We start from the raw sequence: 72,089 nt of genomic DNA on the forward strand, positions 1-72,089 counted from the left end.
ACACACACACGCACACGCACACGCACACACACACGCACACGCACACGCACACGCACACGCACACGCACACACACACACACACACACACACACACGCACACGCACACAAGGCACGCGTTTCGAGGTTAACATTACGATTACATATGCTCCAGTTGCCGGGAAGCGTGAAGAGCAGTTAGGGATGTTCCAATGCTATCGCATTCCACTCTTAAAGGCGCAGCTTAAGCATCCTTCGAATTTTATGTCGAGTCACGGGCGCGGGCGCAACAAGTCATCTGTTTTTCTTTTTTCGCCATTGCGCCTTCTCCTGTCCAATCTTCGTCCTTTCTTTCTTTTATGTTCACTACCAAAAAATTGTGGCAGAAAAGGAGCTCTGTAGAAGGAGACAACCAAGACAAGAATGAAACATTGGGCCTGCGATCGGAGATCGTTGTTCGGCGCCTTCGTTCGGTTAACGGCGCGCACGATTGGCCTACACCGCGCCGACGCCGCCAGCCGCGGAGCGCGGCCATGTTTTCGGTGACGTCAAAATGGCGACGTCAAATGACAACGTGCATCCGAGCACGTTGTCTGCTAGGCGGCGAGTTGCCAAGTTGGGAGCGATCATACGGTTATTACGAGACCAGCTTCGCATGGCGCGTTTGGTGGATTGGATTGGATCCAACCGGCGGCTACGGCTGCTAAATTGCACGTTCGAATCTAATCCATAGTTTAATTCGAGAAAATGCCGCTTGCGTTGGGAACCTAGGTTATTGCGCTGGCGTTGCTCGAGGAGGAATGAGAGCGGGTGGCGGTGCAAAACGCGTTTGAAGAAAAGGCACAACGCAAATTCCGCCGTCGCTTTCGTTTCTCGAAACCAATAGCGCGTTGGTTGTACAGCGAAATCGACCCCGTCATCGGTGCCAGCGAGATAATGGAATGTTGTTGCTCCCTCTTGAAAAGTGCGCCACCGTTGCCTTCGTTTCTTTTTTCTTTCTCTCCTCGCTGTGTGCGACACCACCAAGGAACAATGCAGAGAAACTAATAGTTGTAAATTGTAGTATTCACACGTATTACTACTTGAAAACGTATTTAAGCTTGAAAAGAAAAAAAAATACATTTTTTAGTTAAAGATTTCATTCATGGAAGACGACAAACATTTCGTTTTGGAGTATACTGTGTGGAAGCAGACGGGAGACGAGGGAAGTAAACTTCCGGGGAGTTCGACGCTTGCCGATTGGCTGCTCTCTCCACCCCGTTCTCAGAAATTTTGCATACTGCCACTTTGCGATGTTGCAGCAACCGAAAAGAACGCGTATCCAACAAAGATGTTCGACCACGCCCTTCATTTCCGTTGCGTCATCGAAGTCGCCCCGTTCCAAGCCGCCACAGCGCCAATCGCAGGAGGGGCACATCCACCCCGTTATCGCCGGCGCGCCCGGAGAGAGCGCAAAAACCTGCACGCTTTCCACCACGGAGGAACGCGCATGCGCGCAGATGTCGGTCTCGACGACAGGGTTGCGACGCCAGAAGGCGCGGAGGGCCGTTTCGCCACGCGTTGCGGCTGAGTGCACGTGACAGCGGAACAAGCCCCGTGATTATGCATCCGCTGCTGCGGATGCGGCGGTAGATGTAAGGAACGGCTGTCGCCGACGATAACGAAGCAGTCGTTCCTCGCCGCGTTACGAAGTTCAAGGTGCGACAAGTGTTCCCCATTCTACGCGATAGTGAGTGCAGGGCTCATTTTATCTCTCGTCGACGCTTATCTGGGCAAACTGTCTCACGCCACCCAGTAGCGATAACCTCGGTAAAAAAGCCACCGCGCTCTCGTGCGAGCGTAGCATTCGTGCTGGAAGACGACGCCATGCCGGATCACGGACGAGGACGGGTGCACCGTTTTCGCGACCACGTCGTCGCCGGCGTCAACTGGAGACCGACGCGGTTCGTCGACGAGGTTCCCAGTTCACGTGTGTGCGGCCTCTGCCGCATGATCCCAAAACGGACGGTGGTGTTGCCGTGCTTGCATGCTCTGTGCCAATCTTGTCACGCAGCCAGTCTCGAAGGGAGCGTCGGTCGGTGTCCGTTGGATCGAGAGGCATTCGAAGAAGGGGAGTGCGTCGGTTCTCAATTCCCGGCCAGGAAAGCGAACGCCGTGAAGGTGAGGACCAAAGAAACAATTTCTGTCACTTCTTTATCTCTTTTTTTTGGTGGGGGGGGGGGGGAAGGCAAATATGCATTAGTAATCCGATAATTCCGCTGCAGCATACGTGCAGGCCTAACGATTAGAGTGTCCCTTTACCATCGCCGAACATTAATACCCAATTTCACCCTCACCAAATGTTACTCTTTAGCGTCTATCAAAACTAACACAATAGAGCAACACAATTTGACTGTAGGGAAGACACGGGGAAGGCGGTAGATGGAAATTCAAAACTATGAACAAAACGAGAACAAGGTGAAAGCAGGAGCCAACGTTTCGATAAGTGGACTCGTCTTCTTCAAGGCGACCTATGCTTCCCCCGCCACAGTATATGTAATGGCGTTCAAATAAAGGGGAGAGTGCGTAAGATGGCCGGGTGCGGCAACGAGCGAAGCTGTGTTAGCGTGTGGAATTGAGAATGATGGAGTGCTGTGCACAAGGCCAGGGGCCCGGCCGTCCGCCAATCACGTGTCAACGCCCGCGTGTTAGCCGACGCGTCAACGGCGTCTGACACGCCGGCTGAAAAATAAAAAACAAGAAAGAAAGAAAAGGGAGAAAAAGCGCTAAGAAACCAAACTAAATGTTGTTGCCTATAGCTTCAAATTTAGCCTACCGGATATATTCTAAAGCTCATTTGAAACGTTTATGCCTGTTGGTTGCAATGTCTCTAACTTATGGATAAGGTATCATCCTCTGTATTTTCTTTCCCGTTCCCACCTATAACGTTGGCTTCTGCTTTCACCTTGTTCTCGTTTCGCTCATCGTCACAAACTGACTCTAGGCTGATGTGAAATATTCTGTTGGAGCTCGGTATTTACTTATTTCTTAGTGTACAGATAAGAGAGAAATAACAAAAAGGCAAAATACGTTGAAATGTGGGACGTCACACTGACGTTTTGGGGTTGTCGTTTCTGCACTAAATTCAAAGTGAAACTGGTAATAATTATTCATTTCAGTGATAATTCAGTGACAGTTAATCACTTTGTATGCAAACATTATTCTTCTTTTGCTTGAAATTTGCACTGAAACGTCAAAAAACGAGGTTGGGTCCACCACGAAATAATTTACTAGTTATTCTTCTAAAAGATAGTGTTGCTTCTGAAAAACTACCATTTCTGCAAAATTTTACTTTTAGGCATTATTCCTCAACCTCAACTACTCCCCCCCCCCCCACCCCCCACTTCCAGGCAACCGAACTCTAAGCGCTATCTTTGCCCGTAGTGGGTGACAGCATCTATTTGAGGAGCAAGCGAAAAGGAGATGGCGGTCTCCACTGCACAAGAATGCTGCTGTCCTCGTAGATAAGTTTGGATCTGGAAGAATAGTTCAACAGTGGGCGCATTTTTCCTCGATTCTCGCTTACCAAGGCTGACTCTTGTGTGAGAGTAGCTGTCTTGGTATTTAGAACAGGCACGTACCCAGGATTTTTTTTCGGGGGGGGGCCCACCACCTCCATCATCATCATCATCATCATCATCCTGTTTTATGTCCACTGCAGGACGAAGGCGTCTCCCTTCGATCTCCAATTACCCCTGTCCGGCGCCAACCGACTCCAACTAGCGCCCGCGAATTTCCTTATTTCATCGCTCCACCTAGTGTTTTGTATCCTCGATTGCGTTTCCCTTCTCTTGGTACCCATTCTGTAACCCTAATGGTCCAACGGTTATCTAACCGGCGCATTACATGACCTGCCCAGCTACATTTTTTCCTCTTGATGTCAATTAGAATATCGTCTATACCCGTTCGCTCTCTCATCCAAACCACTCTCTTTCTCTCTTAACGTTATGCCTAGCAATCTTCGTTCGATCGCTCTTTGCGTGGTCCTTAACTTTCTCTCAAGTCTCTGCCCCATATGCACTGGCGAAATGCACTGGGAAATGCACTGGCACATGCATTGGCACTGGACATATTGCACTGGCAGAATGCACTGATTGCACACCTTACTTTTCAATAATAATGGTAAGCTTCCAGTCAGGAACTGGCAATGTCTGCTGTATGCGATCCAACCTATTTTTATTCTGTGAATTTCCTTCTCATGATCAGGGTTCCTTCTGATTAATTGACCTAGGTAAACGTACTCCTTCACAGTCTCTAGTGGCCGACTAGCTATCCTGATCTCTTCTTCCTTTGCCCGGCTATTAATCATTATCTTCATCTTCTGCATAATAATATTCAACCCCACTCTTACACTCTCTCTCTTAAGGTCTCCAATCATTTGTTGTAACTCGTCTGCATTGTTGTTGAATAGAACAATGTCATCGGCAAACCGAAGGTTGCTGAGATATTTGCCGTCGATCTTTACTCCTAAGCCTTCCCAGTTTAATAGCTTGAATTCTTCTAAGCACGCAGAAAATAGCTTTGCTGAAATTGTGTCTCCCTGTCTGACCCCTTTCTCTATAGGTATCTCCCTGCTTTTCTTGTGTAGAATGAAGGTAGCTGTAGAACCTCTGTAGATATTCTAACGCGAAAGACGAGTCAGTAAGAAGAGAAACTATTTACAGATTATATTTACAACAACGGTTGCAGCGCTGACCGGTTAGATTCACAGCGCGAGCCCAGTTCGTTCTCGCTCCTCTTTTCTGGAGTGATGGCGCCTACGTGCCTCGTTCAAACAAACAAATATCTCGCGCATATAGCAATATTTTCCAAGCTTTCTACGTAAGCGTTCTGTACTCCTTGATTACGTAGTGCCTCTACGATTGCTGGTATCTCTACTGAATCAAATACCTTTCCGTAATCTATATAAGCCACATAGAGAGGCTCATTGTACTCTGCAGATTTCGCGATAACCTGATTGATGACATGGATGTGATCCATTGTAAAGTATCTCTTCCTGAAGCCAGCCTGTTCCCTTGGTTGACAAAATCCAGTGCTAACCTTATTCTAATTGAGATTATTTTGGCAAATATTTTCTATAATACTGGGAGCAAGCTAATGGTTTCATAATTGTTCAATTCTTTAACGTCTCCTTTTTTTGTGGATTAGTATAATCTCTGCATTCTTCTAGTTTTCTGGGACCCTTGCAGTCGAAAGACACTTCGTATAAAGAGCCGCCAGTTTTCCAAGCATTATGTCTCCTCCATCTTTGAATAAATCGACTGTTATTCCACCTTATCCTCCCGCTCTTCGTCGTTTCATGTCTTGCAGGGCCATTCTGACCTCATCGCTAGTTATAGGAGAGTTTCTGTATCCTGTTCATTACTGTTTCATAGTGAACTATCGTGACTCCTCTGGGTACTGTATACAGGTCAGCTTAGAATTTTTCCGCTGTTTTTACTATATCTTCGAGATTGCTGATGATATTATCCTTCTTATCTTTTAGTGCATACATCGTGGTTTGTCCTATGCCAGGTTTCTTTTTTACTGATTGCAGGCTGCGTTGATTTTTTACGGCTTCTTCAGTCTTTCTCATGTTATAGTTTCGAATATCAGTTATTTCCGCCTTGTTGATCAGTTTTGACATTTCCGCGAATTGCGTAACGCTGTGCGGCCGCCAGTCCCATACAACCGCGTAGAGCGCAGGACTCTGCGATTCTAGACGTACAGCGGTCACTGCGAAAGGTTAGAAAAACACCCACATAAGCACAGCAGAGAAGTGGCCACGTGGGGCGGTTCGACCGATAACTGTGGAAGCGTCATTCAAAACAAGTAATTGTTCTCCACTTCCGGCGGCGTTTCCTCTACTTCCTTTTTAAATAAAAAGATGTTAATCCATAAGTATTCTCATAAACAACGGTTAACTTTTTAATTATTCGCTTTTGCTTGCAGTTTGGTTGTTGTCTTGGCTCTCTCCCTTAGTAGATCGCTTAATTTCTCAACTCCTTGCAATTTTTGTTTCCAGTTGCCAATTTTGCGCGAAAAGTGCTATACAGCTAGGGAAAAACAGACGAGGTAACAGGCGACAGTCATCTTGCTTATGGGTTTAAGGGTTATTGCAGGGTTCCATGATGGACGCTCTTTCAGACAGACAGACAGACAGACAACGAACTTTATTTAGTCCTGAGGAGCTACTTTCAGGACCTCCTAACGGGAGGCCATTGTAGCCGCTGGCCGCGCCCACGTAAAGGACAGAACGCCGTGACGCTCCGCTCTTTCCTGGGGCCTCTGGATAGCCTGGGCTTGCTTTCGGAGTACCGTGCTTCTGATGGCCTGCTCCCACTCGGCTTCGCTGGAGAGGAAGTCGTTAGGCAACGCGGGACATCGCCAGAGCATGTGAGCCATTGAGCAAAAGGTTTCAGTGCAGTCAGGACAACTAGGGTCCACATCCGAGTAGATCCTACTGAGGAATCCCCGCGACGGGAAAGATCCCGTCTGCAGCATTCTAAGTGTAGCTGACTGACCTCTACTGAGCTTCGGGTGAGGCAGAGGATAGATTCTCCGACCAAGTTGGTAATGTTTAGTGATTTCATTAAATGTGAGGAGTGGATCGTTCTGCTGAGGCCCTTCCTGCCCCTCCGGAGCCTCCAGACCGTCGCGGCGCGTTAGTTCTCGCGCACGGTCGTGGGCAAGCTCGTTGAGGTTTGGGAATCCCTCGAGAACGTTCGTCCCCATGTGTGCGGGGAACCACGTGATATAATGAAAACCGGAGCAAGCCCTTTTCTCTAAAATGGAGGCCGCTTCTCGTGCGAGGTTACCCGACTCGAAAGCTCTGATTGCGTCTCTCGAGTCGGTGTAAATGTAGGTACGCTCTGGATCACACAAGGCCAGCGCAACCGCAATTTGCTCTGCTATACTCGCGGTGGCCGCTCTGACCGAGGCCGAGGACCGAAGAACCCCCCGCCCGTCTACAACCGACAGCGCGAACACTCTCCTGTTCCCGTACTGCGCCGCATCGACAAAGACCGCGGAATCTCTGTCTTCCCTAACTTTCTTCAATATGGCTCGTGCACGGGCTTTACGTCTACCCTCGTTATGCTGCGGATGTACGTTCCGCGGGAAGGGCCTCACCAGGTATGTCGCCCGCGTTTCTCGTGTCAATATTATACGCCGGTCCTCCATTATCCTATGAGCCATGCCAACCTCGTCGAGAATTCGCCTGCCAGCTTGGGTCGACGATAGCCTAACCACCTGGGCAGTGACCTGTGCCTCTATGATCTCGTCTATGCTATTGTGCATACCGAGTGGATCTAGCCTGTCGGAGCTCGTGGCAATAGGCAAGCCTAGCACTTTCTTGATGCTCTTGCGCATGAGTGTATTTAATTTGGTCTTTTCCGTTTTTGTCCACACTAGAGCTGACGCCACATAGTTAATATGGCTCATGAGGAACGCGTTGTACATCCGAAGGAGGTTGTCTTCACCTAACCCCTTCTTTCGGTTGGACACCCTAGAAATTAGCCGCTACATATTCTCTGTTTTAGCTGTAACGTGGGTAATTGTTCTGGCATTACAGCCCCTCGCGTCTATGAGCAGGCCTAGGATCTTAACTGAGTCGACTCTGGGAATTTTCTGCCCATTATTCGCGTATAATGCCACGGGTAGCTGGTTGAGGGGTGTTAGACCCCGAACCCCTTGCCTTGCGGGTCTGTAAAGCAACAGCTCCGATTTACTCGTAGACAGCTTGAGACCCGTGTCCGCGAGGTAAGCCTCCGTCTCGTCCAAGGCCGCTTGTAGAGCTTGCTCCATTTCAGCGAGGGAGCCCCCTGGGCACCAGATCGTGATGTCATCTGCGTAAAGTGCGTGACCTATGCCCTGGAGGCCGCCCAGCCTATCTGATAGACCCTTCATGACGATATTGAAGAGCAGTGGCGAGATGACTGATCCCTGAGGGGTACCCCGTGCTCCCAATTCGTACACGCCCGACCGAATCTGCCCCACCTGAATAGTAGCAGTTCTATTCATGAGAAAGGACCTGACGCTCTTTCACATTATTTTATTTCCCACCATCTAACCCATATCACGTGTATATGGTTCCGGGCATCTGCCAGCGTCGCGGCGAGCCGTAACTCAAGGAAACAATGAAGCAAAGGGATAAGTTAAACGCAATTGGCGTTTTCTCCGGCCGCAACTCGTTCCATTAGAGTACAGACCAGCTGAGTAACAGCCGCATCCCTCTCCTGGTCCCAGGATCAGCCTAAACAAAGAAGGTTGAACTAACAAAAGCAACAGCTATGGGCGTGACGGTTGAATAGATGGTGACAACTGAACGCATCTCGAGTTAATCGCGCGGGTGCGGAATCTACGAGAAAACTGTCCTTCACATTACTAGAGATGCCGATAACCACCGCCATCTAAAAGGAGTGAAAAAGGCAGCATAATGCTGACCGATGAACAACTGCGAAGTCTCAACATTGATCTGGCGGCGCTTTAGGAATGTGTGAGGAGTAGTGGCGTGGGTGGGGTGGGGAGGTGGGGGGGGGGGGGTATGCCACTTGATTTCGGGGGGGGCCCGGGCCCCCCCGGGCCCCCCCCTGGGTACGTGCCTGATTTAGAAGTATAATTAAGCGATTCACTTTGACCTAGTATTCGTGTTTGATGCATCTTTAATGTTTAGACAGTGACAGATACTGCTTGTTGATTTTGAGCATAATTGCTTCCCCAAAGAATCTGGCGATAACGCTGGTTCACACCGTAATTCATGTAAAGATGTATTCTAAATGTAATAATAATAATAATATTTGAGGTTTTACGTGCCAAAACCACTTTCTGATTATGAGGCACGCCGTAGTGGAGGACTCCGGAAATTTTGACCACCTGGGGTTCTTTAACGTGCACCTAAATCTAAGCACACGGGTGTTTTCGCATTTCGCCCCCGTATTCTAAATGTAAGGGACCGGTATAGAAGGCGCCTTTAGTAAAAATAGTTTACCGGCCAAAAGTTTTAACGTGTGTTATTTATATATTTTAATTTCCATTAAGGTGTACTGCTGGAACGAAGCGCACGGCTGCGAGTACACGGGCACCATGGACCGCATGCTGGAGCACTACGAGAACGAGTGCACATTTCACACCGTGGACTGTTGGCGATGCGGCGAGGGAGTCCAGCACAGAGACCTGCTAACGCACTACGCGGCCGGATGCAGTGCCGGTGCTTCTGCCGCGATCACAGAGTCCACGGAGCATACGGCACCGACCCTTGAAGACGTGAGGGCGACGTTGGAATGTCTCAACCACGACCAGCTTGTGCCGGTGATTCAGAGTCAGCTGAATGAGCTTACGGAGCAAGCCAGAAAGCACGAAGCCTGGTTAGCTGCGATCAGTCGCGAGCTCGGAGCATGCCAGTACAACTTAAAGGGCGAGATTGCTCAAATCGCCACCACGATTTCATCGGCCGTGTCGCACCAGCGGACGTCTCGGGAAAATCCAGTGGAGGAAGACAGCACGTCGAGGTCGCTGTCGTTGCACTCGGGACAGGAGCTGATACTTCGAAAGTTGGATGGTTTAGCGCACCTGGAAAACTGGCGGAAAACTTCCCCGAAGCCTGATTTTACCCGCGTCACTGCTCGTTGTGAGGCTTTGGACGGTGACGTTCGGCGGTTCACCAGTGCGCTGTTGACACCCGAGCTGATTAAACAAGTTGGGTGGATCCGTTATGCGGTGTACCTGGAAAACGTTGAGGAAATTATGGAGCGGTGTCCATGGACTAGAAAGTTTGCCGAGATTACGGTGTGGCACATGAGGGACACGTACTTTACGATTGAACTGCGGAGGGAACACGCTTCAACTGACCTCCTTGTGCAGATCAAGTTTAACGGGATGTTGGCGGGCTCTAAGTGTTCGCCTCCTTTCTGGAAAGTGACCTTGGTGAATCGAATATCAGATGGCAATGAACTTTCGTTGACTCCCGCTGCCGAGCGTTGTTCCTGCGAACGCCGTGACCCCTCATTGCCGCACTTCCACCTCCGATTTACTGCAGACATTGCCTCGCTGGAAGGTAACGGCTACGTCCATGACGGAACGGCACAGTTCCATATCTACTTCTTCGATTCAGGTATGCGCGATGCCATCAGAGGAGCACCCTAACGTTCGTCATCGCAGAACGGAGAAACCTCCTTGCCACTTCACAATATGTGTCACAGGAGCCTAATGGAATTTTCAATCTCCTTTCTAGTAAATAAAGTGAGCTTTGCGACATCTGTTTTTTGGAAACTTGCTATCCCTAGTAACTGACAACCTATTCTTTTCTGACTTTACTGGCCGTTCGTTTTGTTTATTTCTTGTGCAAATACAGTTTTTTTGTTGCGAAACCCTGCGCTCCTCGAGTGGTTTCTGACCTTGCGACGTTCACCCCGATACTTTTCTCTCGATTATTGCCGTGCGGATGTTAAAGCGATTGATTTCAAGGCGACGTTCGTCTTTGATACTACGCTGTAGTGCCACGCATAGTGCAATGTCCGAAATGCACGCCCAATGTTAATGCGTCGCAACGCATTTATTTATTTATTGTACCTTAATTCAATGCCCGAAGGCGTTAAAGAAGGGAGTGGATCAAAACACATAGCATGTGCAGATAACAGGGTATAATAATATTTTAAAAAAATGGAAAGTCCGGATTAACAAATGCATCCTTCAATAGTAGTTCTAAAAACAGACGTATCGGTTATGTTAACAATTGAGGGCGGCAGATGGTGCCATTCATTGGTAGTTTTAGGAATAAATGAATAAAAGAATTGGTTCGTGCGACAGTGTGGAACGCACAATTTATGGCGATGGTCAGTACGCGATTATGTGTATGCAGCTTCGGACAAAAGTTCACTTTAATTCCGGATTGTAATACTAAATCTTTTGAAGCAGTGATAAGCGTGCTAACTTCCTACAGGATGAGAGGAGAGGGAGGTTTAAAGTAGCCTTCATAGATGTTGCGATTGATGTCCGACAATTTAGTAACAATTAAACGTCGGCTACGATGTTGTATAGAGTCTATTGCATTTGTTAAGTAATCCAAGCCAGGGTCCCATACAGAAGAGGCATATTCAAGCTTAGAAGTATTAGTGTTTTGTATAGAAGTAGCTTTAACTTAGCGGGTACCATAGAGAAATTGCGCTGGAGGTAACCAAGCGTACGGTTAGCATAGTTAGTGATGAGGTTTATGTGTGTTTGCCAGAAAAAATTAGATGCTATGTTGACGCCTAAGTATTTATAGGAACTGACTTCTTCGAGTACAGAGTTCAAGTGATAGTTGAGTAGGTTAGACGAAAAGTATTGCGGGAAATGCTCATTAGTTCGCACTTTTGGCTGTTAAGTCGCATTTTCCAAGTGTCGCACCAGTTGTCTAGATCACCACCTTGTCTAGATCAGATTGTAGATTAGAGTGTCAGAATTTGGAGAAATTGCTCTGTAAATGAAATAAACATCTGCAAATAACCTTAAGGAGTACGCTACACAGTTAGGCAAGTCATTAATATAAATGAGAAAAAGCAGGGGTCCGAGAACATAACCTTGCGGCACCCCGGAACTGACAGGACAAAGCCAAGAGTCCAAATTGTTGGCTGAGACAAATTGTGTCCTATTAGGTAAGTGTTCAATCCATGAGATAATATTACGCTCAATGTTGAGTGTATTTAATTTTAGACAAAGTAATTCGTGAGAGACGATCGAGATCAAATGCTTTAGAAAATTCTAAGAAGATAGCGTCAATGTGAAATCCATTATCCAGCGCGGCACCGATTTCATGTTTAAATGAAATAAGTTGAGTATCACAGGAAAACAATTTACGGAAGCCATGCTGACGAGATGAAAAAAAAATGAATTTGTTTCTAAGTTGATGAGATTAGAGTATATTATATGCTCTTGAATTTTGTATGGCACACTTGTTAGAGAAATCGGCCTGTAATTTAAAGGTGAATTCACGTCGCCAGACTTAAATAATAGAACCACCTTGCCGACTTCAAAATATTTTGGTAATGAGCACGACAGAATCGATGGCGAAAAGATGTTGCACAAAATTATGGATGAGTACACTTCGGTATTTTTCAAAAAAATTAGGATTAATATCGTCTATTCCTGACGATGACGAAATCTGTAACTTACGAACCTAGTTCACGACACTATCGTAATCAATTAAGAAGGGCTCCATCTGAGGAAAATTGATCTTAACAACTTCAGGTAGAGAAGCACAAGGCAACACGTTATTCAAAAATGATTTAGAAAACACTTCAATGAGTACAGAACGACATTCTTGCGGAACAACAGCACTATCTACATCAGTTAACGATATTGTGTTACATTCGAAACCCCTGACAGTTTTCCAAAATTTTTTAGTATTTTCAGTCAGCAGAGATGGAAGTCTATTGTAAGAGAAAACGCGTTTAGCTTCTTTGACTGCATTTATAAACAGTGAAGCAACCTGCTGATACGCACGCGAGCTATCAGTTGTGTTCCGTATTTTTTTTTAGTTTGGCGAAACAGCCGCTTCTTCCCGTTCAAGATACGTTTTAGGGATGCATTAAACCACGCTGCTCGATGGTTATACCGGACAACTCGCAAGAGTATGTATTTCTGTACTAATTCATTAAAATTATTCTTAAAGAGCGACTAGTTCTGTGTAACGCTCCGAGTGTCCAAGTAAATTTGTCCAAAGTCCATTTGGACCATTTATCATCGTTAATGCTTGCCGCAATCGCTTGAATCTCGGTCTGCTGTGCCTCGCCTTTCCAATCCGCCGTCCTCGAATGGTTGCGTCCTCGTGATCAGCTTCTGATGCGTCACACTGCCTAGGAAGAGCCAATCGCGCCCACCGGTGACCCCCGGGGACCGAACCCGCGACCCTTCAGAAATTAAACGTGAGGAGCAGGACACACGAATGATTGCGTAATCGCGCTGCTTCAGTGCTTGGAAATTTGGGCGGCGTGTTCCACGTGACCCAGACACCGCCTGTCGCGTCCACTACTTCGTCTGGCGTCCCGTCTGAAGCCGCGGTTCCTTTCCCTCTTTGTTTTATACAGAGATTCGAGGCCCGTGTGCTCGTATTTCGAATACCCACAGGAGGCAATGCCGTAGAGGAAGAGCACGGCATTATACTACTGCGCGTGTTATTTCTATGTCGAAGGAAATAGGTATTATTTTTTTTTATCGCCTGTGGAGGTCGGCACAAATCTATTTATTGCGCTGAAATACTCGGAGACGTATGCAATACTTGAACGGGAAAACCAATTCGCACACTTCACTAATAACAAAATTGAATTGAATCAGTATTCAATTAATTTCTTGAGCAGATCCACTGCAATCCACGCACTCAAGCCAGCAATTTCAAAAGGCTCGTCCGCTTGCAACGAAATTTTGAGAGTAGGACCAGGTTTGAGACAAGAGAGTCAAACTTGCGGTGAAAATGCACTGTTGGTCCGCTTCCTTTTTTTTCCTAACAAAGCACCAGTCCCGGCCGCGGCGGCTGCATTTCAATGTCGGAGAAATGCGGAAACACCCCTGTATACCGGGCACGCTTCGGTGCACGTTCAAAAAAACCCCGGTGGTCAAAATTAATGCGCAGTCAACCACAACGGATTGCCTCACGATCATATCGTGTCTTCGGCACGCAAAACGCCAGAATTTCTTGCATTTCTTGAACGCCAGACCTTCTTGTCTGTCCCGCCTGTCTGCGTCTAATCGCTTCGCGAATCCAACAAATGTGTCTCCCACGGACAGACTATCAGCAGGTTTCGCGGACCGAGTATTGTTTGTTGGTTCACTGTCACCTTCACAGACCAATGGGAGTGTCAGGATTGGGGGCTCAATCCCATCGCTCGTGGTCCTTTGCCAAGATTGGAGTACGACATGAATTCGAAGGTAGCTGGCCCATGCCGTCGTCCAACTCATTGACGCTGAGGACGTCGATGAAGTGAAGAACTGCTTCTCATGGAGAACGAGGAATATGGGTTTATTTACAGAAATTAAATCAGTCTAACATGACTACTTGAAAAAGAAGAGTGTCAGTCCAACATGACTGCATGAGAGAAGTGAATCAGTCTAACATGACTGCTCAAGAGAAGTGTGTCCAGCATTCGCACAACAACAGTTTTTATACACTCGGTCCGCCGGCCATACCAGGCGGCGACTGTTCGTTTACTCATCGTCAACTTGCTGCCGCTCCGCAGAACAGTTTACGTACACAAAGGCACACACATTCCAATGCGCAAACGACGGCGTTGGAGGCGTGCCGTTCCGGGAAGTTTCGGTGCCAATCGTGGGTAGCTCGTTGTCCTGCGGCTGGCCGAGGCATGGGAAGCACCAAAATACGGCTTTCCCGCGGCAGCTTCTTCATGCGTATCAGATCAGGTCCGCGCTGGAGAAGTCCGGAACCATTGTTCGCACACCAAACTCGTTCCGTCACAATGTCGATGGGGCTGGTGGAAGGAGGCGGTTTTCAGCACAAAGGCCGCTTCTTCGAACGCCTCCTAGCTGCAGCGACGGTGAGTGGGGGATGCGCGTCGTGTCCCCCAGTCGTAACTGGGTGGCAATCTTGCCTTGCAGCTCGCCATTCTTAACAGCGCCTCCATGGCCCGAAAAATCTCGGCTGTCTAGCGCTGACAACCGCTAGGCAGGAAGAGAACGGCTGGTGGTCAGGGGGGGATTGATGTCATGGCTCGCAGCGACCACTTGTGCATTGATGTCACCGCCCCAAAACATCCGACAAGGACAGGCAACTGCAAAATGAACCCCACAACACAGCTCTGCGCCGAGATGACGCGCATTGGCTCTCACTTTAGACTCGCTAGGCTTCAAAAAAAACAACATAAGTGCAGAAACAAAAAATGCTACATTTCGCTATGCCAATTTCTGAAGCAAATTCCTGCTGACAAATTCAGCAATCATGGAGGGAATTCTGCTAAATGAGAGGGGATCTTCTTCGCTTAAAGAAAAGTTAACACTAGTAACCCTAAAATTTAGGCGGGACCCTCAAACGCAGAATTCAAATTAGCCTGCTTAAACCATCCGCATTGCTATGCAACTTTCCCTTCTTATATCTAACGGAGAAGTTGTACTCTTGGAGAGTGAGGCTCCATCGGAGCAAGCGGCCATTTTTGTGTGACATTTGATTGAGCCACGTCAGAGGACAGTGGTCGGCCTCGAAGATGAACTTCGCTCCGTACAAGTAACACGACAACTTCTGGGCGGCCCAAACCAAACAAGCGCATTCCTTCTCTGAAGCGCCGTAGGCTTCCTCCCTTACATTTAGTTTACGGCTGGCTTAGAGAATAGGATGCTCCTCGTTATCGTCGCCGACCTGACTAAGTACCACGTCCATACCTCTGTCGCTTGCGTCGCATTGAACTATGAATTCCTTTGTGTAGTCTGGCGCGCGAAGCACATGGCGAGAAACCAAAAGCGTTTTCCAACTTTGGAAAGCGTTCTCTTTGTCCTTATCCCAGTGTACGTTACTCGGTGCTCCCTTTCGGAGGGCGTCTGTTAATGGACTTGCCAATTGCGAGTAATTCGGAATGTACCGTTGATAGTACCCCACAAGTCCCAAAACTGAACGAAGGTCCGTTTTCGTGCGCGGCTGAGAAAATTCTCCAATCGTAGCTATCTGACAGACAACATCGCCCAGATAAGCAACCTGCGAACAACCAAACCTACACTTTTCCGCTTTCATCGTTAAGTCGACTTTAAACGTACGAAGCCTCGCGTTCTTGTCGTAATAGATTTTGGCGTTCTTTTGAGCTATTGCCATGTTCTTTCCGACTAGTTCTTGGGTTGCGCTTAGCCGTTCCAAAAAATTTAGCACGTATTCAACCACTGTTGGACTCTCCCCTCTTTCCTCCCACATCTCAACATTCAAAGTGGAGAACGAGTGTCCTCCCATACACTAGTTCTGCTGGTGAGAACCCTGTCGCTTCATGTGGAACCGTTCGCAAAGCAAACAAAGTTGCCGGCAGACAGTTCTCCCAGTCCTCCTTGTGCTCGTAACAGAGCGCACGCAAAACTCGCTTCAACACCGAATGCCACCTCTCTACACTGTTTGACTGAGGGTGATAGACAGAACTGTGTATTAACTTTACCCCGCACTTTTGCAAGAATGTGGAAGTCAGTGCGCTCGTGAATACTGACCCTTGATCTGCCTGAATTTCGGCTGGAAACCCAACTCGTGCAAACACTGTCAAAAGCGCGTCTACTATTTCGGTGGAGCTGAGCTCTTTCAAAGGAATTGCTTCTGGAAATTTGGTAGCAGGACACCGCATGGTAAACAAGTACCTGTAGCCCGATTTTGTTTTTGGAAGAGGCCCTACCGTGTCTATTACAAGTCGTCTGAAAGGCTCTGTTATTAAGGGCACTACCCTCAGTGGAGCTTTTCATGTCTCTCCTGGTTTACCAGAACGCTGGCAGGCGTCGCATGATCTTACAAAGTTTTCTACGTCTTTGAAACAGCCAGGCCAGTAGTATTCCATAAGCAATCTTTCCTTTGATTTGTTTATGCCTAGGTAGCCGGACCACCCATTCCCATGACAGAGACTCAAAAGGTCCTCCCTATACTTAGTAGGTACGACTAACTGATCTAAAATCCTACCCTTTCGATCCCTGTAGTGCCGATACAACAATCCGCCTCTCTCATGTATTGTCACGTTGCGCCTAGCAATGCCTTCTTTAGCTGTGTCATGTAATTTAGCTAAGCTCTCATCATTCTTTTGCTCAGCTGCCAGTGACTCTCTATCCACACGTAAGAGCTGATCAAAGTTCCTTGAGGCCGGTGATAATAACGACCCTGTCTTGCTTGTGAGGGCGTCAGCTTGCTCTTCCTGCAGGCTAGAACCCTGACACTCTAGTGCTACGCTCTCATTGAGCTGGTCAGCTGGCAGGCTCTCCTCAACTGTTCTTTTGTCCCTCGGGCCTAGCTCGGATTCGGGTACTGAGGTTATCCCCTTTTCTGCTTCCGCTGGAGGAGCTTGTGCATTTTCAGTCGAAAGCGCCGCGATCTTACGAGCTTGGCCTCGGGTCAATGCCTGTACTATGCCCTCTCCCAGTTTGAGCCCTCTGTCACGCAGTAACTGATTCGAACGATTCGAAAACATGTAAGGATATTGCAGTGACAAAAATTTGGAAACTGCAGCCTCAATCTCTAGCTCCCCGAATGTTCCACTGATTTTGACTTTGGCCATGGGCAGACACACGCTGTGTTCTTCTACAACCTGTTTTATCCATGCTACTTCTCCGGTGAAGTCATCTACCGTCACGTAAGACGGATGGACAATGTCCAGCGTGCACTGTCTCTTAGCACTCGGCATGGTTTTCCATTAACTTGCAGGTCGTGGAGATATGGACTTAAAAGTTCCATATTCTCATCTTTTTCTCCACGTAGGAAAAAACTACGCTAGACTTCTCGCAGTGTACAGCTATATGTCCCAGTTTGTGGCATTTGTAACAGCGAATTGGTCTAAAAGATTCGAATTTTCTTTTCTGTTCTTTTTGTGCGGTTTCTCTGTTAAGTTTCTCCTCGCTCTTTTCTGCGGGCTTTTCCGCCATGTCTACAGGCTCTGATCGTCTAGTTTGCGCAGCGTTTGTGAACGGAAATGGTTTCCGTGGTCCATTTCGACCGTCCCAGTTTCCCTCCTCGGCGTTCAACTTTCTACGGGTTGCGTACTCTTCGGCTAATTCAGCCGCCCTTTCCACAGTGTTTACATTACCTCTGTCTTGCACCCACAGTTTCACAGCTTGGGGGATGGTTTTGTAAAACTGCTCTAGACACATGCATTCAATGATCATGTCTCTGCTGTCGTACGCTTCCGCGCTTTTAAGCCACTCGACTAGGTTGGCCTTTAGGCTATATGCAAACTCCGGATAGCCCTCGCTATCTTTCTTGCCTGTGCTCCTAAACCTTTGCCGAAAAGCTTCGGCTGAAAGGCGGTATTTCTTTAGGAGACTAGCCTTAACTTTTGCATAATCATATGCATCCTGCACACTCAATCTGGCGATTACTTCCGCCGCCTCACACGGCAACATAGACAGCAACCGTTGTGGCCATGTACTCCGGCCGAAGTTCATCTTTTCGGAAGTCCTTTCAAAATTGCTTAGGAACAAGCCTATGTCGGTCCCGACCTCAAATGGCTTTAATAGCCTTTCCATGCGGTATGATTCTGCCTCACTTGATCGTCCCAGAGCGCCTTCACTTCCTTGAGACAACTCCAAACGTTTGCTTTCAAGTTCAAGTTGCATTTTTCTTGACTCGCGATCTTTACACGTTCCTCCCTTTCTTTTCTCTCTCGTTCTTCTCTCTTTTTCAGAACTTCAAACCCCAGTTCAACTTCTTCCTCACTGGCCTGTTCGGAAATGATATGCAAGAATTCTGATTTTAGCATTTCCTTGCGTACATCTAGGACCAGTTCCTCACCAACAATCAACAACTCGTCTCTCAGCAGTGTCCTTAACTCCATGACTGCTGCTTTACTGCCTTGATTCTGCTCTCTAAATCTAGCTAGGAAAACACAACCTAGCTAACACACAACAATCTAGCTTCCCTACTGTTCTAAACAGAACAACCACAAAATGAAGCCTAGAGAGTCAAAGCAAAAACCAAGCACTCACCGCAGATACAGCACCATGTCGCAAAGTTCATCTCACCGCTGTCAGCTAGCTGTCAGGATTGGGGGCTCAATCCCATCGCTCGTGGTCCTTTGCAAAGATTGAAGTACGACATGAATTCGAAGGTAGCTGGCCCATGCCGCCGTCCAACTTATTTACGCTGAGGACGTCGATGAAGTGAAGAACAGCTTCTCATCGAGAACGAGGAATATCGGTTAAATCAGTCCAACATGACTGCATGAGAGAAGTGAATCAGTCTAACATGACTGCTCAAGAGAAGTGTGTCCAGCATTCGCACAACAACAGTTTTTATACACTCGGTCCGCCGGCCATACGAGGCGGCGACTGTTCGTTTACTCATCGCCAACTTGCTGCCGCTCCGCAGAACAGTTTACGTACACAAAGGCACACACATTCCTATGCCCAAACGACGGCGTTGGAGGGGTGTCGTTCCGGGAAGTTTCGGTGCCAATCGTGGGTAGCTCGTTGTCCTGCGGCTGGCCGAGGCATGGGAAGCACCAAAATACGGCTTTCCCGCGGCAGCTTCTTCATGCGTATCAGATCAGGTACGCGCTGGAGAACTCCGGAACCATTGTTCGCACACCGAACTCGTTCCGTCACAATGTCGATGGGGCTGGTGGAAGGAGGCGGTTTTCAGCACAAAGGCCGCTTCTTCGAACGCCTCCTAGCTGCAGCGACGGTGAGTGGGGGATGCGCGTCGTGTCCCCCAGTCGTAACTGGGTGGCAATCTTGCCTTGCAGCTCGCCATTCTTAACAGTGGGGGATGCGCGTCGTGTCCCCCAGTCGTAGCTGGGTGGCAATCTTGCCTTGCAGCTCGCCATTCTTAAAAGGAGCCAGAAAGAAACTCCTGGAAAAGTGTGTTCTAGGGTGTTTCCTCACGAACCGCGGTAACCGCCACGGCCGTTTGACAAGCGCCCCAGCCAACTGCGGGGTTTTCCCAGGAACCAAGACGCGCCATGTTGAAACCAGCGTGACGACCCCTGTCTGTGTGTGCAGTGAACAAAGCGGGAGTTTGTGTGAACCCTCGCCCTCAACACGGTTCCTTCGTCGACTTTGGATGCTCCGATTGGACGAAGGCAAGACGGCAGTTACCCTGGGCTAGGGATCTAGGGAGCACACAGAGTTTTTAAGCAGGCGCCTCTCGGCTCCTCGGTGTACTTCATTTCAGTATGGGATGTAACGTTCTCGACTCTTCATGTAGACATTGTAAATAAACCCAGTACTCCTCGTTCTCGATGAGAACAAGTTCCTCCCTTCAACAGCGTCCTTAGCGTGGATCAGTAGGAGGACAGCATGGACCAGCTAGCCCTTTTTACATGCCCCGCCCCAAATCTTATATGTGCATTTCGTCTGCTGCTGAAGTTCTGATTGGCTGGGCTCGCGTATACGTTAAAAGGAGACAGGCGCCCACAGCCAATCAGCAATTCAGCACCAGACGAAACGGGCATGCCAACAAGGTGGACACTTACAGAATAGCCCCCATGTGTGGGGACTGCGGTAGACGGGCGAATGTGGCAGCACTCGCAGTTTGTGTTGGCATGTTGTTGTGAATTTCAACCTCGTCTTGACGCATGTGCTCAACTCTTTGCTTCAGACGTGTTCTTACAGCATCTGCTGAGCGGTATGTACAAAGCTCATTCCTTCGAGCCACACTTGGTCATCTTTGGCTGCGCCAACAATCAGCGAACGAGGACGTTGTTCATGCAAGAGCCCTGCGATCTATCTTCATGGAGACGCAGGTTTGTGCTTGTGTGGAGTACGTTCTGTTGTAGATGTTTCCTGAGGCACTTGAGAAACGATACTGTGGTATAGTGGCCTCTAACAATAAAGACTTCCTGCCCAGCAAGCTTGATCGGGTGCGTATTCGTTTTGTTGCCGCAAGCCACGCGATAGTGTGCTTCGTGTCTAGCTCCGCTGTGGACCTGCGAGAACAGCATAACAGTGCCGTTCCCGACCTTTCGGTGTCATTTATTGTCGTTCGGCTCGGTTCTATTTTCATACGGGAAGCGGATGGAGGTCAACTCGTATACACAAACCAGCGTTTCGATGTCGCAGAAAGGTAAGAAGAACGACTTCCAATGCGCCTGTCGAGTTCATAATTAGTGCAGTGATTGCCGCGTTACGGCACGTAAACAGGACTGCACGGAACTTGACGATATTATTCATGCGCATGAACGACAGAAAGACAGAGCACTGAGTGAGTAGCGTGCACAGAAACATGGCTGCCGACGCGTCAATGCCACACTTGATCTTTTGTTTTGTTTTTTCTCTCTTTCACGCAATGTGCTGGTGCTCGAACTGATATCATTTTTTCGATGCTCACTCAGCTTCACAACAAGAACGTTCAGCCGTCCCTAAAGGAGCTGCCGCCCCCTTCGGTGATGGCTAACATGAACACCCAAATTACTGCTTGATCTATATAGACTGCGAGGGAAGAAATCATGAAGCGCCCGTAACTCCGGAGGACTGAAGCGCCCGTAACTCCGGAGGGGAAGACTCCGGAAATTTCGACCCCCTGGTGTTCTTTAACGTGCACTTAAATCTAAGCACACGGGTGTTTTCGCATTTCTCCCCCATCGAAATGCCGACGCCGTGGCCCGGGTTCGATCCCGCGACCTCGTGCTCAGCAACGCCACACCATAGCCACTGAGCAACAATGTGCTAGCTGAAAATAATAAATTAGCCGTTTCCTCATGGGCGTCTCAGTTGTTTAGCAATTTACAGTACCGCGATGACGTACACTAGGCCACAATATGTTTCGGGACACGAAAGTGTCTGGCGAAACGGCCCTACGCGCCTTCTGGGGGCTGTTAGATACGGAACCATTTCCTAAGCCTACTTCAAGTTGACCAGACCACATCAAATCGCGCCACAGCTAATTAAGGAGCGCAGAAGCACGGATACCACATTCCCGAGGCGCGGCACGCGCAAACTAATACGCCGCATCGGGAGCCATTCACAGCTTGACTCTTCCCGAAAGTGTAGCGGGAGCCTGGCACGGTTCCAGGTAACGCAGGTCCCGAAAGTGTAGCGAGAGCCTGGCACTGTTCCCGCTAACGTGGGTCCCGAAGCAAGACGGCTGTAATTCACCGTGAAGGCCTGGCAGCTATCCCCCCATCCGCCTTTGTGACGGCATTTGCAAGCCCGCGAGGCAAGACCGCAGAGAGAAGTAAGCACTCGGACAATTGGGGACCAAGCAGGCGACTCTCTCCGCCGGGTGTGACACAATCGCAGGGGCGCCTACCATTGGCCGAAAATGACGACACCTGAGCGGGTTCGCCGATTGGCCGAAAATGGCGTCACCTCAGCGGGCTCGCCCATTGGCCGAACGTGACGCGTCTTCGAGACACCGAAGGGCTTGAAAGACACAGACCGGGAGCAGCAAGCCTTCCTATAAATAGTCGGATACAACTTTAGAAAAAAGGGGGCGTTTACTCCTCCGAGGCGAATGCACACGAGCATCCACCAATGGGCGCGCACTCTGGACCGACGTCATGCACCGGACGGCCGGTGACTTCGCCGCTTCGGTCATCTGGGCGGGGCCTCCCCTTTTTTCTAAAGTTGTATCCGACTATAGAGCATTCCTAGAGCATTGCTTGATTCATCTCTTTCGAGCTTCTTGCCACGGGCCGCAGCGTCCGAGTTGCTGCCGGCCCGTAATGACTTTAAGACTGTTAATTGACTCTCCCTGTAAATAATGTAAATAAACCTCCAAAGTTTTCATCCCGACTTCCTCCTCAACTCTTACAGGGCGCACCGCTGTTGCGCGCATGCGCGACCCTCCGTGACTGCAAGCGTACACGTTTCCGCCCTTACTCCTTGCGCGCCGGCGATATCCGACGAGAGTAGCCGCGAGGTAGACCTGCTACGAGTGCCGCTGTGGCGGCTTCGACGGGCGCAACCATGCGAAGCCTGAACTTGCACGCGGCGCTGCGGACACATTTAACGCGACAGCGTTAAGGAGCCCGTGTCGCAGGAAATGCGGCGCCCGTTGTCGCATCGGCACAAATATTTTTTACAACAACGAATACCCCGGGCTTCTATATGATGCAAGGCGTTGACTGAACTAATTAAATTTCTCACGCTAAAATACGCAGAAACATCGTAAACTACGACTTGCCCACAACCTACAGATGTGATAGCTCTCGGATTATAATTCGAATTTCACAGCAGTTATTAGCAGGAATGCGCAAACGGGATAATTTATATAGGAACACTAAAAGGCGCAACCATTTAACATGAACTTACGGGCAAGATCTAAAAGCTTCTGTCACAGTTTTAGCTGTAAAATAAAATTAGCTAAACGACTGTATTTCGAGCAAAGAATTTTACAGGCGGCTAATAACATTAAAAAGAATTGGGAGATGGCCAACTCCTTTTTAAATAGAGAGACACGACTAAATCCCGTATCCAGAATTTTAAAGGATGGATTAGAGCTCGATTCCCTTGCTGAAATAGCTGAGGCTTTAGTAGTTTTTTCTTTCCTAACAACCCACATACTCCTGCACAGATCACCAATATGAACCATCTCATTCATTCTTTCTATTTCCTACAATGCCATAAGACATAGCTGCTGTTATAAATGACATAAAAATGACAAGCGCTGGAATTGATGAGATCCGCCCTGATAACATTAAACTAATTCCGCACCCTATTTCAGACATACTTTCATTTATTGTTATTTCATTATTCAAGACTGGTTTATTTCCTGCTCAACTGAAGCGTGGCAAAGTTATCCCAATTTTTAAAAAAGGCGATAGCTCATTATTGCCCAACTACAGACCAATTTGCATTCGGCCGTTCTTTGGGAGAGTTACTGAAAAACTAATTGAAGTACGGCTAACGAAATACCTTTCTAAATTTAATATCCTCTCTGCATGCCAGTTCGGTTTTCGACAAGGTATTCCACGGAGCTGGCACTTACTCATCTTACGGATCAACTAAAATAATTTACCGACGAGCGATATCTCGCCGCCTCAGTTTCCATCGATCTAACGCAAGCATTTGATACCTTAAATCATACTATCCTGTTCTCTAAGCTCGAAGGCATTGGCATTTACCGTCCTGCCCTTTCGCTACTAAAAAGCTACTTATATAATCAGGTTCAGCTTGTTTGTGTTTCCAATGCTTATTCTCAACCGCGAACTACAAACATCGGTTAGCTCAGGGCTCCATCCTGGGGCAACTTCGGTTTTTAGTTTATATAAATGATTTACCTAATTGTCTTTCTTCGACAAAATGCATTCTGTATTCTGATGATACCACAATATCCGCTTTTCATAAAGATATCTAATCTCTCCTTAATAAGCTAAATGCTGACTCAGAAAACATTCTAAGGTGGTGTAAAGTTAACATGTTATCTATTAATGCAACTAAGACTATGTTTGTTCTATTCTTTTCACATCAGCGAAACATAACTTCCTATCAGTTTTGATCTCCGCTGCCTTCATCCAAGTTCATGTGCCTCTTTCCTTGGCATCCTACTTGATTGTAATCTGAAATATCACAATTATATTGCTCACATGAAAAAGAAAATAGCTTACGGTATACGCATCTTAATTAAAGCGCGCCCTTACTTCACACGTACCCACACTGCTCTTACTTTACCACTCTTTCGTCCACTCTCACATTACTTACGATATGATACGTTAGGCAAACGCCTGTAATGCTCATATTGCGTCACTACAAACAGTTCAGAACCGAGCCATCAGAGTAATTACTTGTAGTGCACGCTTTTCTAATGCCACTTCATTACTACACGAGAATAACATCCTCACTATTTCTGGGCGCACTAAATACAGCCTATGTATTTTTTTCTAGACATCTCTACATAATGAGCTACCACATCGATCACATTTTCACCATCTAACCTGACAATTCATAGTACCACCAGATTCGCGTTGAATAACAATTCTCTTTTACCAACAATCTGCCCTAACTACGGTAAACAAATCGTGGAATTCACTTCGATATCAGTATGTAACACTCTCTCATTATGAAAAACACAAGATTCACAACGAAACTAAAAATGCATTTATTATTGACAGACCAAATAGAACATTTACTGTAACCGTTCCTTCTTTTTGTCCGTTCTTTCTTGCTTTTTTTCGTTTTTGTTTGTTTTATGTGCTTGTAAATAAAGTACTGGTATTTTCTTCCCATACAATTGTTCTTGGTACCATGAGATAAGCTAAACATTGTTATTATGTTTATAGAATTCTGTATTTTGTTCTCTTAACGTTCATTTCCAGCTCCTCGCATACTACCTTATTATAAGCTACTGTTGCTTTGAGATGTCAACTGTCGTAACTGTTCTTGTACAGGAGGTCCCGATACAGTCTTTGCATACGGGACCTCCTCTTGCATACCACATACTAGTAATGTGACCCAACGTCTAACAATAAATTGTGATTCCGACTATACCAGAAAAATATAATGATGCTACGCAAAAACTCCAACGAACCCTTTCACACACACACAGACCTGCCGCGGCGTCCGCCATTTTGCGCGCGCCGGCGCAATGGGCATCTCGGGGGCCACGGAGCGGCGAACCCGGTTCGTTGCATCAAATCCAGCTGGCGCTCGCGTCCGCCGCATCGCACAGTTCGCAATAAGGGATGAGAAAATATGGGCGCAGTAGTTGATAGTGTTTTTTTTTATTGTTTAACGTAGGTAGGATATTAAGTAGTATAGTAGCAAGAGCTTGGTGGTGCAACCCACCGCCCCGTTCGATAGGGGACACTCATAACATCCATCCATCTCTCTGCGAACCACACAACAGGCCGCGGTTCTGTCACAAAGCTCGCCGTTAGCGGCGCTCCTTTCCAGGTAAACATTAGAATTACGTGTGCTCCAGTTGCCGGGAACCGTGAGGAGCAGCAAGTGATCTTTCAATGCTATCGCATTCCACTCTTAAAAGCACAGGTTAAGCATCCTTCAAATTTTTTGTCGACTCACGGGCGCAGACGCATAGCGGCCGCCCCGGTTGCGAACGCAACAAGTCATTCTGTTTTTCTTATTTTTGCTCTGCGCTTTCTCGTGCCTAGGCTTCGTTCTTTCCTGCTTTTTACGAACGGAGCGCGTTCTCTAGCAAGAAAGCGTGGCAGAACAGGTGCTCTGTAGAGGCAGACAGCCAAGACGAAGACAAACCGTGGATTTCCGTTACGTCAACGAAGTCGTGCCGTTCCAAGCCGCCACAGCGCCAATCGTAGGAGGGGCACATTTACCCCGTTATCGCCGGCGGGAAAGGAGGAAGCGCGGAGACATGCACGCTCGCCGTCACGGAGGAACGCGCATGCGTGGAAGCGTCGGTCTCGACAACATGGGTGCGCCGGCAGAAGGCGCGGAGATCCGTTTCGCCATATTTCGCCACGCGTTAGTGTATGTGTCAACGGAACAAGCCCAGTGCATATGCGTCCGCTGCTGCGGAATCGGCGGCAGATGTGTGGAACGGCAGTCGCCGACGGTAACGAAGCAGTTGTTCCTCGCCGCGTCGTGGAGGCGATAACTGCGATAAGAGTTCGCCATTCTACGCGATAGTGCGTGCAGGGCTCACTCGATCTCTCGTTGACGCTTATCTGGGCAAAGTGTCTGACACCACCCAGGTGCGATAAGCTCGGTAAAGAAGGCCACCACGCTCTCATGTGCGCGTAGGATTCGTGCCCGAAGACACCGCCATGCCGGATCGTGGACAGGGACGAGTGCACCGTTTTCGCGACCACGTCGTCGCCGGCGTCAACTGGCGAACGACGCGGTTCGTCGACGAGGTTCCCAGTTCACGTGTGTGCGGCCTCTGCCGCATGATCCCAAAACGGACGGTGCTGTTGCCGTGCTTGCATGCTCTGTGCCAATCTTGCCACGCAGCCAGTCTCGAAGGGAGCGTCGGTCGGTGTCCGTTGGATCGAGAGCCATTCGAAGAAGGGGAGTGCGTCGGTTCTGAATTCCCGGCCAGGAAAGCAAACGCCGTGATGGTGAGGACCAAAGAAATAATTTCTGTCACTTCTTCATATTTTTTTGGGGGGGGAAGGCAATTATGCATTAGTAATCGGATAATTCCACTGCGGCATACGTGCACTCCTAACGATTAGAGTGGCCCTGTACCATTGCCGAACATTAATACACAATTTCACCCTCACCAAATGTTACTCTTTAGCGTCTATCAAAACTAACACAATAGAGCAACACAAATTGACTGTAGGGAAAGCACGGGGAAGGCGGGAGATGAAAATTCAAGATGATGATCAAAACGAGATCAAGATGAAAGCAAGAGGCAACGTTTCGACAAGTGGACTCGTCTTCTTCAAGGCGACCTATGCTTCCCCCGCCACAGCATAAATAGGTGGGGTTCAAATAAAGGGGAGAGGGCGTAAGGCGGGCGGGTGTGGCAACGAGCGAAGCTGTGTTAGCGTGTGGAATTGAGAATGATGGAGTGCTGTGCACAAGGCCAGGGATCCGGCCGTCTGCCAATCACGTGTCAACGCCCGCGTGTTAGCCGGCGTGTCAACGGCGTCTGAAACGCCGGCTGAAAAATAAAAAAAAAACAAGAAAGGAAGGAAAGGCAGAAAAAGCGCTAAGAAACCAAACTAAATGTTGCCTATAGCTTCAAATTTAGCCTACCGGATATATTCTAAAGCTCATTTGAAACGTTTATGCCTGTTGGTTGCAATGTCTCTAACTCATGGATAAGGTATCATCCTCTGTATTTTCTTTGTCGTTCCCAACTATAACGTTGGCTTCTGCTTTCACCTTGTTCTCGTTTCGTTCATCGTCACTAAATGACTCTAGGCTGATGTGAAATATTCTGTTAGAACTCCGTATTTACTTATTTCTTAGTGTACACATAAGAGAGAAATAACAAAAAGGCAATACATTGAAATGTGCGACGTCACACTGACGTTTTGGGCTTGTCGTTTCTGCGCTAAATTCAAAGTGAAACTGGTAATAATTATTCATTTCAGTGATAATTCAGTGATAGTTAATCACTTTGTATGCAAACATTATTCTTCTTTTGCTTGAAATTTGCACTGAAACGACAAATACGAGGTTGGGTCCACTACGAAATAAATTTACTAGTTATTCTTCTAAAAGATAGTGTTGCTTCTGAAAGACTACCATTTCTGCAAAATTTTACTTTTAGACATTATTCGTCAACCTCAACTACTCCCCCCAACTCCCTCGCAACCGGCCTCTAACCGCTATCTTTGCCCGTAGTGGGTGACAGCATCTATTTGAGGAGCAACCGAAAAGGAGATGGCGGTCTCCACTGCACAAGAATGCTGCTGTCCTCGTAGATAACTTTGGAGCTGGAAGAATAGTTCAACAGTGGGCGTATTCTTCCTCAGTGTCGCTTACCAAGGCTGACTCTTGTGTGGGAGTAGCTGTCTTGGTATTTAGAAGTATAATTAGGCGATTCACTTTGACCCAGTATTCGTGTTTGATGCATCTTTAATGTTTAGACAGTGACATATACTGGTTGTTGATTTTGAGCACATTTGCTTCCCCAAAGAATCTCGCGATAACGCTGGTTCACATCGTAATTCATGGAAAAATGTGTTCTAAAAGTTAGGGACAGCTATAGAAGGCGCCTTAATTAAAAATAGTTTATCGTCCAAAAATTTTACTCTGTGTTATTTATATATTTTAATTTCCATTAAGGTGTACTGCTGGAACGAAGCGCACGGCTGCGAGTACACGGGCACCATGGACCGCATGCTGGAGCACTACGAGAACGAGTGCGCATTTCACGCCGTGGAATGTTTGCGATGCGGCGAGGGAGTCCAGCACAGAGACCTGCCGACGCACTACGCGGCCGGATGCAGTGCCGGTGTTTCCACTGCGATCACAGAGTCCACGCAACCTACAGCAGTGACACTCGAAGACGTGAACGCTGCCCTTGAAGACGTCAAGGCGATGCTGGGATGCCTCAACCACGACCAGCTGCTGCCAGTGATTCAGAGTCAGTTGAATGAGCTTACAGAACAAGCCAGAAACCAGGAAGCCAGGTTCACTCGCGAGCTCGGAGCATGCGAGAACAACTTAAAGGCCGACATGGAACAAATCACCGGCACGATTTCATCGACAGTGTCGCACCAGCGGACGTCTCGGGAAAATCCAGTGGACGAAGACGGCATGTCGAGGTCGCTGTCGTTGCGCTCGGAACAAGAAGATGAGATACGTCGAAAGTGTGAACACTTAGCCCACCTGGAACACTCGCGGCAAACTTTCCCAAAGCCTGATTCCAGCCGTGTCATTGCCAGTTGTGAGCCTTGGTACCGTGACGTTCGGCGTTTGACCAGTGCGCAGTCGATACCCAAGCTCATTAAAAAAGATGGGTTGGTGATATATCGTCTGATCCTGGAAAACATTGAGGAAATCATTCAGTGGCCGGGAGACAGAAGAATGTTTGCCGAGATTACGGTGCCGCACATGGCGGACACGCACTTTAATATTGCTGTTTGGAAGTACGGCGATTGTGCAGCTGACCTCGTTCTGAAGATCAAGTTTAACGGGATGATGGTGGAATCCAAGTGTTGGCCGCCTTTCTGGACAGTGTACGCGAGGCATCCAGCAGGACCCTATCGACGTAAGTTGACTCCCGCTGCCGAGCGTTGTTACTGCAACCGCGATGACTCCTCATTGCCACACTTCCACCTCCAATTTACTACAGACATTTCCTCGCTGAAGGATAACGGCTTCCTCCGAGACGGAAACATGAAGTTTGAAATCTTGTTCCACGTTACAGATGTGGACGGTGGGATCAGAGGAGCACCCTAACGTTCCTCACCGCACAATCTGAACTGCACCGGAGAATCCTGCGCGCCACTTCACAATATGTGTCACAGGAGCTTAACCAATTTTTGATCTCCTTTCTAGAAAATAAAGTGAGCTCTGCGACACATATGTTTTGGAAACTTGCTATCCCTAGTAACTGTCAACCTATTCTTTTCTGACTTTACTGGCCGTTCATTTTGTTTATTTCTTGTGCTAATACAGTTTTTGTTGCGAAACGTTGTGTTCCTCGAGCGCTTTCTGACCTTATGTCGTTCACGTAGATACTTTTCTCTCGAGTATTGCCGTGCGGCTGTTAAAGCAATTGATTTCCATGCGACGTTCCTGTTTGATACTACGCTGGAGTACCGCGTTGTCCCGTGTCCCAAATACACGACCAATGCTTATGCCTCGCATCGCAATTATTTATTTATTTATTTATTTATTTATTTTACCTTAATTCAATGCCCGAAGGCGTTAAAGAAGGGAATGGATCAAAATACATAGCATGTGCAGATAACAGGGCATAATAATATCTTTAAAAAATTGAAAGTGCGGATTAACAAATGCATCCTTCAATAGTAGTTCTAAAAACAGACGTATCGGTTATGTTAACAATAGAGGCCAGCAGATGATTCCATTCGATGGTAGTATTAGGAATAAATGAATAAAAAATTGGTTCGTGCGACAGTGTGCAACGCTCAATATATCGCGATGGTCAGTACGCGATTATGTGTATGCAGGTTCGGAAAAAACTTCCCTTTTTATTCCGGATTGTAATAATAAATCTTTTGAAGCAGTGATAAATGTGCTAACTTCCTACAGGATGAGAGTAGAGGGAGGTTTAAAGTAGCCTTCATAGACGTTACGATTGATGTCCGAGAATAGTTATTAATAATGAAACGTGCGCTACGATGTTGTATAGACTCTATTGCATTTGTTAAGTAATCCAAACCAGGATCCCATACAGAAGATGCATATTCAAGCTTAGGACGTATTATTCGTTTGTTTAGAAGTGGCTTTAAGTTAGCGGGTGCCATAGAGAAATTGCGACGGAGGTAACCAAGCGTACGGTTAGCATTGTTACTGATGAGGTTTATGTGTGTTTGCCAGGAAAAATTAGATGTTATGAGGATGCCTAAGTATATATAGGAACTGACTTTTTCGAGTACAGAGTTCTTCAAGTGATAGTTGGATAGGTTAAACGAAGCAGTATGGCGGGAAATCCTCATTAGTTTGCACTTTTGGCTGTTAAGTGGCATTTTCGAAGTATCGCACCAGTTAGTTACCGTGTCTAGATCAGATTGTAGTTTTAGTGTAAGAATTTGATATTACTCTGTAAATGACACAATTCGTCTCCAAATAACCTTATGGAGGACGTTACACACGTAGGCAAATCATTAATATAAATCAGAAAAAGCAAGGGTCCGAGAACCGAACCTTGCGGCATCCCGGAACTGACAGGGCAAAGCGAAGAGTCAATTGTTACAGGCGACAAAATGTGTTCTATTCCATAAGAAGCGTTCAATCCATGAGATAATATTACGCTAAATGTTGAGTGTAATTTTAGACAAAGTAATTGGTTAGAGACGAGATCAAATGCTTTAGAAAAGTCTACGAAGATGGTGTCAATGTGAAATCCATCATCCAACGCGGCACCGATTTGATGTTTGAATGAAAAAGGTTGAGTATCACAGGAAAACAATTTACGGAACCCATGCTGACGACATGAACAAAACGAATTTGTTTCTAGCAAGTTGACGAGATTAGAGTATATTATATGCTCTAGAATTTTACATGGCACACTCACTTGTTAGAGAAATCGGCCTGTAATTTAAAGGTGAATTCACGACGCCAGACTTAAATAATGGAACCACCTTGCCGACTTTATTCTATCGTGCTGATTACCAAAGGATTTTAGATTGCGAAAAGATGTTGCACAAAATTATGGATGAGTACACTCCGGTATTTTTCAAAAACTTAGAATTAATATCGTCTATTCCTGACGATGACGAGATCTGTAACTTACGAATCTAGCTCATGACACCATCGTAATCAATTAACAAGGGCTCGATCTGAGGAAAATTGATCTTAACAACTTCAGGTAGAGAAGCACAGGGCAACACGTTATGCAAAAATGATTTCGAGAACACTTCATTGAGTGCAGAAGAACATTCTTCTTGCAGAACAACAGCACCATATAACTTTTGGGAACCCTTGACAGTTTTCCAAATTTTTTAGTATTTTTTTTTATTGATATGATATAAGGAGATGTTGGCGCGCAATTTAAGGCGCCGGCTACTCCTTATCTCTTGGGTGGTTCCGTCATATCAAATATCATTTACATATCATATCATTACATATAATATCATATATCAAATATGATATCATATCATATTTACATATCAAATAATCATTTCACACAAGCACCAGGACTTATAAAGCAACGTTTCCACAGGAAGACTATGGCAAATGTCTCCACACCTATGTAGTCGAAAGTCTCAAAAGTAGAAACGATACTGTCGCCTAATAACACATTTTCTAGTCAGCGGGCCAGCGGGTACATGCAATATACATGGCAAATGTCTCCACACTTATGTAGTCGAAAGTCTCAAAAGTACAAACGATACTGTTGCCTAATAACACTTGCCTAATAATAAATATATTAGCACATACAGTCACAACAAAGTAGTCAACATAACATAATTCCCAAACAGACGGATATATAGAGTCACATTGAAATGAACAGAACAATGAAAGCACTAATAGCGTCCAGCGATGCCGCTGTCTTCAAAGAAAGTCTTTAGTGCTTTTAAAGCGCTCTTCTGCAAGGCCGTTGTTGGCCAAGGGCCCAAAAGTTTCCTTAAACTGAAAGGTCTGCGGTCTAATTTACTTAGCGCTGATTTAAGTCGGCATCTTGGTGTATCGTGATGTGGGCAATCTAGAAGCAGGTGATATATATCTTCATCTACAAATCCGCAATCACATTCGGGGGTTTCCGCTCGGCCAATTCTGTGTAAGAAATGCTTTGTGTAGGCAGTGCCTAGCCTTAATCGATGAATAAGCGTTTCCATAGTTCTATCTAATGACAATGAAAATTTGAATTCAATAAATGGATCAATATGATATAAGTCAGAGCTCTTAGAATTCTGGTCAAACCAAGTGTTCCTAGACATGTTGAAAGACGTTGTCCTTACAATGCAGCGTAATTCATTCTTTGATATTGGGAGTGGAGCCGTATCATCTTTCAGGTGCGCTTGTCGTGCTGCTTCATCGGCTGCTGTGTTGCCAGGAATGCTGCGATGCCCTGGTACCCACTGGAATGCTATTGCATGTTTTGCTTCGCTTGCCTTTGTGAGGTATTTAAGTGTTTCATATATTATACTGTCGCTGAATGTTTTCCCCTTTGTGCTGCAGAGTAATGTTAGAGCCGCCTGTGAATCGCTGAAAATTACCCATTTTTGCGCTTCTGTTGCTGACAATATAAATTTTAGCGCACATAGGATTGCGAACAGTTCAGCCGTTGTGGACGAAGTCGCACGAGATAACCTAAATGATTCTTGTTTGTTGAGGTGCGGTATAATGAATGATGAAGTTGAAGAGGTTGCTGTACTGGAGCCGTCTGTATAGACGTGTGTGTATCCTGAATACCGCATATATATCTGGTATAGTGCTAGTTGTTGAGCAGCTTGAATGAACATGTCTCTTTTGCTGAATATCCCTTCTACTGACAATTCAATTTTTGGAACTGTAAGCAGCCTTGGAGGATATTCGATGTCTGAGTTCCAAAATTCATTTTCTGGCAAAATGTGAAGATTTTTTTGAATTTCTATATGAACATAACTTCTATCTCGTTTCATTATGTCTAGAGCCAATGGGTGGTTTTTATGCTGGGTTTGAAGGCGGAAATAATGCCGGCATGTTTCTGTAGTTCGCATAACTGGAAATGGTGATTGGCGAGCCTCAGCTATTACAAGAGAACTCGAAGTCGCTCGTGGAACTCCTAGACATAGGCGTAGTCCTCTAGCTAAAAGTCTTTGAAGTCTCTCTTCTGACGTGTGGGAAAGTCCGTGTAAGATGGGCGCGGAATATGCAATTTTTTATCGTATTAATGCATTGTAAACAGTCAGCATGGACGATACTGATCCGCCCCATGATGTGCCTGCAAGTCTGCGAAGTACAGTGACTATGGCATTGACCTCGTTTTCGAGTTTTTTTAAGTGGGGTGCCCAGGATAGCTGCCTATCAAGTATTATGCCAAGAAATCGATGCTGTGTGACAATCATTATAGGGTGTCCTTCCAGATTAAGAGTGAAATTTTTTAACACCCTCCGAGTGAAGGGCAATACAGCAGTCTTTGCATGTGATAGTACCGTTCCTCTTTCTCTCAAAAATTGGTTGATGATATTTATGCCGTCTTGCAGTGCCATCTGGAGTAGTTGAGCTTTAGACCCAGATGTCCAAATACACACATCATCTGCATACAGTGAGAACTTTAACTGTGATGGCAGTCTTCGCGTTAAATCAGCCATGACGCAGTTAAAAAGGAAGGGGCTGAGTACGCTTCCCTGTGGTACTCCCTGTTTGACAATATGTTCAGCACTCTTTCCTTCACCCGTCTGAACAAATATTTTCCGACCTGATAAAAATTCAGAAATCCATCGCAAGGACCTGCCAGACAGACCAAGTTCCAACATGCTTAGCAGAACATGAACGTGACTGACGGTGTCAAATGCCCTCTTGATGTCTAGGAATACTGCTATCGTCATGTTTCCACGTGCACGCTCGTGCTCCACACAGGTTACTATATCTAATATTGCATCCATTGTGCATCTATGTTTTCTAAAACCTACTAAGTAGTTCGACAGCACCTTCGTTTCATTACACCATCATTGAAGTCGCGCGTCAATCATTTTCTCCATTACTTTGCATAAACAACTTGTCAAACTAACGGCGCGGAAGGATTCAAGGTACAAGGGCGTCTTACCAGGTTTTAAAATTGGTATGATTCGAGCGACTTTCCAAGAGTCAGGTACAGTTTCCTCTATCCATAAGTTATTATAGATGTCTAAGAGCGCATTTGTACCTGTCGGTCCGAGGTTTCTTAGCATATTGTACGTAATGCCGTCCGGCCCAGCAGCGGACTTTTGGCGACATGATGCAACTGCACATTGGAGCTCGTTTAATGTGAAAGTGTGATCTAATTGAGGATGTTGGGCCCAGTAGCAAGCAGTAATTTTTCGCTTAGCCAACTCTACTGAAATATCAAATTCTGCACATTGTGATGAAAAGGCAGATCTGGAAATTAGCTCACAAAATTCATCTGCTACTATTATTTCACACGTGTCCCGGGCTACAGCGAGAGCACGAAATGGGAAGCTTTGTGTTACAGGTCCGCTTAAAGAACGAATTACTAGAAAAATTCGTGGGACAGCCGTGTGAGGAGACAGCGTGCCGCAGAAATCGCGCGAGCGCCGTTTGCCTAAGCTTTCCATTCGTCTGCGCATTACATTGTGTATTTTCTGAGCGTTTCTGTATGCTTCTAAACTTCCGCTCCGTCGGTAAGCTCTTTCGGATCGGCGTCGGATGGCTCTTAGGTGTTCATATTCTCCGTCAACTGCAGCATAGTCTTTTGGTATTGGGACCCTCTTTGTGCATATGTTCATATTATCCTGCAAAAATTCTGTAAATTTTTCCACTGTTGCATGTTGGTTAATTTGATTCGTTAGGCGGTATCGAAAAGCTTGCCAGTTGGTTAGTCTGCTGTAGCGCCTGATATCATAGTGCATGCTAGGGTGGTTAACAAGAATGGGAAAATGATCACTTCTGCGCGTTTCCATATCTGTTGTCCATCCCACACCATTCACTAGATCATGTGAACACAGGGTAACATCTATGCAGCTTGAGTAATTATATCCACGAAGGAATGTTGGCGACCCATCGTTTAAAACAGTCAAGTTGCATTTATCTATGGCGCATTCAATAACATTACCCCGTGCATCACAGTGATGACTGCCCCAGATGATGCTGTGCGTTGAAGTCGCCACATATAAATACATTAGAATGAGCTATTTTGAATATATCCACTAGCGCTTCTACTGAAATCCGGTTTGAAGGTTGTAGATATAGATTAATCACTGTTATACAGAGCTTGCCAAAGGATACTTTACATGCGATGAATTCCGGGAAGTCTGAATCATTGGACTGAATTTGATAAGATGGTAAGTCCTTTCTGACGCACAGGAGCACTCTGCTAACAGCACCTTGACGAGAAGTCTTATATATCACATAATTCGAGAGGCGAAAGTCGTCAGTGATTCCCGCCTCTTGAATGCAAAGTATTGGGAAGTTGTATTGCACAAGAAGTTTACGAAAGTCAGCGCACTTTCTTCGAAGACTGTTGGCATTCCACTGAAATATGGAGACATTTTTGTAGCGGTTATTCATGTAGTGCCTGCCGCAGTTTCGGCCTGGATTGTTGACACAATAGTGCTTCTAGAGGCAACAAGGCTTTTACTTCTGGTAGGTTGTTTGCTTCCGGCAAAGCAGATAGGATTGCCTTAAGAGCTGCGAAAAGCATTGGCAAAATCAGTTGTGTCACCGATGCTGTAGTATGTTCGCTATTAGCTGGTGTTACTTCTGCAGTAGATGCGTGAGGTCGCTGAGAGAAATGTGTGGTAGTACAGGAGCTTTCTTGTGTATTACTTTCTGCCTGTTGTCCTCTGGGTTTCCGTAGTACTGATGCATAGGACTGGGCGCTTGACTGTGATCCTCTTGATTGGTCTCTTGATTGCACTGTTGGTTGTTCTCTAGAGGAGGGATATCTTGTTGGTGCTCTTGGTTGTGGTGGTTCCGGTGCCCGCTGAGGTGGGTGATCTGGCACTGGATGAACAATCTCGAGGTTTGGCGCGGGTTCATTGCGTCGCGGTTGTCTTCCATGAATTAGTTCATGTCGACGCATTTGCGCCGCTTCTTTTTTCTGTGGGCAGCCTGAGAAGGAGGCGGCATGGTTCCCCGCACAGTTCGCACATTTAGGTTGGAGAAGTGACTTGCACTGCTTGTGGTCATGGTCTTCTGAGCAGATTTTGCATCTACGTGTGCTACGGCAGGTTTTCGCCATGTGCCCGAATCTCTGGCAATTATAATTATAGCAGCGAAGTGCGGGTCCTAGGTATTCCTCGACAGGGTGACTGGTGAAACCCAAGTAAATTCTTCCAGGAAGAGGCCGGTCGTCTATGAAAGTCAGGATTACCGTGTGAAGTGGATATGACTTCACTGCTCCATCTTCTTGGCGGGAATACCTTATCTGTCTGCGTGCCGATATAACTCCTGCGTCTTTCAAGAAGTCTAGGAGTTGATCGTCTGTGTACTGCAGAGGCACATGTTTTATTTTCCCAACGTTTCGCGCGTACGACTCTGGGATGAATGGCTTGACTTCCAGGCCACCTACACTTGAGAGCATCAAAAGGCCTTTCGCCGATGCTAAGGAAGCAACGCTAACACTGAAACTTCCATCTCTGGTCGTCCTGAAAGACTGTACTTTCTCTTTGGCAGCAGAAACTATTTCGGCAGACACTCGGTTTGGATTTACTTGCCAAAAAGTAGTACCTTCATTTGTTGGGCGAAAGACAACCGGAATGCCTTCGGCTCGCTTTTTCTTATACGTGACCACAGTAAATGGTGCATCTTCACCCATATCTTCTTCATCACTTAGCTCATAAGTCGATGTTCTATCATCGTACTTGCCGTCTTCTAGGCGAGGTTTTTTGGTCTCGGCTTCACCATCAGCCATCATTCCTGAATTCGCTGAAGTTGATTCTGAGTTGGGGAGAACCAAACGTGCCGGCTTCATGAAGTTTTGTGACGCTTGCAAGGCTCCAGGCTTTTCATTACGGCCCGTAGCGTCATTCATATGGCTTGTTACGTTTGGACGAGCATAAGGCTCGTGACGATGTTCTCGGCTTCCGACCACCGTAGCGGCGGGGTAATAGACAGGTCTTCAAAAAAGAAATGTCGTACCTGTAAGGCGCCTGGCTCGTCGAGTCTTCACCCGATGTCTTGTTAATCAATCGTCGTCAAAGGTAACCGTAACTATCCAAAAAACCAGAAAACTCTGAGCACCACATAAAAACAGCGACCGAACAGATACACTTCTTCTTCTTTCCTTCTTTTTCTTTTTTTAGTATTTTCAGTGAGTAGAGATGGAAGTGTAATGTAAGATAAAACGCGTTTAGCTTCTTTGACTGCGTTTTTAAACAGTGAAGCAACCTGCTGATACGCACGCCAGCTATCAGTTGTGTTCCGCTTTCTTAGTTTGATGAAAGAGCCGCTTCTTCCTGTTCGAGATACGTTTTAGGGATGCAATAAACCACGCTGCTCGATGGTTACACCGCAGAACTCGCAAGGGTGTGTGTTTTTCTACTAATTCATTAAAAATATTTTTAAAAAGCGACCAGCTCTGTTCAACGCCCCTAGGGTAAAAGTCCATTTGTCCAAAGTCCATATGGACCATTTACCATCGCTAAAGTTTGCCGGAATCGCTTGAATCTCGGTCTGCTGTGCCTCGCCTTTCCCTTTCGCCGTCCTCGAATGGTTGCGTCCTTGTGATCAGCTTCTGATGCGTCACACTGCCTAGGAAGAGCCAATCGCGCCCACCGGAGCCACGGCCGCAGCGGAAACACGGCCGCAGCGGCCGCATTTCCATGCGGGACAAATGCGAAAACACCCGTGTACCATGCACGCTTACGTGCACGTTGAAACAATCCCCGGTGGTCAAAATTAAACCGGAGTCAGCCACTACGGCGTGCCTTACAATCATATCGTGGTTTCGACACGTAAAACGCTAGAATTTGAACAAATATATACACACACACACAACAAAAAGCGCTTTTTTGCGCATTCAGGCTAGAATGTTAATAATGCAGCACCATCGCATGTAGTTGCAAACTGTCAAAACACGGATCGCAAACTGATGTGATACTGAGAATTCGTTCCTACTAAATATAGCCGTCCAGTGCACCGGGACATGTAGTGTAAACGAAGTAGCTTAACATCTAAATAACACAAAAATTTAAGCTTTAATTATACGTATAATTAGTTTGATAACGGGGAAATCGGACATCAACCAGTACGTAGCAATTGCTACAAAGGAAACCCATACGGGTTCCTCGAAAGAAAAGCCTCACAGTTGAAGAAAAATTCGTCCTGGTCCGGTACTCGAACCCAGGACCACGTCTTTTCCGGGCCAGCCACTCTACCAGCTGAGCGTTGCGGGCTTCCGCAGAACTACCACGTCAAATAATTACTTTGATTTTTTATGCAGATAATGTCTGCCTCTGAGACCAACTCAAAAAGTGGAATTGTGCAACGTGTCATAAGTGCTTTGTAAAGATCATGTTGACAATACAATTAAACATCCCGTATGTATTGCAAACATTAAGCCTCTCACGGGTCTGTGTTTGCTGTGAGGCGTCCTTCGCTGCTTCAGTAGATACGATATCAGATTAGGAGATACTTCGGATAGCTTCCCTGCCCTCCCCTCTTATGGAACGCTTTTTAATTAATTTTATTTTATTTTATTCGCGAGCATCCGATATATAGGAAATGCGTTTTTTCGCTACTTTAGACGAACTAGATTTTATCTTGGTGCCCAATTCAATCAATCAATCAATCAATCAATCAATCAATCAATCAATCAATCAGCTTTATTTCCTTGGAATAGGAGGAGTACGGGACTAAAAGTTTGAGCAGCTCGTCAAGCCGACCCTAACTGAAGCCGACTCTAATTCCAACTCTAATTCGCCGATTTATGTTAATGCTACTCTGTAAGTGTACACCTAGTGGACATTGTTACAATAGGCCAGCACGGTTAGTGACCTTCTAGCTGCTACCGCCCCCCTGCGATGAATCGCTTCGCGAAGCCAACAAATGCGTCTCCCTCGGACAGTCTAAAGCACCTCCTTCCAAAGCCCCTCCATCCTCCATCCTTGCGAGGCAGGTTTGGCGGACCGAGTATTGTTTGTTGGTCCATTGTTGCCTTAGCAGACCGATGGGAGCAAGAAAGATACTCCTGGAAAAGAGTGTTCTAAGGCGTTCCCTCAAGGACTCCGGTAACCGCGACAGTCAGCGTCATCCCAGGAACCAAGACGCGCCAGCTTTAGTCAAACGAGGCAACCCCTGTCTACGAGGCTCCCCCCTCCTTTCTGTGTGTTGTAGGGGTTGAAGGACGGACTTCGGGATGAAAAACAAACTTGGGAGGATTTATTTTACATTATATACAGAGAGGTGAGAGTCAAGTAACAGTCGTACAGTCATTACGGGCCGGCAGCAACTCGGACGCTGTGGCCCGCGGCGAGAAGTTCGAGAGAGGTCAATCAGGGAATCAGGGAATGCTCTGGTCTCTCTGGAACGCTTCTTTTAAACCCTTCGAAGAGTGGAAGTCGCGTCATGTTCGACCAATGGGAGAGTCCGCTCAGATGACGCCATTTTCAGCCAGTGGTTGGCGCCCCTATCGCGTTGTTACACCCGGCTGCTCTCTGCGGTCTTGCCTCGCAGCCTTGCAATGCGCTTCTTCCAAGGCGGAGAATGGGGGGGTGCTCATGCTTCATTGTCCGAGGGCCCACCTGCTCCCGGTGCTACGGCCGCGCAGCGGTAGCAAATGTCTTCTTCAAAGGCGATGAAGAGGTACGCTTGGGCCTTACCGGCACGTCCGGCTGTCACGGCGCATTACCGCCGTCTTGGTTTGGCACCCACTTTACTTCCAACAATGCCGTGCTATCCCCTCGTTTTCTGGAAAACTCAAGCATTGAATAGTTCCTCGGCGGCACACGACCTGGGGGCCGCAAACTTGTTTGCACGTGTCTTGTGGCCTTCAACTTGTTTGCTCGGGCGCTCCTCTGGAATGTGCTTTCCTGCTTCTGCATTCCTCAATTAGCTGTGCTGCGATTCGATGTGGTCTGGGGAACTCGAAGTAGCCTCAGGAAACGGCGCCATATTTAACAGTGTTAAGAACGGCCCAGCTGAGGTGCAAGTTTTGCCAGTCAGTTACGACAGCGGCGGCAACCTCATCTTGAACAAGCAATGAATAAGCTTCACATAATAAAAGCAACACTGGGTAACTGGATAAGTGGGAAAACAGCACGGTACAAGGAAGTGCTTCTTTGTCGATTAAGGATAGGCAACGCATACGTTACTCACTCTTATATCTCGACTGGGGTCGATCCAGCAACTTGTACTAAGTGCGGCAATTGTCTGACAGTGCTCCATGTTCATATTCAGTGCCCTGCAATAGAAACATAGAGAAAAAAGCATTTCCCTTCAGATGTCACCGAAAATATACCTCTTTACCCGTACTTTTTCTTATCGATGAACCACTTTTTAATCCGCAAATAGTCTAAGATTTATTAGCCGAAACCGACACCCTGAAAACCATTTGGCCAGGCAACTTTTAGCACATGACTAACAGCCCTGTGTTCAAGAGCTCTCTTGAAGGGCCCCTGAAACGGTTCGGACAAATTTTGTAGACGCGTAGGGTACAGCTTAAGTAGAACATTCGCACCACAATTTAAGTGAAGCGTTACGTATTAATGGAGCTACAAGCGATTAGAAGTTACCCTCCTCCCCAGCCATGCTTTTCCTCCTCAACTCGTTCGCCGAGCGAGCGGGGCTAAGCTCCGCCTTCACTGGTCCTGCGTCACGATGCAACGTCACATCGTCCACTTCCGGTTGTTTTGAAGCCCGCCCCCGCCAGCGTGAGACCTCTCCGCTAGCTGCTTGGCTGTCGACCCCAAGCGAGAGCTATCGAAGCAGCGTGCGTTGCGAGCAATCTGTCGTAGCGCCGAACGTGTCTGGTATTCCGTTAGCCACGGGCAAGCTGGTCATATCGGCAAATGACTGGAGGCATAAACTCAAGCTGATGAAGGAACTTTGGCGCAGACGTACGTGAGCGGCCTGATCGGTGTGCACGGTCCAGACACTTGTTGGCGCAGCGCTTAACCAGCCAAACAAAGCGCTAATATTGCTCTAACCAAGTGTAAAACATTTTAAACATTTATAAAAACAACGTGTTGATGATTACACTCCTGCGAAAAATACGCACCAGCAGCAAAAATGAATACGCTTCGTTGCTGCTACTGTGTATGGTTGAGCTCTATGCCACCAGGTGGCTGCACCGTGCAGACCATTCACCTTTGCCCTTCTGCTCATCTCGGCTCATGCCGTTACGACACAGTCAAGCGGCCAGACTCTGTCCCCTTGCGCTTACGTTTGCCCTAATACGGGACTCGCGAAACGCTAGTGCGTTAGTAATCTTCCGGTGTAAAGTGACGGCCACAAACGTGCAAATCCTGGCGCCGATCGGATAGCGGCAGTCCTCTGCGCAGCAGCCAGTTCGCTCGTACGCTGCCCTGCAGAGGGGCACGGTGTCGCAGCTTGACATATTGCCAGTCACTACGTTTGCAGTCCACAAGGCAACAAAGTCGAATCATAGTGCTCGCGAAAAGACTGAGACCAACTCTGACCGCGCAGCTCTCATCAAAATGGAGTACGTTGTAACACAAGCAGACGACACTTACTGTGTGCCGGAAGTGCTTAAGTGAACTGAAAAATTGTTCTTGTGCATTCTCTTTCTGCTACTTTTTCTTTATAAAAACAAATTAACTAACATTCCAACTATTACGAAGATCATTTGTTTACCATAAAGTTGGAAAAATTATCGATCACGCGCCCTGGTCAGCCGATCGGATAGCTCGCCCCACTGACGTCATATGGGTGATTTCGGTCATATGGGTACGGGCGGCTTAAAATTCCGCCGAGCAGTGCGCTGCGATCGGCAGCGATGTGCATTTTTAAAACCTTATAATAAATTACACGCTTTACGCAGAGCACTTAGATGTGTCAATTATTGATCAGAAGGACCTACTCTAAAAACTCAGTACGTTTGTAGAAAATCGTCAAAAGCGTTTCAGGGTCCCTTTAAAACTGTGGTGTCACTGTTATGTTTTATTGCATCATGTTTTAGTGAAAGCCCATTGCCATAGCCCACATCTCTACCTAGTCCGCGTCATTATTTTAGCACCTATATATTCTACGCCATTTACACCACAGGTTTTAGGCCCTTTCACAGCCGTGTCACATCCACCATGAGGTATTCATTGTGCACGCCATCCACAATATATCGTTAACATTACCACTTGTCATGGCGCTCTTTCGCCAAACGGCCCTTGCGCCATAAAACACCACACATCATCATCATCTTTCGTTGTGTTCTCGTCGCATCAGCTTAACTGTTTACTTTTAGGTGTTCTTACCGCATTTGCTGAGCAGTATGTAAGGTTATTGCCCCGAGTTCCACTGTGCCTTCATTTGACTGCGCCAACAACCAGCGAACGAGCAAGCTGCTCATGCAAGAGCTCGGCGATCGATCTTCACCGAGACACAAGTTTGTGTTTGTGTGCAGTACATTCCGCTCTACAAGTTTCCAGAGGCACTTGAGAACCGGCACTGTATGATAGCGGCCTTAAACAGAAAGAACATTGTGCCCAGCAAGCTTCTACTCGGTTCACGGTTCTATTTCCATATGGAAACCTCGGAGATCAACCCGTATAGACAAAACTGCGTTTCGATTTGGAAGAAAGGTAAGCAGAAAGCGTTCGGGTGCGCCTGTCGAGTTCGTAATTGTGCAGTGATTGCCCGTTACGGAAAATAAGCAAGACTGCACGGAACTTGATGATTTTCGTGCACTGCGTTATTCATGCGCAAAACGAGCCTCATTCAAGTACATGTGACCGCTAAAAGGGAGAGCATTATGTGAGTAGCGTGCAAAGAAACAGAGCCGCCGACGCGTCAATGCCTAACCTGATCTTTCATTTATTTGTTTTTTCATTCCCACAATGTGTGGGTGCCTCAACGCCTATAAATTTTCCTATGCTCACACCTAGCTTGGCGACAAGCACGTTCAGTTGTTGCTGACAGAGCTCGTGCCCCCTTCACTGCTGTCTTACATGAATACCCAAATTGTTGCGTGTTGAGTACGGTCTGCGAGGGAGAAAAAAATGAAGCGCCCGTAACTTCTTGCATACGCAAAATAAGATGTGATGCTCTTAATTCGTGCACACTGCACTGGCCTACAATAGTTGGTTACACGGCCGAGTGTGTCCGCTGTCAGTGCAGAACGCTGATCATCCTCGCTTCAAGCGGGTCGAAGCTTTACGTAAACACCCAAGAATTAGTTAGAGCTTTCCCTACGACTGCGTGGAAAACGCAGAAAAATGCGTTTGTTGAACTTATATCTATCGCGGTGTGCTAAGAGCAGTCGGCGATCGAGAGGATAAAGTCCGCAAGATATGCAGCACAATGTATGACGCTAACGCGAGGCACAAGTATGCACAAACATGCAACAAAAAAAATAATGACGTACTTCATATCCGCTACTATCCTTACACACAGTGCTTCAAGCCGCCCAAAAAATACTTGTGTAAATATACAGATATCGCAGAAAGAAAGCTAGGTTAACTAAACAACTTTACAACTGCTGTGAAGCTGACGATGCTGCATTATCGTTGAATAAAGACTGTGCCGCTGGGCCTTCTCACAAAGTTATCTCCGCAGTATATTTTTCTGACCTGAAATGTGATCGCTTTAAAGAAGACAATTACCGACGTTCAGAGAAGACAACACGGCTGAAGCGATTTCGGAACCGGCCATCGGAGGCGACGGACAACCGCAAACGCGCTGTGGCCCTATGATGGCCGCGCTGCTCCCGCAGTCCTCTCACCATTATCATCATCATCATCAAAACAGAAACATGGCGGCCGCCTGCAGGAGCTGGGAATTCAGATCTGAAAATTCATAACAAAGCAGTATCTGCTAACACTAAGTAGGGTCAGTATATTCAGCACTAACACAGGCTTGTACCTACATCAAATTGACGTCCCACCCGCCGATTCCCACGGTTCCTACAAAGTAAATATTTCTGGTAGCGAAGCTTCCATAGGAACCCATACGTTCAAAACATTACCTTTCATCTGTGGATGGATGGATGCATGTTATGAGCGTCCCCTTTGGAACGGGGCGGTGGGTTGCGCCACCAAGCTCTTGCTATTATACTGCCTCGTTTCCTACGTATGTTAAAATATAAAAACGAAGAAAAAACACTATGAACTACCACACCCCAAATATTCTGATCGCCTATTGCAAACTGTGCTTTTGTACGTCTCCGTTTTTTGTCGTTTCCCTACTTTTCATCCACCAATCCTCTTGTCGCCTCTTACTAATGCCTACTGCGGACATAGTTGCTTTTTCCACTGCTCCCGCCAAACCCAAGGGCTTCAAGGAGGCCAGTGATGCCTGAATCGACCGCTGAGTAGACGTCCTCACATTCTAATAAAACAGGCTCCATCGTTTCTCTAGCTTCACTGCAGCAAGCACATGCTTCTTCTTCCTTCTTTTATCTCGCTTTATAGGTGCGTGTTCTAAGGCATCCCGATCTGGCTTCGAAAAGTAATCAGCTTCCCTTTGAGTTATCATAAGGTATTTCTCTCCCGATTTCGTCTTTTCCTCTTAAGTAGTTACTCCTGGCAGGTTTCTTTACCATTGCCGCCACCCATGAGATTATTTCAGCCTCTCTGCGTTCCCGCTTGACCTGCTTTGTTGCTGTGTTGCCCACCCCACAGGCCGCATACTTGCTGGTAAGCTTCCTAGTTCTTTTCCTCCACTGTGAATCAATGTTTTGCCTTTACAGATACCTGAACACTCTCCCAGCCCATTTACTTTCCTCCATATTCCTCAGCCGTTCTTCATACTCAATTTTACTGCGAGCTTCCCTCACTTCAAAACTAGTCCAGCCCATATCCCCTTGCACAGCTTCATTCGTAGTCTTCCCGTGAGCGCCCAATGCGAGGCGACCCACTCACCTTTGGTTCCCATCGAGTCCTGATTGTACCCCTGATTTAAAGCAAACAACCGCATTTCCAAAAGTAAGTCCTGGAACCATTACCCCTTTCCACATACCTCGGAGGACCTCGTACCTATTGTATCCCCATAGCGCTCTGTGCTTCATTATGGCTGCATCTCTCTTCCCTTTGACTGTTATGTTTTTTCCTGTGTTTCCATATATCCGTTGCCTTCGTTTATCCATATACCAAGGTATTTATATTCTGTTACCCGAGGTATTTCTTGGCCCTGTATCTCCACTGTCTGTTCACTGTTTTCATTGAATACAATAACAGCCGATTTTCTAACACTAAATTTCAAACCTAAATTGTTGCCTTCCTGTCCACAGATATTAGCCAGACGTTGCAAATCACTTTGCTTGTTTGCGAGCAACACAATGTCGTCCGCATAAAATAAACCTGGGAGCTGCTGCTCTACTACTGTTCCCGCCTGTTTGTATGAGAGATTAAACTCGATATTACTTCCTTCTAGCGCCCTCTCCATCCACACCATGCACATCATAAACAGCAGCGGGGCTAAAGGGCACCCCTGCCTCAGTCGCTTGTTGATATGAACTTTCTCCTCGCTCCTCATCCCTTCCCATTCAACCAAATAAGGGTCATCCCTTACCAAACGGTATTTTCTAGGTAAATCTCTCTCAAAAGCTGTAGACACTCGTTGCCTAAGCCTTCGCCTTCCAGAATATCCCACAATATGTCGCGGTCTACGTTATCAGAGGCTCCTGTAATGTCTGAATAGGCCACATATGACGGTCTGCTTTCTATTTTGATATTTCAGCACACTGAGTAAGAACAAATAAGTTATCATCTAAACGCCTACCTATTCTGAAGCCAATCTGAAGTTCTCCGAAAATGCCATTATTCTCTGCCCACGCTTGAAGCTTTAATTTGATTGCGTGGTTCGCGGGGCTTAGCGCCATATGTATGTGCAGGGAACACTTCCGGCAGAAGAAAGAAATAATGTGACGCCACATCCGTTAAAAACAGAAGTGACGGCGTTTTGTTTTCGAAGGCGCGAAATTTGTTTTGTTGTTCTTCCTTTGGAGCTGTATATTCAAATGCCCCGCCATTCGACTTGATGGCCGTTTCGAGCTTTCAGCGCGGTAAGCGACGCAGAAAAAGGCCAGCCGTACGGTTGTCGAAATCGCACCCCTGCACAGAACATACTTTCTTCGGAGGCCGACGAAAGCTTTAGGTGCAGAGTGCTGGTCCTATCGTCGGACGCCAAGCCCGTCGGCCAGTGCAGTCGCACGAAAACAACCAAACATCTGTTATTATTATTATTATTATTATTATTATTATTATTATTATTATTATTATTATTATTATTATTATTATCCTTAATTTCCTGAAAATATTACACATTCAAAAATCCGGTCAGCCCAAGCCATGAAGGCTTGTCGGGATGCACCCGGCAGTCAGCGACAAGTACTCAAAAAATAATAATAAATAAAGCAAGGATAACAAGCTATAAACTGAAGCAATTTACAAAACGAAAGGAAACTACAACTAAAAAGGACGCTACACCACAAAAGCGATGTACCACAAACAAAACGTGAGCTAGGCGGATACGCAAGCTAGAAAAGATATAAAATCGAACAAACAAGAATACACACCAATATAAACCAAACGAAACTAATCGAAACTATAGGACGGGCTCTAATGACAACTAAACAGAAGAATTAGTCTTGAGGTACAGTTTGAGTGTCCGTTTTGATGAGATAGAGTACAGTTCAGTGGGTAAAGAATTAAAAACGTTAGGAACATAACATTTTCTGGTATAAAGACTACGACGTGTATAACACCGCGGGGTAGTGAACGTATTATGGTGTCACAGTGGTCTGGCAGGAATCAACGGAAAAAGAAAATCACTGTTCCAAAAATGTTTTCTCACCACAGTTTGAAAAAATAATGCTTCAAACGAGGGCAACTGCAAACAGGAAAATAGATTATTATTAGGGGGAATGGTGTCATTGCATGCAACATTGCGAAGAACAGATTTCCGAATAGAATTCAATTTTGCGCGCCATGAAAATGCACAGTGATAAAATATGGTAACTCCGAATCTAAGATGGCTGTAAACAAATGCGTGAACAATGACTTTCCGAACAGAAAACGGGAACAGGTGTCTAGAGTTATACAGAAGAAGGGACACTGTACGTAGCTTTTTTCCAGTGCCCTTAGAATGAGTGTTCCATGTCATACGAGAATCAAACATGATGCCGAAATATTCTACATTAGTTGCGAACTCTAATGGTATGCATTTGCAGTTCGTACAATTAGATTCGTGGACAAAAAAGGGCACAGGACGATCAACTTTTTTAATGGGGATTATGAAAGCAAACTAGTTTAGTCTTTTGTCTATTAATTCGAATTCCGTTATTTGTGCATCAATCCATTACAAACGTGGCATCTGCTTGAAGCAGGCACGTACCCAGGGGGGGGGGCCCGGGCCCCCCCCCCCGAAATCAAGTGGCATAACCCCCTCCCCCCCCCTCCAACCCACGCCACCAGTCCTCACACATTTCTAAAGCGCCGCCAGATCAATGTTGAGACTTGGCAGCTGTTCATCGGTCAGCATTATGCTGCCTTTTTCACTCCTTTTAGATGGCGGTAGTTATCGGCATCTCTTGTAATGTGAAGAACAGTTGTCTCATAGATTCCGCACCCACGCGATAAACTCGAGATGCGTTCAGTTGTCACCATCTATTCAACCGTCACGCGCATAGCTGTTGCTTTTGTTAGTTCAAGCTTCTTTGTTTAGGCTGATCCTGGGACCAGGAGAGGAATGCGGCTGTTACTCAGCTGGTCTGTACTCTCATGGAACGAGCTGCGGCAGGAGAGAACGCCAACTGCGTTTAACTTATCCCTTTGCTTCATTATTTCCTTGAGTTACGGCTCGCCGCTACGCTGGCAGATGCCCGGAACCATATACACGTGATATGGGTCAGATAAGGTGGGAAATAACATAATGTGAAAGAGCGTCCATCATGAAACCCTGCAATAACCCTTAAACCCATAAGCAAGATGACTGTCGCCCGTTACCTCGTCTGTTTTTCCCTAATTGTATGTCACTTCTCGTGCAAAATTGGCAACTGGAAACAAAAATCACAAGGAGTTAAGAAATTAAGCGATCTACTAAGGGATAGAGCCAAGGCAACAACCAAACTGCAAGCAAAAGAGAACAATAAAAAAGTTGACCGTTGTTTATGAGAATATTTATGGAGCAACATCTATTTATTTAAAAAGGAAGTAGGGAAAACGCCACCGGAAGTGGAGGACAATTACTTGTTTTGAATGACGCTTCTACAGTTATCGGTGGAACCGCCTCACGTAGCCACTTCTCTGCTGTGCTTATGTGGGCGTTTTTCTAACTTTTTGCGGTGAGCGCAATACGTCTAGAATCGCAGAGTCCTGCGCTCTACGCGGTTCTATGGGACTGGCGGCCGCACAGTGTTACGCCATTCGCGGAACTGTCGGAACTGATCAACAAGGCGAAAATAACTGATATTCGAAACTATAACATGAGAAAGACTGAAGAAGCCGTAAGAAATGAACGCAGCCTGAAATCAGTAAAAAAGAAACCTGGCATAGGACAAACCATCATGTATGCACTAAAAGATAAGAATAATATCAGCAATCTCGAAGATATAGTAAAAGCAGGGGAAAAATTCTTAAGTGGACCTGTATACAGTACCTAGTGGAGTCACGATACCTCACTTAGAAACAGTAGTGAACAGGATACAGAAACTCTCCTATAACTATCGATGAGGTCAGAAGGGCCCTGCAAGACATGAAACGATGAAGAGCGGGAGGAGAAGGTGGAATAACAGTAGATTTAATCAAAGATGGAGAAGACATAATGCTTGGAAAACTGGCGGATCTTTATACGAAGTGTCTATCGACTGCAAGGGTCCTAGATAACTGGAAGAATGCAGACAATATACTAATCGCCAAAAGAGGAGACGTTCAAGAATTGAAAAATTATGGGACCATTAGCTTGCTCCCAGTATTATATAAAATATTTACCAAAATAATCTCCAGTAGAATAAGGGCAACACTGGATTTTGTCAACCAAGGGAACAGGCCGGCTTCAGGAAGAGATACTTTACAATGGATCACATCCATGTCATCAAATAGGTTATCGCGAAATCTGCTGAGTACAATAAGCCTCTCTATGTGGCTTATATAGATTACGAAAAGGCATTTGATTCAGTAGAGATACCAGCAATCATAGAGGCACTAGGTAATCAAGGAGTACAGAACGCTTACGTAAAAAGCTTGGAAAATATTGCTGCATGCGTGTGGTATTTGTTTGTTTGAACGAGGCACGTAGGCGCCATCACTCCGGAAAAGAGGAGGAAGAATGAACTGGGCTCGCGCTGTGAATCTAACCGGTCAGCGCTGCAACCGTTGTTGTAAATATATTCTGTGAATAGTTTCTCGTCTTACTGACTCGTCCTTCGCGTAAGAATATCTACAGAGGTTCTACAGCTCCCTTAATTCTACACGAGAAAAGCAGGGAGATACCTATAGAGAAAGGGATCAGACAGGGAGACAAAATTTCTCCAAAGCTATTCACTGCGTGCTTAAAAAATTCAAGCTATTAAACTGGAGAGGCTTAGGAGTAAAGATCGACGGCAGATATCTCAGCAACCTTTGGTTTGCCGATGACATTGTTCTATTCAACAACAATGCAGACGAGTTGCAACAAATGATTGGAGACCTAAACAGAGAGAGTGTAAGAGTGGGGTTGAATATTAATAATATGCAGAAGATGAAGATAATGATAAATAGCCGGGCAAAGAAACAAGAGATCAGGATCGCCAGTCGGCCACTAGAGAATGAAGGAATACGTTTACCTAGCTCAATTAATCACAGGGAACCCTGATCATGAGAAGGAAATTCACAGAAGAATAAAAAAATTGTGACTTCTGTACGTTACATGTTCATAATTACCGATATACACCGCAGTATAACTTTCCACGGCTCGTTTCGAAGGCAACACCGCATTCACTAGAGGCGCGTTTGCACCGCTTGGAAGCATCGAACTCGTGGCTGAGTGGTAGCGTCTCCGTCTCACACTCCGGAGACCTGGGTTCGATTCCCACCGGGCCAATCTTGGAAGTTGCTTTTTATTTATGAAGCGCCTGCCGTGATTTATCGCTCACGGTCAACGCCGCCGACGCCGACACCCGACGCCGACGACACCGGCTTTTCTGCGACACGAGCTCCTTAACGCTATCGCGTTAATAGGTTGGATCGCATACGGCAGACATTGCCATCTCCTGAATGGAAGCTTACCATTATTATTGAGAAGTAAGGTGTGCAATCAGTGCATTTTGCCAGTGCTGACATATGGGGCAGAGACTTGAGAGCAAGTTAAGGACCGCGCAAAGAGCGATCGAACGAAGATTGCTAGGTATAACGTTAAGAGAGAGAAAGAGAGCGGTTTGGATCAGAGAGCGCGCGGGTATAGACGATATTCTAATTGACATCAAGAGGAAAAAAATGTAGCTGGGCAGGTCATGTAATGCGCTGGTGAGATAACGTTATCTAACCAGCGTTACATGACCCTAATGGTCCAACGGTACCGTTGGACCATTACGGTTACAGAATGGGTACCAAGAGAAGGGAAACGCAATCGAGGCCGACAAAACACTAGGTGGAGCGATGAAATTAGGGAATTCGTGGGCGCTAGTTGGAATCGGTTGGCGCAGGACAGGGGTAATTGGAGATCGCAGGGAGAGGCCTTTGTCCTGCAGTGGACATAAAACAGGCTGATGATGATGATGATGATGATGATGATGATGATGGAGGTGGTGGTGGCCCCCCCCCCCGAAAAAAAATCCTGGGTACGTGCCTGGCTTGAAGGTTATAAACGCATGTATTAAATGACGCATGAGTTGACAGAAGGACAGTGTCGTCCGCCTACTGGAATATGCGGCATTTTGATACAAATTGAGGCAAATCATTGACGCACAGGTTAAATAAGAATGGAGATAAAACAGACCCCTGGGGAACACCCGATTTCAACATTATTTTTGTACGGGTATAGTCACCTATGCGCACCACCTGAGAGCGATTGCTAAAATAACTAGACAACAACTTTATAAATGGGCCCCTGAAGCCAATTCTTTCTAGCTTATCAAGAAATAATGTGTGAATAACGGAATCGAAAGACTTGATTGCATCTAAAAAAAGAGCACATACGAATTCGTTATTATCAAAAGCTGAGTAGATAGTGTCCGTAAATTCTTACAGTAGCGAAATAGTGCTTTTTCCCTGGATGAAACCAAACTGTGCTTGTGACAGAACATTTTTATTCAGGAAATTGGTCATCGTTACGAGCAGGTGTTTTTCAATTATTTGACTGTTTGCAGGCAGAATGGAAATCGGTCTGTAGTTCTCTACTTTGCTATGAGAGACACTCTTATAGAGCGGCTTAGCCACAGCCACTTTTAAATCGTCGGGAATAACGCAATGATCCATATACCCAATAATAATGAAGAAAAGGACGCATTCAAGCACAGAAAAATCACGTTGGATATCTTGTGCGGAGGTACCGTCTACGCCAGGTGGTTTCTTAGATCTAAAGCTAAATAAGATGCTGTGCAAGTCTCCTGCAGTAACCGGTAGCAAGAATGCCGATCGTACAGTATTATGAACCGCGCTAGACGCATCTGGAGCAAAAGGCTGAAGATGGGAAGGCACTATAGAAAAAGAGTAATTAAATACTTGAACGGCTGACGTGAGGTTGCTGAAATGTTTTGCGAATGCATCTTTTAAAGGTTGATTGGTGTTTCGTCCGAATACTTCGTTAATAGCTGACCATGTCTTTTTGGGAGAGTGTTTGCTTTCATAAAAGGTCTTGGTATAATCAGAGTGCTTCCAAAAAAATGGAAGGACTATGGTATAATACTGACGCCTGGCCGACCGAATCATGGCGTTTACCCTGTTCCGGAGCGATCTGTACAGATCTCTAAGGTGTGTATTGTTTGGGGAACGCTTACAACTTCTCAAAGGGAATCTTTTTCTTTAATAGCCGTCAGCATATCGCACGTCAGCCATGGAAGTTTGGGGTTGCGTTTTTTCACGGTGATTGTTTTCTGGGCGGTAATTTAAAAAAAAATGGATTGCATCAACAAAACGTGTATAAGCGGTGGACGTCGTGACATTACGTAAAAATTCGGTCCAAACATAATTGGCCACAAGAGTGTCAAATTTATCGATATCAAGGATGTTTAGGCGATGAAGGTTAGGGCGGGATCTAAAGGGAACTCTAAACGCAAGATGACAGCCTACAATATAATGATCGGGCAGTTTACACTTCGCTACCACTGAAACGGTGCTAGCCAATGGGGCTCTTACATTCACATCGTCAAGGCAAGATGACACCATTTTGTTTCCAATGTATTCCTCCCGCGTGTAGGCATTAATGGTTGGACTGACTCCCCATTTCGATAGAATGTTAAGGTATTCGCAAACCACTGGCCTTGATGGCGATAACTGAGTATCAATATTAATGCTCCCAATCAGACAAAGACTATTTGGTGCTAAAGAGTGAACAAGATCGTTTTATTCTGTTAAAAATAAATTTGCATTTTCTGAGGGAGGCTTGTAAATCGAAACTAGGCTGATATCGGCATCAGGCGCTGAATTTTTTAGCGCAACACACTCGGCAGAGATTAATCTTGTGGCGAAAGGTAAAACTTTTACCCTTTCAAGCACAAACACCATGACGCCACCTCCTCTCTCTATCTGCCGTGTGAAAGAATAGCCGGAATATTGCTTAAGCGAATATAGGGGAACCAAATCGGCATGGATGTTGATTTCCGCTAGGACGATTGCATCTAATATGTGGTCAGTGTTATGGAAAAGAGGAAGAAACTCGTTCCAGTGACGACGAATGCTACGATTGTTCATGTGCACAGCCGAAAACGCTCTGTCCCCTTGAAGCGATAAGCTGCAGAAGGCAGCTGAATCGTTGCATTCGTGAAAAACACTGTTCATTGCCGAACAAGCCTATCAAGGTCGGCAAAACCACTGATACGCATTAGAGGTGTGCGTTCTTATCTCCTGACAAAAATTTTTCCGTTTCTTGACCACACAAATCTGTACTTCAGTTCTTTTTCCTTTTGCCGCGCAGCCCAAGACAATTGTTTTTTAAAGCCCGTTAGATTGTCGCAGAAAAACATGGGAGGGATATCTTTGTTTTCAACTAGGGACAGTAATTCCGCACGTGAAGTCATCTATTTCTCTTTCAAAATTCTACTCACAAACCTAACCAGCACGACAGGTGCCCCTTCACGCTTCGCTGGCATTCGATGGATGATGGCTTCCACATCACAATCATCAAAAGGCACTTCCAGCTTTTGTGCCAAGTCACCTATTAGTGAAAAAAGTACTTCCCTAGGTTTCTGCGGTAAACCGTGAATTTCCAAATTCGGCAACCTGCTGTACTGCTCTGCCTCGTTCGCCTCCTTTCGCTGTTGTCCAATTTCCTCTGAGTGTTTAGAGGCAGCAGAGCGCAGTGTTGCTACTTCTGTATCCAGTTTTTCAATGGTGAGCTGGCGCGTTGCGTCCGAAGCGCGCGCCTCTTCATACCTTTCCGACAGGAAAGCAATGGAAGATTCGACGTTCTGCACCGATTTGTGAAGTGCATCCACCGTAGCTGTCAGTGCGTGAAGCTCATCTACATTTAGGGCAAGGGAGTTGACGACGTCTTTCAGCGGAAGTATAAGGCTTCTATCTTTGCTGCTAATTCAGATACTGATGCCGAAACAGGCACTAATTCATCTTCCGTCGATGCCTGGTTGTCCGCTAGACAAGCACGGCATCGCCAAGTGTCTCAGTGACGCCAACACATTTTTTTTTTCCGAAGTGAAAACCCTGCTGGCATTCTAGGCAGGTTATAAATTTGCCCTCAGCCGGCCAGCAGTTTCCTACATAAACCACAGTTCGGTTCCATTGTCATCACACAAATCGGAAACGCAGCAGTCGGCGGGAAGCATGAAGCAATGAGAAAAACAAAAACAGCGAATACTGCGCCTCACCTGCACCAAAGACAAGCGTAAGCCTGTGTCGAGCGCTTGCCGCCGACTGCGAAGAAGCTGCTGCGCGGTCGAGACTTTATCCTCCTGGACGTTGCAGATGCGCAGGCGTCCCGACTAGTGGGCCATCTTGCAGCCAGTGATTAGCTCCTGACGATAGAAGCTGGGCGAAGGCCTCCAGGATGGTTGAAGCACGCTCCGCGCCGCCCACAGATCGGACAGGTTCTCCCAGCAAGTGCTGTTGCACCCAGCGAGATCGGCACCAAAGACAAGCGTAGGCGTGGGCCGAGCGCTTGCCGCCGACTGCCTGGCGGTCGTAACTCGCTACTTTTGACTGAACAGGTCAGGAAGCGATGAATCTACCCGCGCCACCGAATTCAGACAAGCGTCGACAAGCAGGATAGCACAACGAGTGAGGGGGGCGTATTTCGACAGGTGAACATTACGAGCGCGCCTTCCTGCACATTTCGAGAGCTGCAATGCATTGAGAGTGACAGCGGCGTCAACGCCCCCTGTAACGATGGGCGCCGAAAATAAATGCATTTATTAATACTAATAAAATTGAATAAACTTGTATTTTCTTAACACGTCACGAATATATAAAATTTACCTGAAATTTTATGTTCGTTGAAGGAATGTAACTGTGTTTCGCTTGAATTAACAACGATTTTTTCTTTCCTAATGTTTGTTCCCTCCAAACATAGTCGCGCTTCAATCGCTGCTCCCGTAGCCACCCTTGCTGATGTCGGTGACAATTTGCACTGAATCGCTTTTCGCCCGAAGCTTCGCGACCTATTTGGATCGACCTTAGTTCGCACGCGTATGATCGGCGTGACTTCTTACGTCAATACGGAATCTTATAAAAAAATATCGTGTTTCTTCTGCACAGCCGGAATGTCCTTGCGTGCTGCATCGCGACAATACATCGTCGCCGCGTGTAGCAAGAACACCGACCGAGTTGTTGAAGTACTACGGTGAAATTTTGCTATTACTTTCAATGTATCTTAAAAGCACCTCTTCTTGAGCTAGTTGGTAGCTGTTCATTATAGAATATGAAGACGCCAAACAAACTGACACACACAAGAGAAGAGAAGGGGACAAGGCACCACAGTTGCAGTTGCGACTGGCGCCTTGTCCCGTCCTCTTCTCTTGTGTGTGTCGGTTTGTTTGGCGTCTTCATATTTTGCAATTACTTTCAATGTTTCACCCGTCAGGCCAAACAACTAAATATTTTTATTGTCCTACTATAGGGATGTCTGTAGTATTTCTTCGTATAAATGAGCCATTCGTATATCTGCTTTCTTCTTTCCCCGATATCAGTTCACATGGTTATGCTTGGAGAATGCCAGCAAACTTTAGAGTAGGAAAAAATCGAGAGGCAGACATAGACAAAGAGACAGGAAGGTGGCTCTAAAGTTTGCTGGCATTCTCCAAGCATAACCATGTACCAACTAGCCCAACAAGCCACTCTCATGAAATCAGTTCACACATGGAAGCTTTCTTTCACGGCGTGCAATGCGCTCGGTGACGATAAGAAAGCAGGCGTTATCTCATCGTGTCTCAGTTATTGAGCAATTTCCAATGGCGCGATGGCGTACACTCGGCCGCAAAATATTTCGGGACACGAGAGTGTGTGGCGCACCCCTGTTTCGCGCATGCGTGTCCCTCCGTGACTGCAAGCGCGCATGTTTCCGCGCCGGCGGTTATCGAGAGTAGCCGCGAGGTAGCCCGGCTACGACTGGCGCTGTGGCGGCTTCGACGGGCACAGTTAAGCGTAGCCTCAGTTTGCGCCCGCCGCGGCGGACGCCTCTAACGCGACAGCGTCAAGGAGACTGTGTCGCAGGAAATCCGGCGCCCGGTGTCGCATCGGCAAAAAGATTTTACGCCCACGTATACCCAGGGCTTTGATATGATCATCATTATCATCATCATCATCATCATTTATTATTCCCTTAAGGGTCCCTTCGGGGACATTACATAAGGGGGGGGGGGAAACATCGATGTGAAAGTGCCATACATCAGCTCAAAAGAAAAAAATGCAAACAAAGGCAACAGAAAAATACATAACAAACTGTAGAAAACATCAGGTGTAAACAGAACAATGAAAATATCTCAAACTGAGATGCCAGGAATTGACTGAAATATTTGAATTTCACAAGCTAAAACACGCAGAAAAGTCGTAAACTACGACTTGCATACACCTACAGACACAATAGCTCTAGGATTGTAATTTCACTGTACCAGAAAAAATCATTCGTTTGCGCAAAAACTCGAACAAACCCCTTCACAAACACAAACCGGGCGGCATTCACAGACCAGCTGCGGCGTCCGCAATTTTGTACGAGCCGCCGCGATGCGCGTCTCAAAGTCCACGGAGCTGCGCGCCCGCTGTCTTCCATTAAAGGCACACCTAAAGGTTAACATTAAGTGAACTTGGACTTTTGAAATATCATCCCAGAAACCTCGAAACGCTTCTCTCTGCGCGAAGAAGAGACGTATTTTAAGAGAAAATGCGTTCTGGAGCGTCGGCGTACCTCTAGCGCAGTTCAAGTCGCCTGCCCTCTGATCGAGGAGTAGTGACATCATGGTCTCATATGGTGAAGTTGCAACGTCGGTAAGTAAAACGGCGCCGGCAGACGGCGCTACGGCGTTTCTGCGCAAAACGCAAACGCGCCGTGTAGGGGTCGAGGACGGACTTCGGAATGAAAAACAAACTTGGGAGGTTTTATTTTACATTATATACAGACAGATTAGAGTCAAGTAACAGTCGTACACTCATTACGGGCCGGCAGCAACTCGGACGCTGCGGCCCGCGGCAAGAAGTTCGAGAGAGAGGTGAATCAGGGAATGCTCTGGTATCTCTGGAATGCTTCTTTTAAACCCTTCGAGGACTGGAAGTCGCGTCATGTTCGGCCAATGGGAGAGTCCGCTCAGATGACGCCATTTTCGGCCAATGGTAGGCGCCCGTGCGGCGGTGTCACACCCGGCGGCTCTCTGCAGTCTTGCCTTGCTGACTCGCAATGCGTTCTTCAAAGGCGGAGAAGGGGGACGCTTGGGCTCCATTGTCCGAGGGCCCACCTACTCCCGGCGGTACGGCCCCGCTGTGGTGGCAAGTGCCTTCTTCAAAGGCGAAGAAGCGGGACGCTTGGGCTCCATTGTCCGAGGGCCCACCTACTCCCGGCGGTACGGCCCCGCTGTGGTGGCTAATGCCTTGTTCACAGGCGACCGGTGCGACGCTGCCAGGCCTTCCCGGTACATCACAGCCATGCGGCTGTCACGGCGCATTACCGCCGTCAGGCCGTCCCGGCACAATACCACTGTCTTGGTTTGGGACTCACTTTAGTTCCAACAGTGCCGGGCTATCCCGTCACTTTCTGGAAGAGTCAAGCAGTGAATAGCTACCGGTGGCGTACGAACTTGTTTGCACGTGAACTTGTGGCCTTCAACTTGTTTGCTCGAGCGCTCCTCTGGAATGTGCTTTCCGCGTTTCTGCGCTTCTCAATTAGTTGTGCTGCGATTCGATGTGGTCTGGGGGAACTCGAAGTAGGCGCAGGAAAACCGCCGCTAGAAACAGAGCCAAGATGGAGCCGACGGCAGCGCAAAAGCGAAACTATGGTGGCTAGCGGAAGAGAAAGCGCGCGACGATAAGCTGGCTCTTTATTTTCTGACTTCGACGCTGGTTGCAAAGGACGACCCTGAGAACGACACATTGGCTCGCGATGCTGGGCTCGACTTCAGCGATTTAAGCACTGATGAACGTGACCTGCTGCTGAGGGCTCGCGGTGCCGGCGACGTTGCGTACTACTACGGCGGCGGCCTGCTTTGAAAGGCACTCCACACGACTTCAGTAAGTCGGCGTTGATCTCGTAATACTCTGGACGAAAGTGTAGCGAGCTCACTACGTGATTTTCCGGCTCTTTTCCAGCGCGTTGTGGCAGAGGTACGGCACTTAACCACTTCGAACGGAGTGGTTCACTTGCTGCCACACAGTGATAAGTAACGTTGGATTCGCCGCTGCAACTGCCCTTGGCCAATTTCCGCGGACCGATCGGGCATCCCACGACACAATATGGACGTGGCATTCTCGCTGCTTGTTCCAAATGGAAGTTTTGCGAGCCGGCAGGACCACCGCAGCACGACGCCATAACGAAACAACTGAAACTCAAAGCGTGCGCGGCCCAAAGTCGAGCGCGCAGAGTCGCGCGAAAACGAAACCTTTCGATCACCCATATTACTCAAGCGTAACGTCAATATGTTATTTTTTTCTTGCAATCGAGCAGAAGTAGACAAGTAGCATTTTGTTCCGTCTTATAATCTAATGAAATGATGTTTTTAATGTGAGTAGCCGAGTACTAGTGGCATAAATTGTGATGAGGAGTGCCTTCGTCATCGGGCTAGTACCGAAATGCCGCTGGGAGGTCTCAAATCGTGTCATGCATTTACCTCAATTTTTCGGTTGCTAAAGCTCCGTTCGCGATTACATTGACGCCTTAGACGGTCTAGAGAATGGCTTTATCACTTGAACTTGACTTCATACTAACCTTTATTGTCCCTTTAACTCCAGCTGGCGGTCGCCTCCGCCGCATAGCGAACCATGCAAGAGGCCGTGCTTCCGCCACAAAGGTCACCGTTCATGCACTTCTCTCTTCCTCTCCTTCAAAAGTCACTACACACACACACACACACACACACACACACACACACACACACACACACACACACACACACACAAACACACACACACACACGCACACACACGCACACACACACGCACGCACGCACACACGCACCCCCCCCCCACACACACACAAACACCCACACACACACACACACACGGCACGCGTTTCCAGGTTGACATTAGGATTACATATGCTCCATTTGCCGGGAAGCGTGAAGAGCAGTCAGGGATGTTCGAACGCTGTCGCATTCCACTCTTAAAGGCGCAGCTTAAGCATCCTTCGAATTTTATGTCGAGTCACGGGCGCGGACGCGACAAGTCATCTGTTTTTCTTTTTTCACCGTTGCGCCTTCTCGTGTCCATTCTTCGTCCTTTATTTCTCTTTATGAAAGGGGTGTTCACTAGCAAAAAAGCGTGGCAGAAAAGGAGCTCTGTAGAAGGAGGCAACCAAGACGAAAATGAAACCTTGGGCTGCGATCGGAGATCGTTGTTCGGCGCCTTCGTTCGTTTAACGGCGCGCACGATTGGCCTACACCGCGCCGACGACGCCAGCCGCGGAGCGCGGCCATGTTTTCGGTGACGTCAAAATGGCGACGTCAAATGACAACGTGCAACCGAGCACGTTGTCTGCTAGGCGGGGAGTTGCAAGTTGGGAGCGATCATACGGTTATTACGAGACCAGCTTTGCATGGCGCGTTTGGTGGATTGAATTGGATCCAACCGGCGGCTACGACTGCTCAATAGCACATTCGAATCCAATCCATAGTGTAATTCGAGAAAATGCCGCTTGCGTTGGGAACCTAGGTTGTTGCGCTGGCGTTGCTCGAGGAGGAAGGAAAGCGGGTGGCGGTGCAAAACGCGTTTGAATGGCCGAACAAAGATTCCGGCGCCGCTTTCGTTTCTCGAAACCAATAGCGCATTGGTTCTACAGCGAAATCTACCCCGTCATCGGTGCCAGCAAGCCTCTGGAATGCTGTTTCTGATTATTGAAAAGTGCGCCACTGTTCCCATCGTTTCCTTTTTCTTTTCTCCCTTCGCTGTGTGCGACACCACCAAGGGACGACGCAGGGAAACTAATTGTTATAAATTGTAGTATTCACACGTATTAGTACTTCAAAACGCATTTAAGCTTGAAAAGAAAAAAAAATACATTTTTTAGATAAAGCTTTCATTCATTGGAAAACACAAACATCTCATTTTGTATAGTATACTGTGTGGAAGCAGACGGCAGACAAGGGAAGTAAACTTCCGTGGAGTTCACCGCTTGCCGATTGGCTACTGTCTCCGCCCCATTCTCAGAAATTTTGCATACTGCCACTTTGTGACGTTGCAGCAACCGAACAGAACGCGTATCCAACAAAGATTTTCGACCGCGCCCTTGATTTCCATTACGTTAACGAAGTCGTGCCGTTCCAAGCCGCCACAGCGCCAATCGCAGGCGGGGCACATCTACCCCGTTTTCGCCGACGCGCCAGGAGACAGCGCAAAAACCTGCACGCTTTCCATCACGGAGGAACGCGCATGCGCGCAGATGTCGGTCTCGACGACTGGGTTGCGACGCCAGAAGGCGAGGAGGTCCGTTTCGCCACGCGTTGCGGCTGAGTGCACGTGACAGCGGAACAAGCCCAATGTATATGCATCCGCTGCTGCGGATGCGGCGGTAGATGTAAGGAGCGGCTGTCGCCGACGATAACGAAGCAATCGTTCCTCGCCGCGTTACGATGGTCAAGGTGCGACAAGTGTTCCCCATTCTACGCGACAGTGAGTGCAGGGCTCATTTTATCTCTCGTCGACGCTTATCTGGGCAAACTGTCTGACGCCACCCAGTAGCGATAAGCTCGGTATAAGAAGCCACCGCGCTCTTGTGCGAGCGTAGCATTCGTGCCCGAAGACACCGCCATGCCGGATCACGGACCGGGACGGGTGCACCGTTTTCGCGACCACGTCGTCGCCGGCGTCAACTGGCGACCGACGCGGTTCGTCGACGAGGTTCCCAGTTCACGTGTGTGCGGCCTCTGCCGCATGATCCCCAAACGGATGGTGGTATTGCCGTGTGGTGACACTCTGTGCCAATCTTGCCACGCAGCCAGTCTCGAAGAGGGCGTTGGCCAGTGTCCATTGGATCAAGTGCAATTCGAAGAAGGGGAGTGCGGGGGTTATGAATTCCCTACCAGAACAGCGAACACCATGAAGGTGAGAAGGAAAGAAACAATTTCTGTCACTAATATTCAGGGAGTGGGGCGGGGGGGAGGGGGGTAAGTATGCATTAGTATTCGCATAATTCACGCGGCGGCATATCTGCACGTCTAACGATTAATGTCCCTTTTACTATTGCCGAACAGTAGTACACAAATTTACCCTGACTAAATTTTACTTCTTAACGTCTATCCCAACTAACACAATAGAACAACACAAACTCACTCTAGGCTCATGTGAAATATTCTGTTGGAACTCGGTATCTATTTATTTCTTAGTGTCACAGATAAGAGAGAAATACAAAAAAACAATACTTTGAAATGTGCGACGTCACATTGACATTTTGGAGTCGTCGTTTCTGCGCTAAATTCAAAGGGAAGCTGGTGATAATTAATCACTTCAGTGACAATTCACTTATAGTTCAGTGATCGTTAATCACTTTCTATTCAAACATTATTATTCTTCCCTTGAAATTCTCACTGAAACATCAGAAAACGAAGTTGGGTTCACTGCAAAGTAAATTCACTAGTTATTCTCCTAAAAGAGGTTATTGCTTCTGAAAAATTATCATTTCTGCAAATTTTTTCTTTAGGAAATTATCCCTCAACAGCAAATGCCCCCCCCCGCCTTCCTGGAACCGCCCTAGACTGTAAAATATTTTACACGCTTAAAAGTGAAAAACGGTGTAAATATGTTTATAACTCACACCCGTCGAGTGTCCGTTATATAACTAACACTCCTAGGGTGCAACTAACAGACGAACTTACACCCTTGTTCACTTCTAACGGTGTAAATTATTTTACGGTGTATAACAATTATCTTGGCCCGTAGTGGGTGACCGCATTTCTTTGAGGAGCAAGTTAGCAAGCGAAAAGCACATGGCCGTCTCCACTGCAAAACAATGCTGCTGTCCTCGTATATCAGTTGGGAACTGCAAGAATAGTTGAAGAGTGGGCGTATTTCTCCTCGATTCTCACTTGCCAAGCCTGACTCTTGTGTGAGAGTAGCTGTCTTGCTATTTAGAAGCATAATTAAGTGATTAACTTTCACATAGTATTCGTGTTTGATGCATATTTTAAGTTTAGACAGCGGGAGATACTGCTGGTTCATTTTGAACATAGCGTATACACTGGTTCACACCAGACTTCATGTAGAGGTACAGCGTCGTCCACTCTTAGGGTTAACACGGCTCACCGTGGACGCGCTCCGCGGGGCGCTAGTGCATCAGGCGAGGCGCATGCGCACACGGACATCGGGGAGGCGCTTCGCGTCGTCTGCTACAGCAAACTTCTTTAAAACTTTATCGTTTAACTTAGGTACGACATTAGGCAGTATAAAAGCAAGAGCTTGCTGTCGCAACCCACCACCCCGTTCCAAAGGGGACACTCATAACATCCATCCATCCATCCATCCATACAGCGCTGGAGCTCTGGCTTTGCTGCAAAGCACGCTTCGCTGGACCCACAGTTGACTTAGTGCCAGAGGCGGCGTCGCAGGAAGGCGGACTTCACTAAGTGGAACATTTTCCAGCTGGTTCGGTCTAGCGCTTGTGAACAGCCTGCTTAGTCAATATACATTACCAGAAACGAGCTTCTCACCACATCAATCACTTAGTGTGTTTTTTCTAACTGATGAGGGTAAAAATACAGTCGGTTTTCCGCGCTCTTTCATAGGCTGGGGCCGTTTTATTTTACTCTCACGGCACATGGTGCAGTGCATACCAAGAAACCTATTAGGCGCGCTCTTCTTTGTTGGAGTCATCACGTGATGAGCCTAGCGCGCCGTTTCGCGCATGTCTTGATGCTCGAACGAATTCGCTTAATTGACTTAAAAAAGCGACCGAAACCCGCAATAAATTTCGCAGCAGCTTAGAGAGCGATTTTTCAATCACGCATGATGTTTGCCATGGATTTTAGCATTAAGGAGGGCAATAATGTTACTTCGACAGCAACTAAGAAGTGATATCCGCTTCTTCGCGACTCGCTTATTGACACGTTAATGTCACTTGTAGGAGGGCATGGAGCGCTACACGCGATGTAGAAAAGTACCCTCCTCGACATATCAACTGATTTTTCTTTACTCCCCCTTTTCATCTTTCTACATCCTATAAAAAAACAAAATTCATTTTTGTTGTCACAATTTGCGCAAAATCACCGAAGCGGTGCCGGTCCTTTGATGGCTACCTGACGCCAGAAGTCGCATTCTCATTTAGAGGAATCGTCGTTCAATTATTTGATTACATTGATTAGGTGAAGTAAAACATGTGGCGCAGACATTTTTTTGGTTGTTGTTTTTTTCTCCTTGGAATCATTGCACGCCGCATGCGAATGCTGTTTCTCTCCGTTTTGAATACGTAATTGGAGGGGAAAATATATAATCTACGTGTCTGTTTTCTAGCTTAAGTTACGTCTTGCCGGGTAATTAAGCCGTTATTCGCTTCTATTTCATTTCAGTACTTCCTCGCAATAGGCCATGTGCATATTCTCATTAGCATATAATTTGTTAATTGCGCGGTATACGGTACGAAGCGACACATTGCCTCTGCATTACGCCATAGAGGAGGGCATCGCATAAATTTGGAGAGTAGGAGGAATTGATTTCTTTCCCTTTTTCTTTTCATTTTTAGGGGGTAGGAGGGGGGCTGGGCAGAGTGGGTAAAACCCAAATGCAGACAAGCGATGCAGTTGCCGTCGTGGGGAAGTGGCCGGTCCGTGTGTTGGACGAACGCGGCCACGATAATTAAACCGGCGGTCATGAGGCCGGCCCGGTGTCGCCTGCCGACAGCATGCCGGTGGTCGTCAAACGGGCTCGCCATTTGTAAAAGCCAAGCCAGATTGCTGCGGTCGGGCCAGTCTACTTTCTAACTGACCATGGGCGTCAGCCCGATCTACCGCCGAGACCCCCCCCCCCCCCCTTATTTTGTTGCTTAGGTCAGGGTATGCCCCATCTTAGCTTAATTTGATGATGCGGTGCGGCCAATGGCTACTCAACTGAGTGACCGGCCGCTCACGAGTTAGATTCTGGAATGACTCGTCAAATCGAAAGACACCACAGGTGTTTCCATTAAACGCATTTCTGTCGACTTGAATGATGAATTGCATTTTGTTCGGTTACTGGTTTCCATGGCACTTCGGCGATAAAAACGCTGTCACATTGCAGGATAATTTGATGGTGCACTTTCGGAAACTAGTCATGTCGCGGGTACCGGAAAAAATAAAGATGACGCATTGTAGATCTGTGCCTACGAAACTATTCTCAACGCGTTATATCGGAGATGACAAAAAGGCAACTGAAAACTGAATAGAATCGTGCAGGCTTACAAAAAGGAAGGAAGAATTGCGGATGCTCCCCGTAAAGCTCGGCAAACAGTGACCACTGAAGCTGAATACATGACCATTGTTGCGGCGGCTGCTGCAAACCCGACCTCAACCGTTCGAGAAATTAAGAACAGCCTCAGCTTCGCTAACATCTCTGACACGACTATCATGCGTCGCCTCTACGCCCCAGCCAAACAAAGAGCGCGAAAAACGACTGCATTTTTACCCTCATCACTTATAAAAAACAGGCTAAGTGATTTCTGTGGCGAGAAGGTCGTTTCTGGTAATGTAATGTAATGTTTCTGTAATGTTTCTGGTAACTAAGCAGGCTGTTCACAAGCTGTAGACCGAACCAGCTGGAAAATGCTCCAGTTGGTGAAGTGCGCCTTCCCGCGACGCCGCCTCTGGCACTCAATCACCTGTGGGTCCAGCACGAAGTGTGCTTTGCCGCAAAGCCAGAACTCCAGCGCTGTAGCAGACGACGCGAAGCGCCTCCCCGAGGTCCGTGTGCGCATGCGCCGCTTCGCTTCGACGCGCCGCCGCGCCGGAGGCAATGGCACCCCGGGGAGCGTAGCCACAGTGAGCCGTGTTCACCGTAAGAGTGCACGGAACTGTACGTTTTGAAAGTTGGGGACAGGGATGCAACGCAGCCTTAGTAAAAATGTTTTGTCGTCCAAAAAATCGTAATGTGTGGTTTGTTTATTTTATTTCCTCTTAAGGTATACTGCTGGAACGAAGCTCACGGCTGCGAGTACACGGGCACCATGGACGGCATGCTGGAGCACTACGAGAACGAGTGCACATTTCACACCGTGGAATGTTTGCGATGCGGCGAGGGAGTCCAGCACAGAGACCTGCCAACGCACTACGCGGCCGGATGCAGTGCCGGTGTTTCTACTGCGATCACAGAGTCCTCGGAGCATACACCACTGACCCTTGCAGACGTGAACGCTGCCCTTGCAGACGTGAAGGCGATGCTGGGATGTCTCAACCACGACCAGCTGCTGCCAGTGATTCAGAGTCAGTTGAATGAGCTTAAAGAAGACGTCAGAAACCAGGAAGCCAGGTTCGTCGAGATCACTCGCGAGCTCGGAGCATGCGAGCAGAATTTAAAGGCCGAGATTGATCAAATCAGCGCCACGATTTCATCGACAGTGTCGCACCAGCGGACGTCTCAGCAAAATCCACTGGAAGAAGCCAGCACGTCGAGGTCGCTGTCGTTGCACTCGGGACAAGAAGATGAGATATGTCGAAAGTGTGAACACTCATGCCACGTGGAACACTCGCGGAATACTTCCCCGAAGCCCGATTCCAGCCGTGTCATTGCCCGTTGTGAGAATTCGGGCGGTGGCGTTCGGCATTTGACCAGTGCGCAGTCGATACCCAAGCGCATTAAAAAAGATGGGATCGTGACATATCAGCTGACCCTAGAAAACATTGAGGAAATCATTCAGTGGCAGGGAGACAGAAAACAGTTTGCCGAGATTACGGTGCGGCACATGGAGGACACGTACTTTACCATTGCCGTTGTGAAGTACTGCCGTTCTGCAGGTCACTTCTATCTGGAGATCCAGTTTAACAGTACGCTGGTGGACTCCAAGTGTTGGCCGCCTTTCTGGACAGTGTACGCGATGGATGCAGGATCATCCTTTCGACGTCCGTTGACTCCCGCTGCCGAGCGTTGTTCCTGCAACCGCGATGACCCCTCATTGCCGCACTTCCACCTCCAATTTCATATAGACATTGACTCGCTGGAATATCACGGCTACCTCCGAGACGGAAATATGGAGTTTGAAATCTTGCTCAACGTTACAGATGTGTTCGGTGGGATCAGAGGAGCCCCCTAACCTTCGTCATCGCACAATGTGTACTGCACCGGATAATCCTCCTCGCCGCTTCTGAAAATGTGTCACAGGAGCTTAACGAATTTTTGATGCCGTTTCTAGTAAATAAAGTGAGCTCTGCGACATCTGTTTTTTGGAAAGTTGCTATCCCTAGTAACTGTCAACCTATTCATTCCTGACTTTACTGGCCGTTCGTTTTGTTTATTTATTGTACTAATACAGTTTTTGTTGCGAAACGTTGTGTTCCTGGAGTGGTTTCTGACCTTACGACGTTCACCCCCATACTTTTCTCTCGGTCATTGCCATGCGGCTGTTAAAGCGATTGATTTCGAGGCGACATTCGTGTTTGATACTACGCTTAAGTACCGCGTTGTCCCGTGTGCCCAATACGCGACCAATGTACGTTTATGCGTCGAATCACAATTATTTATTTATTTATTTATCTATATACTTATTTATTTATTTATTTATTTATTTATTTACTTATTGTACCTTAATTCAATGCCCGAAGGCGTTCAAGAAGCGAGTGGATTAAAATACAATGCATGTGCAGATAACAGGGTATAATTATTTTTAAAAAATTGAAAGTGCGGATTAAAAAAAGTATTCTTCAATAGTAGTTCTAAAAGCAGACGTATCGGTTATGTTAACAATTGAGGGCGGCAGATGATTCCATTCATTGGTAGTTTTAGGAATAAATGAATAAAAAAATTGGTTCGTGCGACAATGTGGAACGCCCAATTTATGGCGATGGTCAGTACGCGATTATGTGGCTGCAGGTTCGGACAAAAGTTCACTTTTTAATTCCGGATTGTAATAATAAATATTTTGGAGCAGTGATAAGTGTGCTACCTTCTTACGGGATGAGAGGAGAGGGAGGTTTAAAGAATAGTTAGTAATAATGAAACGTGCGCTACGATGTTGTATAGACTCTATTGCATTTGTTAAGTAATCCAAACCAGGCTCCCATACAGAAGAGGCATATTCAAGTTTAGGATGTATTAGTGTTTTGTATAGAACAAGCCTTAATTTAGCGGGTTCCGTAGAGAAATTGCGACGGTGGTAACCAAGCGTACGGTTAGCATTGTTAGTGATGAGGTTTATGTGTGTTTGCCAGGAAAAATTAGATGCTATGTGGACGCCTAAGTATGTATAAGAACTGACTTCTTCGAGTAAAGAGTTCTTCAAGTGATAGTTGGATAGGTTAGACGAAGCAGTATTGCGGGAAACCCTCATAAGTTCGCACTTCTGGCTGTTAAGTCGCATTTTCCAAGTGTCGCACCAGTTAGTTACTGTGTCTAGACCAGATTTTAGCTTTAGTGTCAGAATTTGATGATATTACTCTGTAAATGACACAATTCGTCTCCAAATACCCTTATGGAAGACGCTACACATTTAGGTAAATCATTAATATAAATAATAAGAAGCAAGGGTCCGAGAACAGAACCTTGCGGCATCCCGGAAGTGACAGGGCAAAGCGAAGAGTCAGAATTGTTATCAGCGACAAAATGTGTTCTATTCGATAAGAAGCGTTCAATCCATCAGATAATATTACGGTCAATGTTGAGTGTATTTAATTTTAGACAATGTAATTCGTGAGAGACGAGATCAAATGGTTTAGAAAAGTCTAAGAAGATGGCGTCAATGTGAAATCCATTATCCAGCGTGACACCGGTTTCATATTGAAATGAAATAAGTTGAGTATCACAGGAAAACAATTTACGGAACCCATGCTGACGAGATGAAAAAAAAAAAGAATTTGTTTCTAAGAAGTTGATGAGATTAGAGTATATTATATGCTCTAGAATTTTGCATGGCGCACTTGTTAGAGATATCGGCCTGTAATATAAAGGTGAATTCCCGTCGCCAGACTTAAATAATGGAACCATATTGCCGACTTTATAATCCTTTGGTAATGAGCACGACAGAATCGATGGCGAAAAGATGTTGCACAAAATTATGGATGAGTACACTCCGGTATTTTTCAAAAACAGAATTAATATCGTCTATTCCTGACGATGACGAGATCTGTAACTTACGAATCTAGTTCACGACACTATCGTAATCAATTAACAAGGGCTCCATCTGAGGAAGATTGATCTTAAAAACTTCAGGTAGAGAAGCACAGGGCAACACGTTATGCAAAAAATGATATCGAGAACACTTCATTGAGTGCAGAAGAACATTCTTTTTGCAGAACAACAGCACCATATAACTTTTGGGAACCCTTGACAGTTTTCCAAATTTTTTTAGTATTTTCAGTCAGCAGAGATGGAAGTGTATTGAAAAAGAAAACGCGTTTAGCTTCTTTGACTGCGTTTTTAAACAGTGGAGCAACCTGCTGATACGTACGCCAGCTATCATTTGTGTTCTGTTTTATTTTGGCGAGATAGCCGCTTCTTCCTGTTCAAGATACGTTTTAGGGATGCATTAAACCACGCTGCTCGATGGTTATACCGGACAACTCGCAGGTGTATGTATTTTTGTACTGATTCATTAAATTTATTTTTTAAAAGCGACCAGATCTGTTCAACGATCCGAGTGTAAAAGTCCATTTGTCCAAAGTCCATATGGACAATTTAGCATCGTTAAGGTTTGCCGCAACCGCTTGAATCTCGGTCTGCTGTGCCTCGCCTTTCCATTGTGCCGTCCTCGAATGGTTGCGTCCTTGTGATCAGCTTCTGATGCGACACGTTGCCTAGCAACAGCCAATCGCGCCCACCGGTGACCCCCGGGGACCGAACCCCCGACCCTTCAGAAATTATAAGTGAGGAGCAGGACACGCGAATAATTACGTCACCGCGCTGCTTCACTGTTCGGAAAATGTTCGGAAAGACGAAGTGCCTTTCAGGCAGAACGCCGAGTCTTCCAACTCTACTTATTATGTGGATTTTTTAGACTTTGCCAGTGAACTGCTATTTCCTCCTTACCTGCGATGGAGATGGAGTCTCACGCGCGTCCGCCGGAGTCGGCAGTGCCCGCGGCGGCTGCCTCCAGGAAGCGCAACGGCACCGAGAGCGACACTGACAGCGACGACACCATGCAATACTATGTCAGCGGTGAAGATTCTAGTGACGAAGCCTTCGAGCTGGTGCGGAGCCGTAAAGCAAAACGAAGGTTTCTCAGCGCATCCTCGAATTCGAGTGAGTCCACCGTGAGATCTTCGCGGAATACCGAGGAGCTCACCATCCTGTTCACGCCAGTTCTCGCTACAGACAACCTGAGACGCCTCAACAGGCAAGCCGTGTCTTCACATCTCGAGGCACTGGTTCCGAATGAAATCAAAGATATCAGAGTGAATACCCGTAAGAACGTCCTAGCGATTGACGTAGAGCACGCGCCTGGGTTGGATTCTTTGCGCAATGTCACGGAACTTGACGGGATGAAAGTCCGCCCTCATATTCCGCTGGGCAAACAAGTCAGTACTGGCGTCATTTACGATGTTGACGAGACTATTGTCGACTCTGATCTGTCAATCTTAATCAAGCCGGCTACCGAAAACACCATCATCGCAAACGCGTTTCGCCTCGGCACGTCACGGTGTGTTAAGATCGTATTTAAGGGCGAATCCCTCCCATCGCATGTGAAAGTGGGCCACTTTCGACACGCAGTTCGCCCGTTTATGCCAAAACCGCTGCAGTGTTGGAAATGCATGAAGTTTGGACATGTCAGTAGTGTGTGCAAGAACACTACCGTCTGTTCTCGCTGCACTGGGCCCCACACCACCAACACGTGCGAAGCCAGTGTGCTGAAGTGCACAAACTGCAGCGGCCCTCACGATGCCTCCTCGAAGGAATGCCCTTTTATTCGCAAGGAAATGGCAATATTGAAGAAAATGGTTAGAGACCACTCGTCTCACCGAGAAGCAGCTATTTCTATTAGGCGGCGACGATCGCGTCGCCGACGTCGATCACGAACCTCCAAAGCCTCTGCAGAGCGCCAGCCACGTGCACTGCCACCCACTCTTCCGCCCAGGCCCAACGCAGTCGGATCAAAGGACAAAGATGCAACCACCAGCCCTGCTGCTGACGCGTGGCCTGCACTCCCGAGGCTACATGCTGCTACTGAGCGAAACCAAACTTCTACGGCAAGGGACACTTCGACTGTTCCTGATAAACTGACGGACCAAGATCAACAAATTGTTGGCATGATCAGCTCTCTAGTGACTGCCATTCGTGTTCTTCTGGACAAGATACAGACACCAACAGCTCGAAGTGCATTGCAAGTGCTGGATGCCATCAATTCGGTGCTAGCGAGCCTTCAGAAGTCCAGTGCTTGAGAACTTCTACAGCAGAACCATGGCTCATCGACAGCAACAGCGATCGTTCCGGGATGATGTCAGAAGTGCCTCCATATTCCAATGGAATGCGAGAGGCCTAAGGTCACGTATTTCGGATTTTCGACAGTTCGTGTTTGACTACCACTTTCCTATACTGGTGATCTGTGAACCGAACTTATCAGCTTCCATAAGACTATCAGGGTATGAACCTTTTGTTTCAACAACCTGTGTCCGTAGTAGTAAGGTTCTGGTTTACATTCGCAAGGACCTAACGTATTTTTCGCAACCCGTAGCGCCACACGACGGTAACCAATACGTCTGTGTTAGTGTGAAAAAGAAGAGACTGTCTTTTACTATTATTGGCGTCTACCTATCCCCAACAAGTCAGTTTGACAGCAAAAGACTAGAAGATATTATGGCTACTACTCCCGGTCCTTGGATAATAACTGGGGACTTCAACGCTCACCACCATATATGGGGAAGCTCCAGGATAAATTCGAGGGGCAGGTCACTAATATCCTTTGCATCAGGCCACAACCTGTGTCTTCTAAATGACGGAAGTCCGACATTTCTGCGAGGAACAACGTACAGTAGCTGCCTTGACTTGACTTTGGTGTCACGTTGCCTGACTTCGAGCGTGCAGTGGTTCACTGATATTGAAACCCATGGAAGTGATCACATTCCGACCTATGTGAGAATCAATGGTCTAGACGCCGCATTACCGGATGTATCTCGCCAAATCGATTGGTCAATCTTTCAAGATCGAGTAGAAGACATCTGCAAGAAACATATCGCACGCAGATTAGAAGATATAATTGCAGACGCAATGCGAGATTGCACGCGTTGCTTCACACATTCGAAAAAGCGTACAGAGAATGACATTGAATTGGAAAGGCTTCGTACAATACGTCGCCGTGCTGAAAGGAGGTACAGGCGCACAAAGTCAATTCTTGACCTCAGAGAAGCTCGGCGAATGCAAAAGAAGATAAGACGCCGAATGGATACGCTAGCGGATCAAAGATGGAAATGCTTTTGCGAGTCACTAGACCCCCGCAAGCCATTGTCCCGTGTGTGGCGTACCTTACGGGGTCTTTGCTCAAGACCCCAGCAACGACACCCTTTTAACGCCCTTGCTCTCTATCAAAACCGCCGTGAGATAGACGTCGCAGAGGAATTTTGCGCGCAAATCACCGGCGGCACAGTTTTAGTCCCTGCGATGGCTTTAGGCGACATCCCCGGTCCACGAGATACCAGTATGGAGGCTCCCTTCTCTATGGAAGAGTTAGAAGCTGCTATGGCGCTCTGTAGGTGTTCGTCTTCACCAGGGCCCGATGGCATAACATATACTGCTTTGCGCCAC

At 46.9% G+C, this 72,089-nt stretch overlaps 3 protein-coding genes across 3 annotated transcripts; all 3 read left to right on the forward strand.

Annotated features, from left to right (window-relative positions):
* The first annotated feature begins 1,535 nt into the window (after positions 1-1,535).
* Positions 1,536-10,361, forward strand: LOC139046829 (uncharacterized). Its single transcript, XM_070520742.1, has 2 exons — positions 1,536-2,136; positions 9,034-10,361. The coding sequence occupies exons 1-2, from the start codon at positions 1,843-1,845 to the stop codon at positions 10,135-10,137; spliced, it is 1,398 nt and encodes a 465-aa protein (XP_070376843.1). The 5' UTR covers positions 1,536-1,842; the 3' UTR covers positions 10,138-10,361.
* A 15,530-nt stretch (positions 10,362-25,891) lies between these two features.
* On the forward strand, positions 25,892-29,568 carry LOC139060948 (uncharacterized). Its single transcript, XM_070540305.1, has 2 exons — positions 25,892-26,615; positions 28,300-29,568. Exons 1-2 carry the CDS (start codon positions 26,322-26,324, stop codon positions 29,416-29,418), a joined length of 1,413 nt encoding a protein of 470 aa, XP_070396406.1. The 5' UTR covers positions 25,892-26,321; the 3' UTR covers positions 29,419-29,568.
* A 31,154-nt stretch (positions 29,569-60,722) lies between these two features.
* On the forward strand, positions 60,723-66,607 carry LOC139046830 (uncharacterized). Its single transcript, XM_070520743.1, has 2 exons — positions 60,723-61,286; positions 65,326-66,607. The coding sequence occupies exons 1-2, from the start codon at positions 60,993-60,995 to the stop codon at positions 66,451-66,453; spliced, it is 1,422 nt and encodes a 473-aa protein (XP_070376844.1). The 5' UTR covers positions 60,723-60,992; the 3' UTR covers positions 66,454-66,607.
* Positions 66,608-72,089: the final 5,482 nt, after the last annotated feature.

The sequence above is a fragment of the Dermacentor albipictus genome, chromosome 6 (genome assembly GCF_038994185.2).
Source record: "Dermacentor albipictus isolate Rhodes 1998 colony chromosome 6, USDA_Dalb.pri_finalv2, whole genome shotgun sequence".
NCBI classification, from domain to species: domain Eukaryota; kingdom Metazoa; phylum Arthropoda; class Arachnida; order Ixodida; family Ixodidae; genus Dermacentor; species Dermacentor albipictus.

Bases quoted from the DNA above. Each gene is read 5' to 3' on its own strand.
- LOC139046830 (XM_070520743.1), top strand. From the start codon at position 60,993: ATGCCGGATCACGGACCGGGACGGGTGCACCGTTTTCGCGACCACGTC. The intron at 61,287-65,325 runs GTGAGAAGGAAA...TTTCCTCTTAAG, and splicing joins GAACAGCGAACACCATGAAG to GTATACTGCTGGAACGAAGC.
- LOC139060948 (XM_070540305.1), top strand. From the start codon at position 26,322: ATGCCGGATCGTGGACAGGGACGAGTGCACCGTTTTCGCGACCACGTC. The intron at 26,616-28,299 runs GTGAGGACCAAA...ATTTCCATTAAG, and splicing joins GGAAAGCAAACGCCGTGATG to GTGTACTGCTGGAACGAAGC.
- LOC139046829 (XM_070520742.1), top strand. From the start codon at position 1,843: ATGCCGGATCACGGACGAGGACGGGTGCACCGTTTTCGCGACCACGTC. The intron at 2,137-9,033 runs GTGAGGACCAAA...ATTTCCATTAAG, and splicing joins GGAAAGCGAACGCCGTGAAG to GTGTACTGCTGGAACGAAGC.